Consider the following 72,089-nt stretch of genomic DNA (forward strand, 5'->3'; position numbering starts at 1 on the left):
ATCAGCATGAGCAGCATCTGATGGAGACCTTGAGGAAGAAGAAGCTTTTTTCCAAGTTCCCCAAGTATGAGTTTTGGTTGCGTGAGATGCACTTATTGGGGCACATCATCAATCACGGAGGTATTTTGGTGGACCCGACCAAAATTGAGGCTGTGATGAGTTGGGAGGTACCGAAGAATGCATCAGAGATTCGGAGTTTCTTGGGTCTTGCGGAGTATTATCGGAGGTTTATCCAGGATTTCTCAAAAATTGTAGCGCCTCTGTCTCGTCTGACCAAGAAGAATCTGATTTTTCGGTGGGGTCAGGATCAGCAGTTGGCCTTTGAGACTTTGAGATAGAAATTATGCGAGGCGCCGATTCTTGCTTTGCCCGAGGTATTGGATGATTTTGTGGTATATTGCGACGCTTCTATTTCGGGTTTGGGAGGTGTCCTCATGCAGAGGGGACATGTGATTGCATACACCTCGAGGCAACTTAATCCTCATGAGATGAATTACCCCACTCATGATTTGGAGTTGGGGGTGGTGATGTTTTCCCTCATTATCTAGAGGCATTACTTGTACAAGGTCTGATGCATTATTTACACTGATCATAAAAGTTTAAAGTATTTGATGGATCAGCCGAACTTGAATATGCGACATATGAGATGGTTAGACGTGGTAAAGACTATGATTGCGAGATTTTGTATCATCCGAGGAAGGCCAATGTGGTGGCCGATGCTCTGAGCCGTAAGATGGCGTGTGCTCCAATCCGAGATATTTGTTTAAGGATGAAGGTTACCTCAAAATTGATGAATATGATTAAGGAGGCTCGGGTAGAAGGATTGAAAAAGGAAAATTGAAAGACTGAGCAGATTAGGGGTCATATTTCGTTGTTTATCAGAGACAGTTGAGGGTTATTGACTCGGTGTGGTAGGGTTTGGGTTTCGGCATTTGGTGGGGTGAGGCAGAAGATTCTGGAGGAGGCGCACAAGTCCAAGTTTTTTATTCATCCGGGGGCCACAAAGATGTACCGAGACCTGAGATTGAGTTATTGGTGGCCCTACATGAAAAAGGGAAGTGGCTTGGTTTGTTGAGCAGTGTTTGACATGTAGGAAGGTAAAATCTGAGCATCAAAGGCCTCACGGCAAGGTCCAGTCGTTACCCATCCCGATGTGGAAATGGGAGGAGATCGTCATGGATTTTATCATGAAATTACCCAGGATGGCGCGGGGTGTTGATTCTATTTGGATTATTATGGACAGACTGACCAAGAGTGCTCATTTTATTCTGATCTCTAAGAGTATATCCACTGAGAAATTAGCAGATATCTATGTTCGGGAGGTGGTGGTCAGGCACGGAGAGCCGGTATCCGTGGTATGGGACCGCGATGTTTGGTTCACCTCCAGGTATTGGAGGAAGTTTCATGAGAAGTTAGGCACTCGACTATATTTCAGTACATCCTATCATCCCCAGACCATTGATCAAAGTGAACAGATGATCCAGACACTCGAGGATATGCTCAGGGCATGTATACTGGACTTCGGAAGGAGTTGGGATACTTACCTCCTGCTAGCAGAATTCTCCTACAACAACAGTTATCATGTTTGTATTGACTGGCCCCCATTTGATATGTTGTATGGAAGGAGGTGTAGGACTCTGGATTGTTGGGGGGAGGTTGGCCATCGAGTCATGGGTAGCACCGAAGTGGTGCTTAAGACCACCAAGTTGATTCAGCGGGTACGTGATAGGCTGCAAGTCGCGCAAAGCCGTCAGAAAAGCTATGCCGACTGACGCCATTCGGATCTCGACTTTCAGGTGGAGGATTTGGTACTACTTAAGGTATCACCCTGGAACGGCGTTCTCCAGTTTCGGAAGAGGGGAAAGTTGGGACCCCAGTTTATTGGCCCTTTCAGGATCATTGCCCTTGTGGGCAGGGTTGCTTATCGATTGGATTTGCCTAATGAGCTCAGTCAGATCCACAACACTTTCCACGTATCTCAGTTGCGGAAATGTGTAGAAAACGACTCAGAAGTGATCTCGTTGGATAATATCTAGGTGGACGAGCGCTTAAATTATATGGAGAAGCCAATTGTGATTCTCGATCGGAAGACTAAGTCTCTGCATAATAAAGTGGTGAATCTGGTTAAGGTGCAATGGCACCACCAAAAGGGCTATGAATGGACGTTGGAGCCGGAGGACGAAATGAGGGAGAAATACCGTAAATTATTCAGGGAAACGGACTGCGAGGATGAAGTTTAAATCAAGTGGGGGAGAGTTGTAACATCTAAGATTATTCAAGTTGGCTTTTAACCTTTGGAAATAGATTTTATTTCACTTTTGGTGGCCGAGAGTGGAATCTTGACTGTTTCGGGTACGTGGGGCATAGCCCTTATTACGCTAAGCGTAGTGGTCTCCGGGTACGTATGTTGCACGTACATCTTAGTACGTTGGGCATATGTGGCTCAGACCAAAACCCTAGTGATTAGGGTTTGTGCACTATTTAAACCCCATTATGACCCCAGGACTTTCCCTTACCTCATCCCCCATTGTCATTTCGGCCCTCCTAGCTAACCATAGCCACTTTTGAATCTTTTGAGCTTTTTGGAGAGATTTTGAGCTTCCTTGGTGGTGAAGAAGGTGGTTCAAGAAGAAAGCATTGTCTCCACGATTCTAGATCCAAAATTTTCTACTCATTTGGCACCACCTTGAGGTATAAAGCTCAAATCTTTTCTCATGTTTCCTCAAGTTCCTAGTTAGGTCCAGATTTCTCTATTTTGACTCAAAAGTTTAGATCTTGGTGAGTATGAGCTACTCCCAAGCTTTCAAGTTGCGTTTCCAGACATGTTTAGGCATCTTCGTTCTTAATGGTGCAAGTTTTGAGGTTGTTTAGTCCCCATTCCAAAGATAGGATGAAGGAAAGGACATAAGAGGTTTGATTTTTGTCCTTGGGCTTCTTGTAGCCATGCAAGGTGTAACATCCCAAAAATTTCAACAAATTTTAACTTTTCAAAACAACCCTTTACCAATAAAAGTGTTTACAAAATTAGTATTCCCAAAACATTATGTAAAATCAGAGTCTCCCAAGATCCAATCAGTTGTAAAACCAAGGATGTGTACGGTCACGTCTACGTCTTCGCCTTGCCATGAATCATTTGAAGAACCTGAAACCATAAACAAAATTGTAAGCACAAAGCTTAGTGAGATCCCCCAAAGTACCAACACACAAACAAATAGCACATAAACAAGAACATCATGTACTGAGTTCATAGCTAAAAGACTGGATTACCCCTGAGCCCACAGTAGGAGTATGGCTTGCCTATCAGGCCCACACCTCATATATGGCCTGCTCTTGAGCCGACATCATAAGTTTGGATTTCCCCCGAGGCCCACAGATTATGTTTGGCTTGATCCCAACCCAATCAGTCATCGGATCGGAATACCAATATCCAACCCTCAGTACAAGTCTGATATACCAACCAGTCCTCAGCTCGTATCTGGAATGCTACTGAGCCCTCATGATGAGTCTGGCATGCCCTACCCGGCCGTCAACACATATCTGGATTTCTCCAACACCCTCAATCCCTCAGTACGAGTCTGGCATACAAACTGGGTCCTCAACTCGTATATGGAATGCACCTGAGCTCTTAGTATGAGTCTGGCATACCCTACCCGGCCCTCAGCTCATATCTGGAATGCTCCAAGGTTTGTTAGCTACAGCACGAAGAAATATAACCTCAACCCAACATAATATGCTGACAACTAACAAACATATACATGTAATAATACAAACAGAAACATGGGTAGTCCTACTGATCTGCTAGACTAGAAGCATATCAAGACTAGCATGCATATCTATTCCATACTCAGCATATCAACAATATCAGGTTATCCAACCAATGGGTCGGCCTTGGTGCCTTCAATCCAAAAATACAATGAGGAAAACTCACCTCGCACTGTCGAATCATACAGACGATCCTTAGATGCTGGCTGACAGATCCCTGAACCGCCAACATCAAGACAACACCCCATAATCAGCTGATCCCACAAATAATCTCTGACTGCAGATCTGCTAAAACCCACGCGCTATTAGATACCACAAAGACAACCCATCCACATCTAGCCCCTGACTCACTATAAGTCCAAATTAGGGTAAAAGACCTTTTTACCCTTCCACAAGCTTGGCCCAAAACCAAGGCCCAAACTAGATGACCAAAGGCCCAAAATCCAAAATAAACATCTAAGGCCCAAACATGGCCCAATTTTCCACAATGGGCCCAATTCCTTTTGATGGGTTTTGAGCATTCTAACACTTCCTAAGTGTACATGCAACCCTAATAACCTTGGATCTATGTTTGTCTAATAATCATGCAAAGTTGAATTCCAAGGTTATATTCCTATCTAGCATACATGGGGAACATTTTTAACTTGAATGAAAGATACAATAACTTACCTTGTTGTTGATTATGATCCTTGAAACCTTGTGAGCCTAGCACCCCAAGTGTGATGCCTCAAATGCTTCACACAACACCAAATGCAAAGGAGTAAACTTTGAGAGAATCTTACACTTGCAAAATCGGCTCTAGCCCTCTTGTTTCTTATGTGTAGCCTATTTTGGTGGAGAATGGGTTTCTTATATAGTGTTGACATATCTAGGGTTACACCATGTAAACCCTAATGTGTCATGACTCTGCATTTCCATGACCCATGGGTTTGTAACTCCCATGGAGCATCCATGGAGCATCCTATGGGTGGAACCAAACTTGATAATCCATGGAGCCTCTTAGCCCACTATATAATATATGGAAGATTTACATAATCTACCCATATATTTAATTAGTTATCTTTTGATCACTTAATTAATTCTAAATTAATTCTTGATCAAACTAATTAAATAATATTATTAAAATATTAGAACTTATAATATATTAATAAACCATAAGTGTTATTTCTCTCATTTTAGTTTATCTAATTGCATGGTGCCATGCAACCCAAATGGACCATGCCGGGTCGGGTCAAGTACATACCAGAAATAGTTATGGACTTAGACACCTTATCCAACACCTTTCATGGGCCTTCACCCAAGAAAGTCCAACAAATCACAACTTAGTTCTGACCGGGCCCGGTACATAGGTCAAAACAAAATCATCGAGGGGCCCATATATCAGCTTCTAATCCAAGAAGGAACAGATAAACTTCGACTCATATGTTTGTTCTACCACTCATTGAATTATACACAAAAGCACGTTTTATGACATCGAGTTACCAATGCGTTAACGTACAATCAATGCATAACCAACTCATAAGTAACAAATCATATCTCTAGGTTTGAAGACTTATATGATATTACCGTCTCACGATCACTCGAGATAAATTCCATGAAGTGATTCCAGTGAGCGTGGGTTGAGTCCAATGCTCAGAACTTATGAGCACTCATGAGTGTTGTAGCCATGTCCAACAACTTAGACCTCTGCAACCAATCATGACAGTCTTGATTCATACCTACTTCCGACATATGACCGACTGTGGAGGTTCGAATAATATGATATACCAAACTTAATTATTCTGGAAGTCAAAACATGCAAAAGAAATATAGTAAATGATCGACAAGAGATAGCAACACTTTACTCATAAATAAAACACCTTTTATTCATCATCTAATGTCAATTACACTTTACAAATTTGAAGGTTATCTAACTACTAAATCTAATATTATCCTTCAGCCCTATGCTCCGAGCATGCTGGAGATGCTTAACCCGAGTCAGTCCCTTCGTGAGGGGATCTGCTGGATTCTCATCCGATGCTACCCTCTTTGCCACGAGGAGTCCTTCTTCTATTCGATGTCTGATGAAATGGTATTTTCTGTCGATGTGTCTGGATCTCCCGTGATCCCTTGGTTCCTTGGCTAAGGCAACTGCACTTTCACTATCACAGAAAATTTCCATTGGCTCTTTAATAGCTGGTACAATTCCAAGGTCTCCAATGAAGTTCTTCAGCCATATCGCCTCCTTTGCTGCCTCGCTAGCTGCTATATACTCTGATTCGCAAGTTGAATCAGCCACTGTCTCTTGCTTGGAACTCTTCCAAGAAATTGCTCCTCCATTTAAGGTAAAGATCCAGCCTGACTGAGAGCGGAAATTATCCCATCAGTCTGAAAGCTAGCATCACTATACCCTACAACTCTCAAGTCTTCACTCCCACCGAGGGTAAGGACCCAGTCCTTAGTCCTCCGTAGGTACTTGAGGATATTCTTTACCGCAGTCCAGTGTGCCTTGCCAGGGTTCCCCTGATACCTGCTAACCATGCTCAAAGAAAAGGCTACATCAGGTCGAGTACACGTCATAGCATACATGATCGATCTTACAGCCGAAGCATAAGGTATTCGACTCATTTCTGCTATCTCAGCCTCAGTACTAGGGCTTTGTGTCTTACTCAATCTGGCGTTACTCTGGATGGGTAACTCTCCTTTCTTGGAGTCCTGCATGCCGAATCTCTTCAACACCTTATCCAAGTAATTACTCTGACTAAGTCCAATTAGTCTTTTACTCCGGTCTCTCAAGATCCTTATCCCTAGAATATAGGCAGCTTCTCCTAGGTCCTTCATAGAGAAACACTTCCCAAGCCAGGACTTAACTTCCTGCAGAGTTGGGATGTCATTTCCTATGAGTAGTATGTCATCCACATAAAATACCAAAAAGCTAACTATACTCCCACTAGCCTTGACATATACACAAGATTCATCTTCACTCCTAGAAAAGCCAAATTCCTTGACTTTCTCATCAAAGCAAAGATTCCATCTGCGAGGTGCTTGCTTTAACCCATAAATGGATTTCTCAAGCTTACACACTCTATTAGGGTACTCTGTGTTGACAAAACCCTCTGGATGACTCATGTAAACATCCTCAGCCAACTTTCCATTAAGGAAAGCGGTTTTGACATCCATTTGTCATATTTCATAGTCATGAAATATGGCTATGGCTAACAGAACCCTAATAGACTTAATCTTGGCCACTGGAGAAAAGGTCTCATCATAATCAACTCCCGGAGTTTGTGAGAAACCCTTTGCAGCCAGTCGTGCCTTATAAGTGTGTACATTACCATCCATGTCGGTCTTCTTCTTGAAGATCCATTTGCACCCTACAGTCTTACGACCTGGTACATTCTCAACCAAGTTCCAAACTTGATTGTCATACATGGACTGTATCTCGCTGTCCATTGCCTCTTTCCACTTGGCTGACTCAGGGCCTGCCACGGCTTCCGCGTAACTGTTAGGTTCATCCAGACCTATCAGCGTCTCATCACTGATAAGTGTATCACCTTCCGCAGTAATATGGAATCCATAGTAATGCTCAGGTGCATTCCTAACCCTTGTGGAACGCCTCAGAGGTACAGACTTGTCCATTGGCTCAACAGAAGTTTCCTCCTCAAGTTGAGTGCTAGGGTTTGAAGTTCCTTCACCACTTGACTCTTGAATTTCTTCAAGGTCAACTTGCCTCCCACTGTCTCCTTGGCTTATGAACTCTCTCTCTCAAAAGAACGCCCTCCTAGCTACAAAGACCACATTCTCACTAGGTCTGTAGAAGAGGTAACCAAAGGATTTCTGTGGGTAGCCGATGAAAATACACCTCTCACTTCGAGGTTCGAGCTTATCATGAGTCTCGCGTCTCACGAAAGCCTCGCAAGCCCAAATCTTAATGTGGTCTAGTTTGGGTACTTTACCAGTCCACATCTCATGAGGAGTTTTGGCAACTTTCTTTGTGGGAACTAGATTAAGGATATGGGCGACAGTCTCTAAGGCATACCCCCAAAATGAGATTGGTAGCGAAGCTCGACTCATCATGGAACGAACCATATCCAACAAGGTTCGATTACGCCTCTCAGCTACACCATTCAACTGCGGTGTCCTGGGAGGTGTCAATTGTGAGACAATCCCACATTCCCTAAGATAGTCGAGGAACTCTGAACTAAGATACTCACCACCTCGATCGGATCGAAGCATCTTAATGTTCCTGCCCAATTGATTCTCGACTTCCTGTTTAAACTCTTTGAACCTCTCAAAAGTCTCTGATTTATGCTTGATTAAGTAGACATATCCATATCTACTGTAATCATCAGTAAAAGTCAAATAATAACGATTAGCATCCCTTGTGGCATGTTTGAAGGGCCCACACACATCCGTGTGTATAAGATCCAACAAACCTTCACCCCTCTCACAAGAACCTGTGAAGGGTGACTTTCTCATTTTTACAAGTAAGCATGATTCGCAACTATCATCTGACTTTAGGTCAAATGACTCCAATACTCCATCCTTTTGGAGTTGTCCTATGCGTTTCTTGCTTATATGTCCAAGACGACAATGCCATAATGATGCTTTATCCATGTTATTATCATTAACAGAATCAATACACAATACATTATTTCCTAAGTTATCAACCACAGATACAATTTCATACACACCATCACAAGGTAATGCTTTAAAATAAAGAACATTATTAAAGAAAGCACTAATCGAACCAACTTCATTATCAAATGAAAAGGTGAAACCTTGTTTATACAATGCATGAAAGGAAATAATATTTCTTGCCATTTCTGGCGAATAACAACATTTATTCAAATCTAAACTAAACCCACTACTTAGCGATAAAGTATAAACTCCAATCTTGGTGACAGGTAAAGCTTTCCTATTCCCCATGATTAAGTTTATTCTTCCATGCTCCACATTCTCACTTCTTCTTAGTCCCTGCAAATCAGAACAAATATGAATACCACAACCGGTATCAAGGACCCAAAAGTTAGAATGGGGTGAGTTATTAGATAAGATAGTGTAAATACCTGCATGGTTGGGTTTAACTTTCCCATCCTTCACATCTTGCTGGTACTTTGGGCAGTTCCGCTTCCAATGTGAGTTTTCATGGCAATAGAAGCATTCAGCCTCTTTAGGGTCAGAAGAAGGAGTGACAAAACCTTTCTTGGTTCCACTTGAAGAAGAGCCATCAAGGGTCCTAGCCTTGGTACCCTTCGAAGAGCTCTTCCTCTTCTTCCCTCTACCTTTCCCGATTGCCAAAACTGGGGCGGAGTTTGGAGTAGGAGTGTTAACAACTGACTTACCCTTAAGACCTGTTTCTGTGGTCTTGAGGAGTCCCTGAAGTTTGCTGAGTGCGACCTCTTCCTTATTCATGTGATATGTCATGCGGAATTGATCATAGCACGATGGTAAGGAGTGCAAAATGATATCTATTGCAAGCTCCTCAGGGAAGTTCACATTAAGCTTCAGCAACCGATCCACATACCTTTGCATTTTCTGCATGTGGCTCGTGACGGATTCCCCGTCCTTCATCATGGTTGTTATGATAGAGCATATGATTTCATACCTCTCTTGTCGTGCACTTTGATGGTATCTTTCCATCAGATCTTGGTGCATTTCAAAAGGGTAGAAGTCCTCATAGGACTTTTGGAGTTCCGCTGTCATGGTGGCCAACATGATGCATGCCACTTTTGTAGCATCCCTTTCATGTGCCCGGAAGTCAGCGATCTCCTGGGGAGTTGCAGTGGTCTCATCAATCTCCTTAAGCTCCTTGTCAAGGACATATTCTTTGTCCTCGTAGCGGGTAATCATCCTGATGTTTCTGATCCATTCATTGAAGTTGGATCCATCAAAAGTGACTTTCCCACACAAGTTCATAAGGGTAAAGGAGCCATTAGGATTAGAGCCAGAAGTAGCATTGTTTGAAGACATCTGAAAGAAGAGAACAAGATTAGTTTAGATATTAAGAGAGTCCTTAATAAAACACCCAAATGTAATATTAAGGCTAGGATCCAATCACAATATATTATAACTTAGAAGAGGTATGCCGTAATCCAAGCTATAATATATTTGAAAGGTAGGTGAATGACGATTCACCAATTTCCACCATGAAAAACGAAATATAAATATTAGGTTTTTAATTGGTTCTTAGAAATTCCTAGATTCTTTTGAGATTCAATGAACTTTTCAAAGGCATGTTTCAATCTCGAGTGTGCCCTCCAAGTTTTGTGACGGGGATACCGAGGATCACAAAACGAGGTGTGAAGTAACCATGCAAATCACTTGGTACCCTCAAGGTTTATCACTCAATCGATGTGCTGGTAAACCACACACGCTCCACCGATGCTATGGTAAACCTTAAGTCACCCTTTACCTACGTTAAGTCCAAGTTAGTGTGCCGGTTAACCACACACGCTCCACCAACGACTTAAACAAAGTGTAAAGTGTAATTTCATGGATTAGCACCTTATTCACATTTTCCTAAAGTAACTAAGATTGGGAATTTAATAAAAGCATTTAGTTACTTTATAATATTCATCATACTTTTAATGAGAATTTATAAGTCCTTGTCTTACCCGTTCGGCTAACGACCCTCCACCGATCAAGGAAGCGGTGGGTGAGAGTGGACACCCATTAAGTTGCCATTTTATAGGCAACAACCTTATACCCCCCTTATAGACCGGCTTCGTGAATGAGGCGTACTAGCGGTAAGACGACTTGACGTTATACATATATATATTATTAACTTATAATATTATAAAGTATAAGGGTTGAATTTTAACTTTTAAAATTCTAAGGGTTGGAACTAAAGTTTTAATCAAGACTTTACTTGTTCCAAAACTTGAGGGCAAGTTTTGTAAACTTCCAAAACTTTTCATTTCTTATAACTTATGAATTAATTGAGTAATAAAAATGAAGACTCTTCATTTTTATAACTCTTGTGTTCTTTTAATGGCTTTAATAAAAGTGAGACTTTTGGTTTTCCATAACTTGAGGACAAGTTATGGACTCCATTAAAACACATTATGATCATGAATTAAACTACCATGAAGGTTACAAACAATTCCTATGATCATCTAATCTTCATAAGTTCAAGAACATGAATATGAACACTTTCAAGAATCAAAAATTACACTTAAAAAAAACTTGTAATTTTAATAATTGCCATTGTAAATGGATTAGCATAAACATTACACCATCTAAAACAAGCTTTAAAACATCAAAACAGTTTAGGGTAATGTTTCTAGTCCATTTCCAGCAACAAATGTGCAAACTTTCATACGAGCAGAAAACAGAAAAACGATTTTTTTTTTCAAGCTGTTTGCACACAAAAAAAAAACAACAAACAAACCTAGTCTCTAATACCACTGATGGGTTTTGAGCATTCTAGCACTTCCTAAGTGTACATGCAACCCTAATAACCTTGGATCTATGTTTGTCTAATAATCATGCAAAGTTGAATTCCAAGGTTATATTCCTATCTAGCATACATGGGGAACATTTTTAACTTGAATGAAAGATAGAATAACTTACCTTGTTGATTATGATCCTTGAAACCTTGTGAGCCTAGCACCCCAAGTGTGATGCCACAAATGCTTCACACAACACCAAATGCAAAGGAGTAAACTTTGAGAGAATCTTACACTTGCAAAATCGGCTCTAGCCCTCTTGTTTCTTATGTGTAGCCTATTTTGGTGGAGAATGGGTTTCTTATATAGTGTTGACACATCTAGGGTTACACCATGTAAACCCTAATGTGTCATGACTCTTCATTTCCATGACCCATGGGTTTGTAACTCCCATGGAGCATCCATGGAGCATCCTATGGGTGGAACCCAACTTGATAATCCATGGAGCCTCTTAGCCCACTATATAATATATGGAAGATTTACATAATCTACCCATATATTTAATTAGTTATCTTTTGATCACTTAATTAATTCTAAATTAATTCTTGATCAAACTAATTAAATAATATTATTAATATATTAGAACTTATAATATATTAATAAACCATAAGTGTTATTTCTCTCATTTTAGTTTATCCAATTGCATGGTGCCATGCAACCCAAATGGACCATGCCGGGTCGGGTCAAGTACATACCAGAAATAGTTATGGACTTAGACACCTTATCCAACACCTTTCATGGGCCTTCACCCAAGAAAGTCCAACAAATCACAACAGCCCAACCATAAAAATCCAGATGGCCCAACATAGCCCAACGTAACAAATCCCAAACACCTAAAGCCCATTCAAACTGAGTACGCGGGGCGTATAGGCATGTACGCACAGCGTACTCTCTTGGAGGCTTCTGCGCTGCGCGTACCTGCTTGTAAGCCCAGCGTACTCACCCTTATTCAACCCAAACTCGATTTTCACTTAATCCATTAAGACAAAGCTTCCAAAACACATATCTAACCTCCTTGAGCTGGAATACCACGTAAAGTTGCCATCTTTATGTTCATACATGGCTAAAAGAAGCTCTTACGCTTAAAAGGGACTTAATGGTTGACTTAATATATGCATGAATCCATAATACACATAAAGCTTGCACCTTTATGCTCAAAGATACTGAAACCAACTCAGATCTAAAATGATAAACCCTTAAACAACCTAACTCATCCATAAACCCCAAAAGGAGACCAAAATCGTAATAAACTAGCCATGAAGAGATCTAATCATACACAAGCCAAGATGAAAACTTGATACCTCAAAACGTTTCCCCACAAGATGATGGTTCTGGATCTAAAGTCTCTCTACCAAGCTAAACAACTTCAAGCTTCTCTTCTTTCCTTCCCAAGGGCAAAATGTGCTCCAAAAACCTTCCAAGAGCTCAATAACACCACCAAGAGGCTACAAGGTCGATTTAGGGTTTTGAGGATGTGGAGGCTAGCTTAGAAATGAACCAAAGGGACTAACATTAAGCTTATATAGGGTACATCCCTAAAAATTAGGGTTTCAAACTAACCCTCGTACGTCCAACGTACTCCTCGTATGCCCAGCGTACGAGGTCTCGCACCCCAATCCCAGCCTCGTAGTACGCTACGCGTACTCCTCATTACGCAAGGCGTAATCCCCCTCGCATGAGTACGCCCCGCGTACTAGGGTTTTCCCCCAAACCCTAGTTCATTCCGAAGGCCATAACTTCTTTGATACAACTCCGATTCCGACCATCCTTACATCCATGAAAAGGTATCGAGAAGTTCTAAACTATTATCAAATCATGCTTGACTTAAAATTCCCCGAACACAAAATCCAATTCCATAAAGGTCGGCTGATAATTTACCAAAATACCCTTTGGCTCCAAAACACAACCGAACACTCGGATCATCTAAATTACCTCACCCGCACCCAAAAGGAAACTATTCGGGACAAGGCGTTACAACTCTCCCCTACTTAAATTAGATTTTGTCCTTGAAATCCATCCTTACCATCCCCGGCATGCCCGACAACCTGAGGGACGTAACCACAACCTTAAACATACCATTACCTTCATAAGGCAACTAAACCCAGCAGAATTTTCCACCTAAAGAAGATGAATCCACAATCCCATGCAGATACCCAACCTAATTTATCTGGAACTTAAGGTCTCGAATTAGTCTGACTCCGTGACAAACCGCCCATACTGAACCAATGCTAAATCAAGGACACTTATTTATCGTACTATCTATCCAACTCCTGATGATAACAATTTCATGAGCATAATGAGATACACGATATTGATTCCTTAACTGACGGACCGATACGATGTTGCTATAATTCTGAGTCATCATCACTTACCCAGCCTTCACACAGGTAGAAGCATCCCTGAGCACAGACACATAAGCTAAATCTTGAACCCTCAAGCGGATGCCTTGACATACATATTTCTTATGCCACATCTTTCTGAATACAGACCTTGCGCGGATACACTCGCGATTCCCAACGTGCGTTTCCACCAAAAGCCCACTCGTACATAGCAACTCATAATATCTTCTTGTAGACGCTTCCTTAAAACTGATTAGCATCCAGTTATAAATCTACCCCCAATCCCTGACTGGAGACACTACCAGAAACATGTAGAAATGATCCTCAAAACATATTGATCGCGAACTTCACCCAACACCAAACAATATGATGTACTAAAACCTTAATAACCCTTTACTCTCTGCTATGCCATTACCAACCACTGATTCAACGAGCAAAGATGATCAAACCAAAAATTTACACGTTACATCCAACCCCTCATCGGCTCAGGTGTACCCCCACCTGGACATACACTCAAGACATACATAAAGAACTTTACGAATTGCGACTTCATAACCAATTCCCAACTTGAAAATCAAAACCCTACCAACAGCTTGCAAACAATCGGAGTTATAATGCATACATCCCACAAAGACTTCTTGGTACTTGACTGATACTCCCTACAACCCTTACTACTTCCTTTATCTAAACCATTTGATTAGTGACTCGCCCGACTCCCATCAGCGCGTCAACATCGAAAGTACCACCAGCAGAAGAAATGAACAATCATGATTACTAGGCCCACAGCCTGTGACTGGAATACCTTTGCAAGGTCCTCAACATAGGTTCAGATTGCCAGTGAGCCCACAACATGAGTCTGGAATGCCCTCCCTATCCCTCAGCCCATGTCAGGAATGCTCCCGATATCACACCGACCTTGTCGTCATCGCATTATTTTCCCAACATTTCGGGCCTAAAGTTACTCACCTCATTCCATTGCCTTAAAGAGACCTAATTAACTCCCTCACAACACAAACTGAGCAAATCAATGTTGCCACCAAAGCAAAACCTTACGAAAACATGGTCGAACATGACCCGAGAATAGGATAACGGCCACACTCTTGGTCTAATTCGAAGGCTATAACCCAAAAGAACCATGCACAATAAGTCGAACCAAGGGCTCCAATCTTATCTTGACCAAGCTCACATGAAATACCACCATACACATCCTTAGGGAACCCATAATCTTATCCAAAGAAAGAAGAAATACTAGAGATAATCGAAATAACACCTCAATCAATAACAGAAAACATCCTCACGATCAGGCAAAACAAGATCCCATACATGATTCAGACTAAACAGATTCCACCACTACGCAACTAGCTCGAGAAGACTTCCAAAGTGATCCCGAAGGTTACCAAAACCTGAGTCTGCTATGAACCAATTTCCCACTCCACCATTGAGGGTAAACAAACCCGAAGACTAAAGGAACATAGAACATACTGAACTTGATGACAGATTGGCCCGACCACTGAATTTCGGCTGACACAATTAGATTTCGAGAGAACCTCCGTTGAATGATGAAACCCATGACCAGTGGTCAAGGTGTCACACCCCGCTAAAGCGGAAACACAGGGCGTGGCAGTACAAGGGGTTTCATAGCAAAAGTTAAAAGACAACACCAACCATAGTATTAAAAATCATTACAAATTTACAATGGGTTTGAGCAACTTTTAAAAGAAATTACAATGTAAATTGAAATACAACACATGTGAATGCTCCTAAAAATGAAGTGTCTCTACGTGCCTCTTACTAGATGATTCCTGAAAAAGCATGTAAAACGAGCGTCAACTATAAAAATAGTTGGTGAGTACTCACAGATTAAAAATAATATAAGTTTCATGAATCGATATCAAAGTTTTGATAAAGTTTTCCATAAATAAAAATATATTGAAAAAATGAGTAAATAAGTTTTCATAAACAAATTTTGTTGCCATCATGAGAAATAAAGTTACGTTGCCCAAATGAGATGCAACGTTCATATCCTCATGGAAATAAAGTTTGTTGCTAAAACGAGTAAACAAGTTTCATTGCTATAATGAGCAATCAAGTTTGTTGCTACAAGGACCTAACAAATTCATTGTTAAGACAAGTAAATAAGTTTCCAGTAATAAAATTTCGTTACAATAATGAGAAACAAAGTTCATTGCTATAATGAGAAACAAAGTTCATTGCTATAATTAATAAACGAGTTTGTATGTATATGAGCAAACAATGAGTTCCCAACCAAGCCTATGACTGATGCCCTATCAAGATCTATGCCTATCGTTCCATAGATTATATGGTATCATGCACTCCAGCAATCGGGCGAGTGAGGAGTTGTCAATTCCTAATAGCGCTATCCACAATACCATTGGCTCAAAGAGTTAATGGTTGGAGTAAAGTATAAGGGAAGGGACTTAAGACGATAAGTTCTCATGTTTCGTGTTGCATAGACATACATAGCAGAATATAGCAAATTATAGCAGAATATAGCAATCAAGTTTAATACAATTCAATTTATATACAATGAATAATAAATAGCTTTTCAGACATGCTTTTCCACCCCAAAACATAAAAACCGCAAATAGGGGGAGTCGTGAATACTCACTATGCATTGAGATGATGCAAATGGTGTCTTGAACTACGCTCCACTCGTACCACTATCGTTTTCCTACAACGATGTTACACACTAATGAGTCTCTAATTGAAATCTAATACTTACTACTACAATAGAATTATGCCAATACTGTGTCAAAATTTAATATTGTTAAGTTACAAACATTTTTCTGAAATGGTGAGATTTTATAGCTCATGTGATTAAGACAATTTTGGATATTAATTTCCAGATTTTTGTAATATTATTTGAGGGTATTTCAACACATTTAAATGTGTTATAAGCTCTTAAAAAGCCAAAATATTATCAAACAGTTTCCAAAAATTCTCAAACTTTGCATTTTCATTCTAAACACAGTAGAGGTCTTCTAGAAATTTTCCCTTGAATTTTTGATGTGATTAACTATTTTTCCCAATTTTTAAGCCTTAATAACAATATAAATTCGTGAAAAATAGTATCCAGATGGTAAAAATTCCCACAATTTTTATAATACTGTCATTGGACATACTTAAGCTGGGAAAAATACAAAAACGGATTTCTAAACTGTTTAACCCAATTTTATGATTTTTGTCCATTTATTCTAATAAAAATTGAAATAAATAGAAAATAGTTTCCAAAATTTCCCAAACTTTTTGTATTACTGTTATTAAACATTCTTAAGCTGGAAAAAATATAAAAATGGATTTCTAAATTGTTTAACCCAATTTTATGATTTTTGTGTATTTATTCTAATAAAAATTGAAATAAATAGAAAACAGTTTTCAAAATTTTCCAAACTTTTTGTATTACTGTTATTAAACATTCTTAAGCTGGGAAAAATATAGAAATGGATTTCTAAACTGTTTAACCTAATTTTATGATTTTTGTGGTTTTAAGTGTATTAAATCTTGGGAAAATAGAAGAAAAATAGCATATAGAAAAACAAAATCATCACAATTTTTATTTAGCATCCTAATATATTAAAAGATGTTCTTATAAATTTGGATGAGTAAAACTATTTTTCATTTTTTTAGTCCATTATAAACACAAAAATCATGGAAAAATAGATATACATGTTTAAAAATTCTCAAAATATTTGTCTGATTCATAAACATAAGGTAGAAGCTGCGAAAAATAAGAGATAATATTTTCACATTCCCTAAAGTGGTTTTATGATTTATTCGAGCTAAATAAAAAGAAAACTGAAAACCATACTAAACAGTAACAAAAATCGATAAAACTTCATGAGAGATGTTTATTAACTCAAAGGTTCATCCACACATTTTTCCAGAATTTATTTACAAGTGTAAGTATTTTATATGCTTTAACACTCTATTTTCTTATTATTTTCATGTAAAAATAAAGAAAATATATATTGAGCTGAAAATTTCCAGAATGCATCTTCATACAATTTAATATCAATAAAAAATCGTTTTCTTATTTTTGATATCGAAAAACATGCCTAAAGGCTCAATAAATTATAGAGAAAACTTGATACTTGTGATTTTGGTAAAGATTATTGATGTTACTTTGAGAATTTTTGCAACATGTTCCAAAGACTTTTGAATCAAGATCTTTTTGTACCTCTTAATACATGATGTTAAGTGCTCAAGTTAAGTTTTCCTATATTTGTAGTGAGGAATAAGACCTTTGAACATGCAATACAAAACTAGTATTCACAAAAAGGTGCGGATTGAGCAACAACTTTGTAAAAATTGCTAAAAATAGAAATATTAGAGTTTTCAAGTTAGGTCAGATGGGTTTGAAAGCTAACTCAAAATATTATATTTCAGAAAAAGAATCTCGAATTTTGGTTAAGAAATGAGTGAGATATGGCAGGTTAAAGTCAGGTAAAGAAATCTGGCAGATTGGATGCATAATGATTGGTTAGAAAAGTGAGTTTTCATCATTTCTTTGAGTAAATCTTTTGAAATATTTTAAAGATATCATGATCCATGCATGTTATGGTCATGTTTCCAGAGATCAAATATATTTAAAAATCATAATTTACATACATGCATTAAAATACAAAATGTTATTTCTCAAGAACTCTTAAAAATGAGTTTGATGTTTTGATCCTTAAAATCGATTTTTGCACTAAGATCATGAACATGCAACCTTTCTTAACATACATGCATGGTGTTAAAACACATACATGATGTTCTAAAAAAATATTTTAACAAAAAGAAAACAAGTTTGAAGAAGTTGAAGAAGTAGAAGAAGGACATATGCAAGAAAATCCATGAAAACTTGAAGGAAAATGAAGGAAAATCGTGTTCTACCTTAATGAACACCACTAGATGATGAAGATTTTGAGTTTAAGGAGTGTTCTTGGGTTTGTTTTCTGGAAAATTTCGTGGTTAGGAGGGAGGATGAGAGAAAATGGTGGTGGTGGTGGAGAGAAATGAGAGAGAATGAGAGGTAGAGTGAGAGAGTGATTCCAATTTTAGGGAAATGGAGTATTAGGGTTTTCAAGTAAGAGAGAGAGGAGAGAGGTCCGACTTTTGAGGGTATAATGCCCTCCCTCTCTTTTAATTTTATAAAAATTTCAATTCTTTTATAAAAATATCAATCTTTTTATAAAATATACACCCTAACCAAGTTTTTGTTCATGAAACCTTAATTTTTACTTATAAATTAAGGGTAATTGCTTAATGACTTAAATTTTATTTTCCATTAATGATTTTTCAAAGTTTTAATTATTATAATATGATATTATAAGGTTCATAACTATTTTTATAGAATTTTTAAGGTTAAAGTTTATAAATATGTGTTTTTAGGGCGTTTTAGGGTTTTTGAGAGTTTGTAAATCTTTGGATATCAAAATAAATAGAATCTTTGAGACTTCAAATTATCTTATGTTATTATAACTCTTGTATAGTTATAAATAATGTTTGTAACTTATTTTATCGGTTTATTGGCATTCTATGTAGTGGTTTCGACATTCAAGTGAAATTGAGGAATCAAGTATACTAGTCCTAGCTTTCAACTTTGACTTAAGTTCTAACGAGACTTGGACCTAATTTCTATCACTAGGTCAAGTGCATGATGTGTGTATATGATTCATGAAAAGGTGTCTGAGTCAAAGAGTGACCCGAATATGGATATTCACTACAGTTAAGTAGTTGTAGAATTCACATAACAATGTGAAACCTAAGTACACTGTCCATCGTTTCTAATTGTTTCCAAGTTTCTAGTAGATTATAACTTAGCTTCTAGTTACTAAGTCTAGTATGTGTCGTGCCTATACGTGCAACTAAGTTTAGTCAAATCTAGAACCGACTCGAATTTTGAACGTTGTCACACAAGGACACATTGACACTTAATCCAGAGAATCAAGACTCGCATGGAACTGAACATACCTGATCTGGAAAAGATCCACCGATCAACATCCGCCCAACTAATCCGAAAACATCAATCCAAACAACAAACTGGAAAATCCCTCAATGGCTAAAATACCCAACCCAAGAATTCTAGTTCTCCCCCACTTGGGGCTCGAACTACCACCCACTGGCGCTGAAACCAAACATTAACGAAAAACATTCATCATTGCAACATCGAAACATAACTCTGGAAATTAAGAGCCTGCTCACTCCTTCTCTGAACTCGAAAAAAATGAAAGGGCATAACCCTTGCCACAGATAATGAGATTCCAATCCATCAATCAACCATCCCACTTCCGGTTACAAAACCCAAGCTGATGATAATCATCATCCCCTTCTTGAGTCCCTCGACTCGAATACCCAACCACGAGCAAAACCTCCGAGGCCTCAAACCAAAGCTCACTAGGTCTGCACCACACAACCCAAATCAATAACGCCACTGGGGATCGAAAAACTTACTAGGACCATCCTCATGCCTGAGCAGCCACAACCAAAATATTGACAGGAATAGAAACACTACCGCGAATCATGGTATCCAACCATGCTATCTTCCCTGACCAGCCCTTAGAATCCACAAAATGTTCCTTGATTCGAGTATAGATCCTGTGCTTCCAGTATTACAGGCCCAATAGTACCTTCCACACTTATCCATACTTTCTTCAAGAATCATCTCGGGTCTTCCAAGTCCTAGTCATAAAATACTCATGAAACCTGCTCCTCGGTGAAACAACCGCACTAAAGAAATACTCATTACGCTATCCTAGGACTCACCCACACCCCCTCTGCCATCAGCTTCTGAAGAGCCCCTACCAAAGCCAACTAACCACTTTACGAATACAATTACATGCAACCAAGCTTAAATAATCCTTCGACTAAAGGGCTCAGCCCTACAATGGTTGGACTCAAACAAGAGGTACACAATAGGTCCGAATCCTTCATTCTAAGATTATTTAACCTTCATAGCATGTAATTTTATTGTATTCACTTGGTGGTTAACTCTCATCAACATGGGTCCCACAAAGCACAATGCAAGCAGCATTCGAGTAGAGAAGCCGACTGGCACTAAAACGCAATAAAATCAGACAGATCCTCATACAAAATCCTCGATCTCAAACACCCCGCACCACGGGTGCACCTTCGCCCTACTGTCACTCTCCTCAGAATGGCTAATCATTCCTTGCGTTGACTCGATATACACCGCACCCACTCATGAAACTTCCACCAACCCTGCAGCACTTGTGTATGCTAGCCATACATAACACTGGATCCTATAGACAGTCGAATATTTGATCCTACCCTAAGCCCTTCATCAAACAAGAACAAGAAATAAGGCCAAACCAAACATTCTCAAGCTATAGAATCTTAATTATGTACAACTATGATGCATACACTAAGAAACTATAGTAATGATGTCAGTTTCATGTAAGGAAGAACCCTAGGCTATCAGGCAACATATAATCAGGAAATTCTATCATGCAATTCCTAAAGATCCCTAGCCTATCACTAGCTTTTTGTTCTAACATATCACAATATTAAAGAACAGTGTGATAATTTGGGGTTAACTTACTGGCTCAGGCTGATCGTACACATCACATCCTTTTTTTGTTATTTTTAAAGCAACTTTGAAAGTTATTTTTAAAACCCTAACTTTGAAAATCATTTTTAAAACCCTTTCTCCTTAGTTTGAGATTAGATTCACACGAGTGTTCCTCCAATTCACTCAAACCAGGGCTCTGAACAAACTTGTAACAGCCCAAAAATATCAACAAAGTTTAACTTTTCAAAACAACCCTTTACCAATAAAAGTGTTTACACAATTAGTATTCCCAAAACATTATATAAAATCAGAGTCTCCCAAGATCCAATCAGTTGTAAAACCAAGGATGTGGACGGCCACGCCTTCGCCTTGCCACAAATCATCTGAAGAACCTAAAACCATAAACAAAAATGTAAGCACAAATCTTAGTGAGTTCCCCCAACGTACCATTAAACAAACAAATAGCACATAAACAATGACAACATGTACTAGGCCCACAACTAAAAGACTGGATTACCCCTGAGCCCATAGTATGAGTCTGGCTCGCCTATCGGGCCCACAACTCATATCTGGCCTACTCTTGAGCCCACAATAAGTCTAGATTGACCCCGGGGCCCACAGTTTATGTCTGGCATGCTCCCAACCCAATCAGTCATCGGACTGGAATACCAATATTCAGCCCTCATTACGAGTCTGGTATACCAACCGGTCCTCAGATCGTATCTGGAATGCTACTAAGCCCTTAATATAAGTTTGGCATGCCCTACCCGACCCTCAACTCATATTTAGATTGATCCAATACCCTCAAGCCCTCAGTACGAGTCTGGCATAACAACCGGGTCCTCAGCTCTTATCTGGAATGCACCTGAGCCCTCAGTATGATTTCGGCATGCCCAACCCGACCCTCAGCACATATCTAGAATGCTCCAAGGTTTGTTGGCTACAGCACGAAGCAGTACAACCTCAACCCATCACAATATGCTGATAGCTAAAAAGATATACATGTAATCATGCAGATAGAAACACGGGTAGTCCTACTGATCTACCAGACTATCACATCAAGACTAGGATGCATATCTATTCCATACTGATCATATCAACAATATCAGGTTATCCAACCAATGAGCCGGCCTTGGTGCCTTCGACCTGAAAATACAATGAGGAAAATTGGCCTCATACTGCCGAATCGTACAGACGATCCCTGGCTGCAAGCTAACAGATCCCCGAACCGCCAACATCAAGACAACACCCTATCAACAGTTGATCCCACGAATAATCTCTAACTACAGATCCGCTAAAATCCATGCGCTATCAGATACCACAAAGACAATCCATCAACATCTAACCCCTGACTCACAATATAAGTCCAAATTAGGATAGAAGACCTTTTTACCCTTCCACAAGCTTGGCCCAAAGCCAACGCCCAAACTAGATGACTAAAGGCCCAAAATCCAAAATAAACGTCTAAGGCCCAAACATGACCCAAATTTCCAACTTGGGCCGAATTCCTTTCATGGGCCTTCACCCAAGAAACTCCAACAAATCACAACAGCCCAACATAAAAATCTAGATGGCCCAACATGGCCCAACACACCCAAGTCCAAAACGAAGCCCAAAAACCCAAAGCCCATTCAGACAGAGTATGCTGACATACCACGTAAAGTTGCCAACTTTACCTTCATACATGGCTAAAAGAAGCTCTTAAGCTTAAAAGGAACATAATGGTTGACTTAATACATGCATGACTCCATAATACACATAAATCTTGCACCTTTATGCTCAAAGATACCGAAACCAACTCAGATTTGAAAGGATAAACCCTTAAACAACCTAACTCATCCATAAACCCAAAAAGGAGACCAAAACCGTAATAAACTAGCCATGAAGAGATCTAATCATACACAAACCAATATGAAAACTTGAAACCTCAAAAAGTTTCCCCATGAGATAATGGTTCTGGACCTAAAGTCTCTCCACCAAGCCAAACAACTTCAAGCTACTCTTCTTTCCTTCGCAAGGGAAAAATGTGCTCCAAAAACCTTCCAAGAGCTCAAGAGCACCACCAACAGGCTACAAGGTCAATTTATGGGTTTTAGGGTGTGGAGGCTAGCTTAGAAATGAACCAAAGGGACTAACATTAAGCTTTGTGTACATCCCTAAAAATTAGGGTTTCAAACTAATCCTCCTACGCGCAGCGTACGAGGTCTCGCACCCCGATCCTAACCTCGCAGTATGCTACGCGTACTCCTCATTACGCAATGTGTATCCCCTTCGCATGAGTACACCCCGCGTACTCCCTTGGTATGCCCCGCGTACTAGGGTCTTCCCCCAAATCCTAATTCCCTCCGAAGTCCATAACTTATTTGATACAACTCTGATTTTGACCATCCTTGCATCCATGAAAAGGTATCGAGAAGTTCCATAATATTATTAAATCATGCTTAACTTAAAGTTCCCCGAACATAAAATCCAATTCCACAAAGGCCCACTGCTAATTTACCAAAATACCCTTTGGCTCCAAAACAAACCGAACACCCGAATCATCTAAATTACCTCACCCGCACCCAAAAGGAAACTATTCGGGAGAGGGCATTACACAAGGGCTTAAATTTGTCAACTGTATAGCCATGGAGGTCCTAATGGGTTCAGATCTAGGTTTTGGATGTAAAATCTTAATGCATTAAGTCATTGCATGAATTGTTGCATGGTTGGCGCATATGTCGCGCGTACGTCCATGTACGCCGTACGTACTTCTTCTAGTCGAGGTATGTCGCGCGTACCAGTGTGAACGTCGAGCGTACGGCCCAGACAGTATTGTAGTTTTGGACTTTAGTCTTTGGGCCTTATCTAGGTTTTAGGCTTTGACCTAATCTAAGTGCAGGAGCCTTAGGGTTCCGTTTTGGACCTTAAATGGATTAGTTGGGCCTTTTCGGCCTTAGGACCCATCTTTATATTCAGGCCACAAATGGCTAGGCCTAATATGAGAATGGCTAATGGACCTATAAGATAGGAGTTTGGACTCAAAGCTTAGGTCCACGAATATGGGCTAAAACCCAAATTTTAACTTGTGTTATTTGTTAGATAGCGTGAGGATTCTTCTATATCGTAGCCCGAACATTTACTAGGGATTTCAGGAGTTGAGGTGAGTCTTCTCACCATAACTTCGGGTTAAAGGCACCAAGGCCAGCCCAATATTCATGATCTTGCATGTTAGTTGTTGTATGTCATATGTTGTGATTGGGTTGAAATATACCCTAGGGCGGGGACCCAGTATGATATGACAGGTTGAAATATACCCCAGGGCGGGGCCCACTGTGATCTATAAGGTTGAAATATACCCCAGAGTGGGGCCCATACTTGTTTTGTGTTTGGATCGAACCCCAAGGTTGGGCCCATTTGTATGATTTTTTTGTCTTATTTTTGGAAAACTCACTAAGCGTTTGCGTACAGTTATATTGTGAGTTCAGGTGGTTCTGGTTCCAAGGGAAAGGGCTTGGCTTGATGGCATAGCATGTACTCTCCACTATTTTCTGCATTCATTGATATATATACTCTGATGATTTGTATGGTGGTTTTATGTAATGGATTCTTAGTATCAAACTTATCGTTGTAAACCTTATTTAAAAATGAAAAATTTTATCTGGATTTTTGGACTGTTACATATGTACAGCAATGGATACACATATGTACCATGACATTCAACTTAAGCACTTATTATGAATCATTAGGATTTAGGACAGGCTATAGCATCTGATGATCAAGATGTAGAGTTTTATCGACAACTCTTTAGTTATACTTTATGTCTTTATGATATTGCTTTGAACCTTTTCTATCTTATGGGCTGTAATTTAGTCATTAGAAGTTCAATCAAACCCCTGTACAAGGAATCATATTATGATGCCATGCGTCGTATTTATGTTTTAAGTACTATCCTGGGATCTATAATATTAAATATGTATATAATAATGTACCTCACTTGATGGTATCCTAGCTAGCCAAAAAAATGTCTTCAAATTGTGTTATTACTTGTGTCAATCTCAATATTTAGGGTATCTCTATTTCTTTGCTAATCTCTAAATTCTTGTGATCTAATTACCTATAAGTGGATAAGTTTAAAGCATGTGGTTTAACAAGTTAAGTGTGCATATCTTACACATAAACTTATATGCACAACCTTACGTAAATAACGTAATGAACGTAAATAAACGTAATAAATGTGAATAATCATAAATAAACACAATAAAGGTAAATAGACGTAATATAAATGTGAATAAACAGAAAACGTAAAGTGCATGTATTCTCCCCCGAAAGCTTTAAAAAGTATAAAAGGGGCTGTGAAACTCATCCTAGTTGCGTAAATTTCGATTGTTTCAATAATCGGGGCCCAACTTGCGTTTTCTCGAGTTTTGATCTAGGGGATTTTTGGACAAAACGATAACCAAGGCTTGTCAGACTTTACATAAGGAGCTCAAAAAAATATACAGCTAACAGGTCACCGGAACTGCTCTCGCCAGAAAATCACGTGTCGCTGGAAAATCATCGGGGAAGCCTTCTCCAACTGTTTTCTTGTGTTTTAACGGTGGTTTTCGAGAGTTTACACATCGGCAAGGGTAGTAAGTGGCCAAGGATGGTGCGGGTGGTGATTTTCAGGGCCGGAATTGGAAAGAGAGGGTGGTGGCATTCAATTTTCCGACAGCCTTCTTCTCGGTTGTTAAACCCTCAACAAGGTTGTTGTTGGCGATCCAAGGTGGCAACGGAGCAGGGGGGAAGGAGGTGTTTATGCGGCTACTATCGATGGAGGGAAGGGCTTCAATCACCGGTATGATCGCCGGTTCTTCTTTTCTTCGTCGGAGTTCAAGAATGAGAGATAGAGATTGAGATTAGAGAGCCAGTGAATGAGTGCATGAGAGTGAGGGTTAGATTTGGCTGATCTTGGTAGATTTACATCAGATTTTTGAAGGATTTCCCACACATGAATGGTACTTGCATGTACCTTCCATGATGTTATTCTTGTGATGTCACTCTCCCCTTTTTCCTCGATTTTCATGCCACTCATCCCGACATCGTAAAAATCTTTCGAAATTTCCTGTTGATAGGCTCGGATGTGGTGATTTCAAAAATGCAAACAAAATTAAAATCTAATATACGAAAGTACCTGAAAGAGACGTCTATATTTTCGTGTTTAAATGGCTCCGCTCAAATAATTTTCGCGAATCAGATTTAATTTTAGGTTAGAATATCATAAACGCGAAATCAAGTACTAAACCTAAGTCTGAGTTCAAAAACATGCTCAAAAACAGTTTACGAAAAGTGTAGTTATCCCAAACAAAGCAGTGCAACGTTTGTTTCCGAGAAAATTAGTTAAATACTAATTCTACACCTTAAAAAATGGCATAACTTCTTCGTTCGGCCTCCGTTTTGGATGTTCTTTATATTCACGTAGTCGTCAGAATATATTCTATTCAATTTATACATTTATAGCTCCCAAGTATTCTTAATGCAAAATTTTTATTTTGAGGGTATTAAATAGTACTTATTTTGTGAATTATTTGTTGTTTTTTAACAATCAAATTTTGAGAAAATTGGAGAAATTTGAGTGAAAATTATGATTAACATTGATGGGTTTATAATGTCACAACAAAATGCTTAATGCGGAAAATGACTTAAGAATTAAGAAGAAGGCACATGCAACCTAAAAAGGATTTATGTCTTTCACTTTGAAGGCAACATACTTTGAATAACAAAATCTAACATAAACCCTAGCAATTTTGAAATTAAGAAGTCAAAGTTAAGGGTTTACAAACCTTTGATTTTTTGTAGCAAACAAATCACTTCAATCGTTTCATTGAAGAGCTTGGAAAGCTAGCACCAAAATGATGATGCCTCTAATGGCTCATACCCAAACCCTAGAACTAGAAGACTATTGAGAAGAGAGGAGGAAAGGTATATTTTTTGTTCACATGTTCCTTGGAAAGAGTAACCACGAAATTTGATATCAAAGGGGTCCTATTTCTAGTTTAGGCAACTTAGGGATAAAGCAAGATTTGAATAATTAAATAATGGATTTAATTCCAATTCAAATCCTTTCTTTATTAGCATCCAGGAGGCTTTTGGAAACCCTAGAAGAGCTCCCAAAACTATCCACCCTCGGATGGTTCTAGAATTGCTTCTTTTGTTCACCTATTGAACAATTACAATTCACTCCTTGCACCTTTAACTAATTCCACTTAATCCCAAATTAATTCCAGATTAATTCTGATTAATAATTATCTAATTCTAATTGGTTTCTCATTAATCTATTAATCATATAAATTAACAAATCAATTATTTAACTATTGATCTCATATTAATTTATTAATCACATAATAAATTAACATACCAACTATCTATTTCCAAATAATATATTTTTCATATAATATATTAACAAATCATTTCCTCATAATTTCCAATTAGATTATTAATCACATAATAATCTAATAAATCATTCCTTCCCTGTAAATGTCATTTTAATCAAGTTCTAGTTATGAGGGAAGCCCAAAAAGGACTTTGCTTCTAATTACAAGTATATACCAATTCAGTTATGAGCTTAGACACCTTAATCCAACAGTCTCCCACTTGGATAACTCTATAACTATAATTCAAAGCCAATTTAGTTATGAGGTCAATATAAACTTGAACTAAACCACAAAGAGTGCTTTCAAAGCCACTATCGAACTCTGATTCAAATCAAACGTTGGCCCTAAGATAAGTGATAAGTTATTCCTTCGTTCTACAAAATATCTTATGAACAGAGTCATGGATTAAATGATCAACCTCTTGTTCATTTATTATGTTTCTCGATTTCCCAATTTGTGATCAATTTAGATTACAAAATTGAACACATCAATTTAGTCCGGACCAAACGCCTGGTTTTCATAGATCAACTCAAATCATCGAGGGGCCCAAATATATCACTTTTCCTGATAAGGAAAAAGGAAACGAATAAACTTTGACTATATAACTATAACCTTTACTAACCAAATCATACATGACACTAGGTTTTATAACATCATGTTAATTATGCGTTTTTGCAATACCAATGCATAACCGACTAGTAAATTATAACTTATGTATCTCCGTTTGAAGAATTGAAGATATTATCATCTTAAAATTACTCATGATTGAATCCATGAAGTAATCTCCAAGTGTGGGTTTATCCAGTACTCAAAATCTCTATTTTCTAAGTACTCGTGAATATTGTAGCAATCCCAAACAATGTCCAATCTCTATGGACAATCTACAATCAATTCATGATAGTCTTGATTCACTACTTACTTCCAAAAGTATGAGAGACTGTTGAATTTTGAATAATATTCAAATTACTCGGGGAAGTAAAACATATAAGGCTTCTTATGCTTATGCACTTTATCCGGATAGTGTATGTGTTCAAACCCTTTCAAGACATGATTAACATATTTCCTAAAAGTTTAAACAATCCCTTGTTCCTCACAATTCGAAATATGAAGAGGGATTCCGTAATCATATTGTGAATTTGAGAATGCAATTAACACAACCAATATCCTTATTGATCTTTATCAGATCTTTAAACTCTATTAGAAAAAGTGTTTCCTCATAATAATTAACATGAATTAGAGCGAAACCTTTCCCACCTAGATTTGAAGGTGCATAAGTTCCTATCCATGTGGAACTTTCATTTCCAACCTACAATCATAAGACACGGTTTAGGACAAACCAAATTCAAATTTAGTTTTCCTTCATGGACTGAACTTTTCTATTAAGTTTCTTTCCTTCTGGTAGCACAAGAGCCCACCAGTGCGTCCATGTTGTTAGCAGCTCATCCATATTGATTAGTGTACTTTCACTGCCCAACATGCTTTGCCTTTGCAGTTAAATGAAGAACATAGAACTCATAAGCATTGCCAACTCAACTGGAAGTGCACATAAATAAGAATATGTCAATTAAACACAAAAGGTTATCAACCTCAGGTCGTTTGCTAGTGATAACCAAAAGGATCATTGTCAGTCGACTCTTGCAACTCAAGATCAACATAACTCCCACTGACTTCTTGAAATATGATTTTTCTCTCAAGTAACATTCTTTGACGAGCTAAAACAAATATTCAAAAGTTTGTGCAGATTTCAGACAAGAAAACACTTCATAGAATAGGACTCGGTTTATCTTTTGTTTCTTGATTAACAAAAACAACACAAATCCAATTCTTAATGTGCTAGAGTAAGAAAACATTATTAATCCACATATTATGAGGTGTTATCATCCTTCTTAGTTTCGAAATAAGTTTCAAGATATGATTTATAGTTACTAAAGCATGGTTCTAAAACTTGATTGGAACATAGTATGACTCATCTATGATTGAACCATTTCCAACAATGTTCGATTTTCTTCTTAGTCATACAATTGCACTAAGATGTTCTTGGAGGATTAATTGTGATACAATTCCACAATTACTAAGATCATCGTAAAACATAATACTAAAACACTCTCCTTTATTTTCAGATTGGAGAATCTTTTATCTTTCTGCCTAATAGATTCTTCCATTCGTTCTGCTACTCATGAACTTTTCAAAAGTATTAGAATTTTATTTAATCTTATAAACAAAATCATATTTAGTAAAACATTGGTAAATCATGACGCATAGAGTTATCGTCCCTTATGGTGGATCTGAAGAGCGTATATAAACATGTACTAGATCCATTAGTCCTTCACTTGCCTCACATAAACATGTGAACAATGAACTAAGTCATAATTTTCTAATGAGCAAGATTCTCATATATTATACAATTTGCATCTTACAACACCAAGTATCTGTCCAGTTGGCAATGCGGTTTCTTTTCACTTGGTTAATTATGATAGTACCATAAGCAATATCATAAGAATCAAATCCATAATTAATATTGCTATAATTAGAAACATAAGCAACATTGTCATTAATGCCATTGCATGGAAATAAGATAAGGCAACTACGTAAACCAAAACTTCACTTTTATTGAAACAAAATGAAAATGGGAACTTGTCCTTACGATGCATGAAATTAAAAACTATATTTCTAAACATCCCTGGAGAGTAATAGCAATCAATTAAATTATCTTAACTCCCTAGTAGTAGCTCCAAATTCTAACCATCGAACCATGTGACCAAATTCCATTGCACACGATCAGATTTAGCTTTCTCTACTTAAGCCTCCTTCCTTCTTTTAGATCTTGAAATACCATCAAAATGTGATCATCGCATTATGTATTAAGAATCTAAGAACATGAACTTATGGAGTAAGATAATGGATGTACAGAAAGTAGAGTCACACGATTTGACTTTACCATCTTTAAGATCTTTCAGATATCTTGGGCAGCTTTACTCCCAATGTCCCTTTAACTGGCAGTAGAAAAAAATGGAATCATTAGGGTCAACATTTGGAAGATCTTAGAATGAGCATTTCTCTTCACCATACGATCAAACAGGTTGACCTTGGCCGATCCCTTTTGATTGGGAAGATAAATATTTTCTTGATCACCAATGTTACCATTGTCAATGTCCATGGAAACCTTGGGATTAGACTCTCTAAGGATTTATGCTTCAGTTGTGTTCTTGAGCATTTATACTTGAGCAACCATCAACATTTTGGTCAGATCAATTAGGGTCACATCGAGATTCCTCATATGAAAGTTCTCAACGAACTGACCATATGACTTAGGAAGCGAAAGAGGAACCAAATGAATGGCTTGCTCCCTTAGGAATATGACACCCATCCTTTCCAATTTTTCAATGTACGACTTCATTTTCAGAACGTGCGCACATACATAATTTTTCATCATCATGTTTACATGCCAATAGGGCATGAGTAGTTTCATATCTTTCAACTTGACGAAAAAGTGACATTGGGAGAGTAACATGAGGAGGAGGTGGAAGAGTTGAAGAGGGATGATGTCCAGTTCTACTATTTTGCTAAGGAATGGAAGACAATTTCACCTTGAGTTGAATGTGGAAGACCATTTCCTGAAGGACGGAGAAGAACATCTTCATAAGACATCTAAAATTTTGGGAGAAGAGAGAATTCAAGATAGTTGATTTTTTTAATCCTTAATTATTAACCCATAAGTTAAATTAAGGCTAGGATCCATATTTAATTTAGTAATATGAAGAGGGACGTCGTAGTCATATCACAAAACTATTTTAGGTAGGTAGAGTAATTCACCTATTTCAATCACATGAAACTCCTAGATCTTTTGAGATTCATTGAATTTTATCAATGGCATGTTTAATCTCATATTATGCTCTTGCCAATTGCGACTGGGATGCCAAGGATCACAATTAAGATGTGAATAACCATGAAAACCCGCTTAAATACCCTCGACCGATTTATAATCTCCTATTGATTTGTTGGTTAACCATACACGCTCAATCAACAATTATAAAAACAAGTTATTTCATCATTTCACCTTTACAGTCCCACATTATCATGCCAGTTAATCACACACGCACCACTAACTACTCATAAAGAAATGATGTGCGTTTTCATGGATTAGCATACAATTTCACATTTTTCCTAAAGTAACTAGAGTGGAATTTTAAAAGTTTCTATTACTTTATATCATTATACTTTTAATGAGATTATGTCCTATCTAACCTGTTCGGTTAACGACCATCCACCACATAGGAGAGCGGTGGGTAAAAACGCACCCATTCAACGGTTATTTTATAGGTCGTTTGCTTATACCGTCTTTATAGCATGTTTTCATGAATGAGGCGTACTATTGATTCGACTAATTTTTCTTATACATATAGTAATTAATCTTATAATAAATATAAGAGTGTATTTTAAAACATTACAAAATAAAATGTTTAAAATTAATTGATTATTTAATTAATCATTTAAACATTTAAAATTAATTATATTAATCAATAAATTAATTAATCATTTAAACCTATCATGGATTTATAATTATCTTTTAACTAGTCTTATAACTAAATTAATTATTTAGATCCATTTGGATAATATTAATTAATCTTATAATTAATCATTATCTTGTCTAAGATTATCACCTAGTATTTAGGGTTTTTATTTAATCATATAAGATAAGCAAAAAATCGGATTTTAGTAGATATCAAGACAGATAATTACCAAATAACAACCATATAAATCAAATTAGGCAGAAAATCACGAAAATCCATATCTGCATTGAGTTCACGTCATGGTAGATGCACTGTCATGTCGTGAAAACAGCTTTTGAGAATAAAAAAATTGTTTGATTCAACTAATATGCTTTTAATTTTAGACACAACAAGTAGCTCTCATACCACTAATGGGTTTATTATGTTACAAAAAAATACTCAATGCGTAAAATCACTTAACAATTAAGAAGAGGGCACATGCAACCTAAAAAGGATCTATGTCTTTCACTTTGAAGGCAACATACTTTGAATAACAAAATCTAACATGAACCCTAGCAATTTCGAAATTAAGAAAACAAGGTTAAGGATTTACATACCCTTGATTTGTTGTATCAAACAAATCACTTCAATCCTTCATTTGAATAGCTTAGAAAGCTAGCACCAAAAGGATGATGCTTCTAATGGCTTACAACCAAAGCCTAGAACTAGAAGACTATTAAGGAAAGAGAAGAGGAGAGGTATATTTTTTGTTCATCTGCTCCTTCAAAAGAGTAATCACGAAATTTGATGCCCAAGGGGTCCTGTTTATAGTTTAGGTAACTTAGGGACAAAGCAAGATTTGAATAATAAAATAATGAATTTAATTTCAATTTAAATCCTTTCTTTATTAGCAACCAGGAGGCTTCTAGAAACCCTAGAAGAGCTCCCAAAACCGTCCACCTTTGGATGGTTCTAGAATTGCCTCTTTTGTTCAATTATTGAACAATTACAATTCACTCATTGCATCTTTAATTAATTTCACTTAATCCCAAATTAATTCCAAAATAATTCTGATTAATATTAATTAATTCTAATTTATTTCTCATTAATCTCTTAATTGTAAAATCCCATTTAAAATATAATAATGAAATAATAAACCCGGAACCCCGAGAAGCAATTATTATTATTATTATATATTACTATAGTCCAAAATCAAATAATAATTAGTGGGGTGTTGGTTTCGGGAAGCCAAATGATGAGATTTGAATCTCTGGGGGTTAAAAGTGTAAGTCTGGATTTAATTTGAAAAGGATTTTAGAAGTCATGGTGTGTTTGGTGTTATATGGACTTTATATGTAACGATTTATGGAAGGAAGGGTTCAAATGGTAAATTTTAGGATTTGAATTGAGAAGAATAATGGAGGAGAGACTGAAATTGACAATATGGGCCAATATTTGAGAGTGATCGGTACTTATAACCTGTCACCCCCTCGTCCTAACCCTAAAACTAGAAACACACATCCAGCCGCCATCTTCTTCTCCCTCATCCAGCCGCATCACCCTTCGACTCTTTCCTGTTCCGATCAAGCAAAGGCCGTCGGCGGACCTTGTTACTGGCAAGCACGTCTCGTTCCATTTTTCCATTGCTGAAGACATGGCTGTATCGCTACCACCTTCTTTCTTCTCTTCTTACCGTTAACCGTCGCGGTTACCGCTAGCGTTGCTGCTACCGTCACCGTGTCCGGACAAGACGTGAGGTGTTCCGCTGCTAGTTCGCGTTTGTGTGTGCTTCAGCCCGTGTGTCGCAAGCATGTGAGTGGGTTGTGGTTGTTGTTCAACTGTGAAGACTAGCTTGGCCAGAGAAGCCACGTTAAGAGTCACCATAGCGTTTTGACTCGTTTGAGGATGCCGCCACCAGTCGTCGTGTGGGTGGCGGTGTGCCTCGTTTGCGTTTTGACTCGTTTGAGGATGCTTGGACAAAATGGGCCCAATGAAACCCTAATGAGCCCAATGAAGCCCCAATTGACCTGAAAGCCCAACCATTTGATTAATGGGCTAGTATCTGAGTTGGAAAACCCTAATGCCTTGAAACCCTAATTTTGGGATTGATCGGGACCGCACGAGAATTATTTACTAAACCTAAAATAATAATTAATATTATTGGCAAATTAACCTAAGGCAGTATTAGACTTAATGGATTAAGTCCTTAATGGGTTAAGTAAGAAACACTTAACCCTAATCGTCATTTCATGTGGAAACCCTAATTTCACTTGGGCCTTGAGTTGGGCCTTTCTATTGGGCTTTGGTGATTGGACTATTAATAGGCTTTCCAAGAATAAGTAAATAGACTAAATAATTTTATGGGTTTTAGGATAAGGCCCATGTGAGAGTCTTGGGCCCAATTTGGAAAATTGGGCCATAGATGGGCCATAATTTGGGCCTTGATGATTATGAGATATTGGGCCATTTGAATGCCAAATGTTTGGCCTGGACTAAAAGGTTAGGCCTTAGGGGAAGACCATGTAGAGGTTTGGGCCCAATTTGGAAAATTGGGCCATAAGTTGGGCTTTGGCCCATTACTTGACTATTGGGCCTTTGGAGTGTGAGTTGGACCTTGGGCTTGGAACCCAATTATTAATTGGGTATTGTTTGATGTTGGTAGTTCGGGAATCTGTCAACCAGCAGCTGGAGTTTCATCCATGGGACTTCAGCAGTGCGAGGTGAGTTTTCCTCACTATACTCAAGGGTCTAAGGCACCAAGGCCGACCCTATTGGATTGTTATCCTGATATGTTATGCTAGTATGATCTGTTAGATCAATATCCTGGTAGATATGATGATATTATGCTATTATGATCTGTTAGATCAGTATCCTGGTAGATAGGATGGTATTATGCTATTATGCAATTATGATCTGTTAGATCAGTATCCTAGTAGATAGGATGTTATATGTTGTTATGATCTGTTAGATCAGTATCCTGGTAGATAGGATGGTATTATGCTATTATGATATGTTAGATCAGTATCCTGGTAGATAGGATGGTATTATGCTATTATGCTATTGTGATATGTTAGATCAGTATCCTGGTAGATAGGATGTTATATGTTGTTATGATCCGTTAGACCAGTATCCTGGTAGATAGGATGTTATATGTTGTTATGATCTGTTAAATCAGTATCCTGGTAGATAGGATGTTACTATGTTGTTATGATCTGTTAGATCGGGTTGTCTGTCTATAGACTATTATGTGATTAGCTGAAATATGTGCACATGTTTGACTAGTGGTTGAGGCTTATCTGCTTTGTGTGAGAGCCAACAGACCTGGGCATTCCAACTCGATGGTTGTGGGCCGTGAGTATTCCATCCCGAGGATGATGGGACTCGTAGTATGTGGGCATTCCAACCTGATGGTTGTGGGCCGAGGGTATACCATACCGAGGATGACTGGACCCAAAGTATGTTGTCATTCCAACCCGATGGTTGAGGGCCTCGGGTATTCCAACCTGATGGTTCATTGGACCCATAGTATGTTGTTTGTTATTATATGTGTATTGTTGTGTGTATAGGTATTTTGGGGGAACTCACTAAGCTTTGTGCTTACAGTTTCAGTTTATTGTTTCAGGTGCTTCAGATGACTCGGCAAGGCGAAGGCGTGACCGTACACATCCTCGTGTTTTGGGCTTATGGTTTCTGGGATACTCTGATATTAAACTATTTTGAAAACATTTTGTAATAACTAATGGCTTTTGGATGTTTGAAAAAGTTTTAAATTGGCTTGATTTTTATGGGTGTTACATTAATCATATAAATTAAAAAATTAATTACTTAACTATTGATCTCTTATTAATTTATTAATCACATAATAAATTAACATACCAACTATCTATTTCCAATTAATATATTAATCATATAATATATTAACATATCATTTCCTCAAAAATTCCAATTAGTTTATTAATCACATAATAATCTATCATTCTCTCTCTACAAATGTCAATCAAATCAAGTTCTAGTTATGAGGGAAACCCCAAACGGACTTTGCTTCTAATTTGTAAGGGCTCGAAAATCATAAGGAAAAAATTTCATTTTTAAAGTATTAATTTATATAACATTTTGTTTCCAAATCATTCATTGTGAAAAATAGTAATTAAACATCAGAGTAAAATCTCAATTAATCAAAAGCGGAATAAACTATGGGGGATGTTGTACAGACGACGGGCCCATCCCTTCCGAACTGGAACTACCTGAAACCATAAACATAAACTGTAAGCACAAAGTTTAGTGAGTTCCCCAAAATACCACATACCATACATATCATTAGGCCTAGCCCATACATTGGGCCTGACCCATAATGATGGTCCTAGCCCTTCCTAAAAATTAGGCCCAGCCCAACACACATTTGGGCCTATCCCGTCATCAATGGGCCTAGCCCGACATACAATGCAAGAGTCACAGAGACAGCTAGCATCCTACATAACATATATTTGGCCTAGCCCTTCCTGAACTATGGGCTCAGCCTAGCATATAATGGGCCCAACCTATCATACAAATGGGAATAGCCAAACATACCATGAAAGAGTCACAAAGACAACTAGCATATAACAGATCCCAGTGGGTCGGCATTGGTGCTTTCAACCCACAGGTACAGTCGGGAGACACACCTTATAGTCTGAACAAATAGCATAATAGGTCCCGGCTCCGGATATCAGCTCTACCCGTCACCTATTCATCAAATAGTGATTAACCTCAAATACAACTCAAAATATTCAAAAGATCCTAAGGTCAAACTTGATCAAATCCAGGTCAAAGTCAAAAAGTCAAAGTCGATCATCATGGCTGTGAACGTCGAGCGTACGCGACTGTGTTCCTTTTTCTTGTTAAGTGCTTAATCCTTAAGATCTTTTTACCATAATCCAAATCTAGTCTTAGAATAAAATCCTTAACTATAATGTTTCCAACTTTATGGTCTAGCATGGCTATTAAGTGCCCAAACACCAAAAACCCTAACGACTGAACCCATTAAGACCTTGTAACTCATGCATGGGAGGAAACTAACAATTAAGATCACATTTTTATGGTTCCTAATAACTCCATAATGGATAAAGTTTCCAACTTTATCCACTATAAGGGTCCAAATGACCAAGTTCTAGTCTTTAAGTATCAAAGGGGCCAAAAGTTCATCTTTTTCAACTTAATCTATTAAGTCCAAGTCTCCAACCTTTAGATCTGGATCAATATGATGTTTAGATGGATAAAGTTTCTAACTCTATCCATAACAAGGTCACAAACTTTCAAGATCTAAACTTTATGCACTAAAGTGACCAAAAAGCTCATAACACCCAAAACTAGCTAGATCTAACAAATGCATCATCAAGATTCAAGCTTTATACCTATAGAAGAAAGATCAAGGTGAACAAAAATATGGATCTACAAGCTCCAATGCAACCAAAACTTCTCCAATGAGCTCCTTCTTCTCTAAGATACACCAAGAACACTCCAAAGCACTTAAAAACACCTTCTTTTTGCTCACAAGGCTCAAACTAGGGTTAGGGTTTCAAGGGAGGGTGTTGGATAGGTGGAGGATGAGAGGAATGGGTTTGAGGAAGTTTAGGAGCTTAAATAAGGCTCAAACCACGGCAATAGGGTTTAAGCACTGATCGCGTACGCCCAACGTACTCCTGCTACGCCCAGCGTACTCAGGGATACCCTAGTCTGCCCAACGTATGCGGCTTAACCCAAAACCGTCCTAACTTCAAACGGTCATAACTTCTTCGTTTCAACTCCGATTTCGACGATCTTTATATGCACGGAAAGTTATTGCGGAGCTCTACAACTCTATCTAATTACTTTTAACTTAAAACGCATCAAAATTAAATCCTTAATTCATAAAAGAAGTCTGAAACACCACTTTTCCCATCATACCCTTGGGCTCTAAAGCACAAACCAAACTCTTGGATCACATAATCTACATTACCCACATCCAAATGGGTCTAAACCTCATTTTCCTCAACACTCGAAACCTTATGATAATTGATCTTCGGTTCACGGGCTCGAATTATGAAACGACTCGAAACAGAGTGTTACATATCTGCCCCACTTAAAGTACATTTTGTCCTCGAAATCACGTCTTACTGCCTTCTAGGCAACCAGACGATCCGACCAAAAACTCTCGAACCCCAATTCGACGAGAAGGTTGACTCATACTCACGACGACCTTCTAATGCTACCATCGAAACCCAAACATAGCAGGACCCACATGCCCTGATGGTGATCGAATTATTGATCCACTAACTTATTCAATACGGAAAAACCAGCACTTCACTGCTATAAGTCCGGAACCCAAACCTTCACCAGACCTCCTCACAGGCAGAACCATTTTGAAAAATACCATCAATAGGACCTCTCTCCGCAATTTGAACTAAAAAACATCTTCTGATACTAAGTTATCCAACTGATACCCTTTGCGGACAAAATTCCTGACAATACATTGATGTCAAAAAGACCATTCATATAAAAAAAATGGGGACTCTCAATGCAAGTCGCATCCCTGTGAGCCAACCCGGAACATATCTGACACTCAAAATCCATAAATCCACACATGCATTTTAACTAAATTCTTTCGATTTCCATGGCGACCTTATATTAAGCTAATATATAGAATTTCCCCAATCGTCCAACAATCTCGCGCATGGTCACACAATTAGACCCTGCCCTTGAGTCTAACTGCTACAGGCTACTTGAGCGTAAACACCACATGGATGCCATCCCTTGATCATCGAGTCATCTTTTTCTAAACGTGATCCAATACCTTACTCGAGTATCTTTTACCGTGTCATCCATATTATCATAACCCTACGGGCATCGCCCTCGGGTCTTACCCAGCCTGCGCAATCGAACAGGCATCGCCCATTGGTCTCACTCGAACGAGTGCTACATGGGCCTAACCTTGCCTTGGATCCAACGATCCTCATACCAAAACAAGAAAAATCCTCCGACAATGTTGTTCGCCTCAACCTATGCATGTGTTGATCCTCTTTTAGCCTAACAACCATTCCTACAATGGCCTATATCATTATGGTGAATGCTACGACAACATCGCAAGCTTACAACACTTCCCCGAAATCCTATCATCCTTGTGTATGTTATGGTTATCTAGTGGTATTATGATCACTTCCATAACTGCCTACAAATATGGTGAATGCTACAGGCCACCCCGCAGTCTTACAACACTCCCATTCTACCATGGCTTCAACCCATGGTATTTCCAACTATCTATGAGAATACTTCGCCATGAATCAATACTAGTCAAAAATCAAATATGTTGATTCTCAACAGGCGTTCGGGTCGTGCTTCAAACCTCAAGGCCTTAATCAGACGAGAATAAGCAGAGAGTTCCCATACAACCCCCAACCTGAGACTAACCATAACCCAAAATGTGCCACTACGGATGGTTCGCGTTCTCGAATGCGATAGCCTGATTTACACCCTTTCTTTTCTGATAACAACTTGATGGGTTTTGAGCATTCTAACACTCCTAAGTGTACATGCAACCCTAAATACCTTGGATCTATGTTTTCTCTATTATACATGCAAATATGATTATCCAAGGTATTATCCTAACTAGCATACCAAAACATTGATACTAGGATACTAAAATAGATAGAATACATACCTTGTTGTTGTTGCTTGACTCCATGAAGCTTGAGAGCCTAGTGCCCCAAGTGTGACACCTCAAATGGTTCACACAACATCATGAAATCTTGGAATAACCATGAGAAGAAGACATACATGTTCAAATCGGCTAGCCCTCAAAATATGTATCACTCGTGCCAATTTCTTGAACTAAAGGGGTTCTTATATAGTATGGCTATTAGGGTTACACCATGTAACTCATGACTTTACCCATTCCTTATGCTCCATGGGTTTTAACCTCCATGGATTATCCATGGATCACCACATGGGTTAAACCCAACATAAAGGAATCTTGGATCATAAGCCCACATATATAAGAATGAATGATTTACACAATCAATCCCCATATATTTAATTAGTCTCTTTTTGATCACTAAATTAAGTCCAAATTAATTCTTGATCAATACTAATTAAATAACATGATTTCATATTAATATATTAGAACTTATAATATATTAATATGTCACAAAATGTCTTTTCCTCATAAACGGTCTATCCAAATGTTCCGATGTCATGCAACCCAAATGGACCATGCCGAGTCGGGTCAAGTACATACCAATTATAGTTATGGACTTCGACACTAATCCAACAGTCTACCACTTGGATAAGTCTAAAACTATTATTGCGTATGACTTCAGGAACCAACTGGCAATCGTAGCTCTCAAAAGCCGCTGTCGAACTCTAACCTTGTAGATGAACTCTGACCTTTGTCAATGACTTGTCCATTAGATAAGGGATCATATATTCCTCCATTCTAGATATCATATGGACTGAGACATGGATTATAATCATTCTCTCTGTCCATTTGTTGTTTCCCGATTTTCGATTTATGACGACTGACTAATTGAACAAATCAAATCAGTCCTGGCTCGGCCGAGCACTTCCATTTGTCATCATCAAATCATCGAGGGGCCCACAGATATCGCTTTTATCCCGAAGGTAAAAGGAATGGATAAACTTCGACTCATATGGCTTGTTCTACTACTTGTTGAATCATACACAAAGGCACGTTTTATAACACCGAGTTACCGAATGCGTTTTCGTGCAATCAATGTACAACCAACTCATAGTAACAACTCATATCTCTAGGTTTGAAGAATATAAGATATTATCGTCTCATGATCACTCATGATAAAATCCATGAAGTGATTCCAATGAGCGCGGGTTGAATCCAATACTCAGAACTTATGAGCACTCATGAGTGTTGTAGCCCCTTGTCCAACATCTTAGACCTCTACAAGCCAACCCATGACAGTCTTGATTCATATCTACTTCCAACATATGACCGACTGTGGATAGTTTGAATAACTTAGTCAATCAGGAAGAACAACCTAGTTATTCTGGAAGTCAAAACATGCAAAATGAAACACAATAATAATAGAATCTAATATGGTATCAAAACCTATGAACATAAATAAAACACCTTTTATTTATCACCATATGATTACACATTATTCATTGTATACTGTTTCAGCTATCAACTTTATTCTTGAATTTAAAACAATAGTAGTCCCATGCTCCAAGCATGTACACTATGTTTTCTAAACACTAGTCATGCCATACACCAAGTATGCATACTATGTTTGTCTATGATCTTCACTTTGTGAATTAGATCAATTGAACATAACTCCAATGATCCTCTTTCACAGTCCCAAATCCTTACTGCAAATGCAAGAATTCCAAATTCATGCGATTTACTGAAATCTGTTAGATTCTAAACTTATATGCATTGATCCTCCTGTAATGATTATGCACAGAGTCAGAAAGACTTGACAACAACCATTACAGAGCATTCCAAGGAGATCAACTCCTTGGAAACATCCTTCTTGCATTAAGTTTCCTAATCTTACACAGATTGAATAATTTCCAACTTTGAAACATTTCCATATTCCATTTTGACTATCACTTCTGAACAAGAGTTGCCTCCTTACAGATTATGTCAATATGGTCCTTCCAGAATTAACACTATACTTCCAACTGTCCTTGAGCAACCAATCTTTGGTAAACCTTAGATTGTCCTCGACAATTGCTTAATCCTTTTAGTCATATCCAGTTCTAGACCTTTTCCCTTCTTAATGCCCCAGGCATTTGGAAAATTTTAGAAAGGATGAATATAGCACATGAAATCGATCCTATATCCGAAGCATATGGGACACGAGTCATGATGTCTCACATAAAGACTTAAACCAGTCTTTTGCTATAACATTTCCATTTCTATTTGCCAAGTTCTCATAATTCAGATTATGAAAAGGGATGCCGTAATCATAATCGAATTTTAGAATGCAAATAATGGACCCATATATAGAATTTCCTTATGTTGAGTCATTCCAACATGAAATTCATATATATATCCTTGACTAAATACGACTTAAAACCTCAATCTAAGCTTTTAGAATTGAAAAGAAGTATAATTTTCTCTCCCTTAATTATAGCAAAACAACTTTTTCAACCCCTGCAGCCTCACGAATTGAAACTTTTGTCTTCTATAATTAACATTGCTAACTTGCAACCTTTATCATAATTATCATGCTCCCACTAACATGATGATTATTAGCATAACACTTATGCTCCCACTAGCTTTGACATGTAATCAGAAATCAGCTGGACTTCTAGAAATCAATACTTTATTGACTTTCTTACCAAAGTTCAGATTTCTGATACTAGATTGCTTTGATAAAACTTTATCAATATCATACACCTTATCTTAGATAGCTCACAGGTGTGTCTAAACAATTTTAAGAACTATGAAAAGGGATGTCGTAATCATAGTCTCGATTGTTTAGACCTTTACCACTTCTCACAAGTCCATGTTAGTGTGCCGGTTAACCACACCCGCTCCACTAACGACTTTGAGAATGCAAATATCACAATTGCTATCTATATAAAATCTACTTAGTGAAAGAGTTTCCTCACCATCATTTTCATGAATCGGAGAGAAACCTTATGACACTTAGATTTTATGGTGTATGAGTTCCTATCCATATGAATTTTGTCAAAACCATAATCAGAAGACAAGGTTACTGACAAATCCACACTTATATGGATTAAACTTGTGCAATCTTAAATTCTTGTCATTTGGCAGCTCAAGGGCCTGCCATTGCTTCCAAGTAGCTGTGCAACCAATTGAGAACTCTCAGAACTCCTATGCAAAGCCAACTTGAATAAGCACAGATATGTCGACACGATAGGTTATAAACCTCAAGTCGTGTGCTAGTGAAGAACTTCAGGTTTTATTCTTGATTAGTTCTTGAGACTTTCAAGACCTTTAAGACTCCCACTGTCCTCTTGACATATAAGACTTTCTTGTCAGATATTCAAGAGATAGTGTGGATTCTAATCAAGACAAACACTTCACACAATTGGCCTTAGTTGGTCTTTGTTTTATCCAAAACATCACAACTTACCAATTTCAAATGTACAAGAGTAGAAAACTTTTAGTCTTACATTTGACAAGTGTTTTAAACCTTCTTTAAGACATGTCACTCAAGTTACAATCTTAGAGTATAACTCTAAGAATTGTTTTTGGAACGAAGTATAAATCATCTTCTTGATTTAACCACTTCAACAATTCATAGCTCCTCTTCTTAGCTACCAGAATGCACTTAGAGGATGAATTGTGATAAGGTCTCTTAATCATTAAGATGATTATATAACATGATACTAAAGTACTCTCCCATCTTTTCAGATTTGAGAAACTTTTATCTTTCTGCCTAAGTTGATTCTTCTTATTCGCTCTGCCATACATTGAAACCTTTTCCAATGTCTCAGAATTACACTTAAGCTTGTAAGTATAACCATATTTACTGAATTTTAGTAAATAATGATGAATAGTCTTAACGATTATTTGTGGTGGGCATGATCAGTGCACAAGAATGTGTACTCGGTCATTTACTTGACTCACACATCCATGTGAACAAGTAGTTAGTCTTAATTTTTCCAATGCTTGAAAGTTCTTATTCATCATGCTATACAACTTGCATGATTCCAAGTTTCTATCCAACTGAAACTTAGGTGATGAGAATCTTTCCTTATTTGGTAAATTTAGACACTACCACAAATGAAAGAATCAAATTCATATTTCCACTCTTGCTCTTAATGGAATCTTATAAGCAACAAAAGTTTTCACAAATGCCATTGTAAGGATATTTTAAAAACAAAAAAAAATTTCTTTTATTTTAAAACTTTGCGGAAAAACTATCCTTACAATGCAAAAGCACATGAAAACTTTGTTGTTATTTATTCCTAAGCAATATATCATAACTCTTAAGAAGTAGCTCAAGAATCCGATCTTCAAACTATGCGATAGAAATCCATCTATGCCATCAGATTCAGCATATTCTTTCTTTAAGTTTCTTCACTTTTCCTTTGATTCTTAAAACATTAACATGTGACCCAGTCACGTCATGTATCAAGAATCTCAGAATAGAAACTTAGCAGAGTTAGATAGTGGACTTTACCTGAAGTAGAATCAAACTTATTGACTTTAACATCCTTAGGTAAATTTGGCAGCTTCACAACCAATGCCCCTTTCTTTGGCGATGGACCCTTGATAATGGGACTATCTCAGACTTAGCCTTTCTCTTTACCATTTGGTCAACCGAGTTGACTATGGCCGATCCCTTTCCATTGGGAAGAGAGAGCTTTACTGGATATCCAATGTCATCATTGTCAAGGTCCATAAAGTTTTAGGAAGTTGATCTTAGCAAATAGATAAGATCATTAAGGGTCTTGTCATAGTCTGTTTCATAGGAGTCCCAAAGGAACTCACTATGTGACTTAGAAAGTGATTGATCATCAGCTTCCTCTAGACTTTGACACCCAACTCTCCCGGCTTGTCAATATGTGACTACATCTCCAAGATGTGATCACATATAGACCTTTGCTTGCCAATAGGGCTTGAGTGACCTTAAACTTTTCAGGAACTTGTGGGTTAGGGAGAATAACTGGAGGAAGTGAAAGAAGTATGATTTCCATGGGACATCATCTTCATTTTAGGAAAGCTTGTTTCAAGAGATTTGGGAAGATCATCTTTTGGGAGATATTCAAGATAGTTGATGTAAAGTCCTTAATATAACACCCAATATGAAATATTAAGGCTAGGACCCAACAACCTATTTATAACTGGAAGAGGGATGCCGTAATCCAAGTTATAAAATAGTTGAAGGTAGGTAAATGACGATTTACCAATTTCCACCATGAAAAACGAAATATAATTAAGTTTTAATTGGATCTGAAACTCCTAGATCTTTTGAGATACATTGAACTTTCAATGGCATGTTTGAATCTCGATTGTGCCCTCTCAAGTTTGTGACTGGGATGCCGAGGATCACAAACAAGGTGTGAATAACCATACAAATTGACTTGGTACCCTCAACAATATTACCTAATCGATGTGCCGGTTAACCACACACGCTCCACCGATCTATAATAAAGTTAAGTTACCCTTTGCCACTCTTACTAGTCCATGTTAGTGTGCCGGTTAACCACACACGCTCCACTAACGACTTGGTAAGGTACAAAGTGTAATTTTATGGGCTAGCACCAATTTCACATTTTCCTAAGTAACTAAGAATTGGGAATTTATAAATGTTTAGTTACTTAGTATTTATCATTAATACTTTTAATGAAGGGAGAATTATAGTCCTTTTCTACCCGTTCGGCTAACGACCCTCCACCAGTCAAGGAAGCGGTGGGTGAGAGTGGACACCCATTAAACTGCCATTTTATAGGCAGTAACCTTATACTCCCCTTATAGACCGGCTTCGTGAATGAGGCCTACTAACGGTAAGATTGACTTTATCTTATACATATCTATATAATTAAAATTATAATAATAGTATAAGGGTTTGAATTTTAACTTTTAAAATTCTAAGGGCTAACTTGGAATTAAAGTATTCATAAGTGAAACTTTTCAAATTCCAAAACTTGAGGGCAAGTTTTGAAACTATTCAAAACTAATTAATTCCATAACTTATGTGATTAAATTAGTTTTAATTAAAAAACTCTTCAAGTTCCATAACTTGAGGACAAGTTATGGAAGACTTTAAACTAATAAAAGAATGTAACTTTTCTTTATTTTGTAATTTATGGAATTAACTAAGGTTACACATTTTATTACTTAATGAAGTGACTCTTGAACCTCCATAACTTGAGGACAAGACTCTTCATTTTTGTAACCATTGCCAACTTTTATGAGTTTTATGAAACTTAAATGTGACTTTTCATATAACTTGAGGACAAGTTACAAAAACACATTTTAGAATCAAATCTTAGATTAAAATGGATTGAAAACACATAATCAATTAACTTTTCTATTAATCTAAGCAACTCATAAGAACAAGATAATTCAAATCAAACTTTTTCATGTAATTAGCCTAATCACTAAACTAATAAAAAACATGAATCTATTGACAATTATCTTTGAAATTGGATTAGTATGAACATTACCACATCAAAAACAAGTTTATAAGTTCAAAAACAGCTTATGGTAATGTTCCTAGTCCATTTCTAGCCAAAAAAACTCGAAAATATGTTGTCTGGGGCTCCTACTCGTCGAGTGTATCAACCTACTCGCCGAGTAGGATGATTTTCTTCATGGACTCGGCGAGTTCATCAGTGGACTCGGCGAGTCCAGTGCCCAGAATGCCCGAAATTCGACTTTTTCAGCATTTTTCAGCAATTTGCATCAAGTATAATTGAAAACAAGCCTAGTCTCTGATACCACTGATGGGTTTTGAGCATTCTAACACTCCTAAGTGTACATGCAACCCTAAATACCTTGGATCTATGTTTTCTCTATTATACATGCAAATATGATTATCCAAGGTATTATCCTAACTAGCATACCAAAACATTGATACTAGGATACTAAAATAGATAGAATACATACCTTGTTGTTGTTGCTTGACTCCATGAAGCTTGAGAGCCTAGTGCCCCAAGTGTGACACCTCAAATGGTTCACACAACATCATGAACTCTTGGAATAACCATGAGAAGAAGACATACATGTTCAAATCGGCTAGCCCTCAAAATATGTATCACTCGTGCCAATTTCTTGAACTAAAGGGGTTCTTATATAGTGTGGCTATTAGGGTTACACCATGTAACTCATGACTTTACCCATTCCTTATGCTCCATGGGTTTTAACCTCCATGGAGTATCCATGGATCACCACATGGGTTAAACCCAACATAAAGGAATCTTGGATCATAAGCCCACATATATAAGAATGAATGATTTACACAATTAATCCCCATATATTTAATTAGTCTCTTTTTGATCACTAAATTAAGTCCAAATTAATTCTTGATCAATACTAATTAAATAACATGATTTCATATTAATATATTAGAACTTATAATATATTAATATGTCACAAAATGTCTTTTCCTCATAAACGGTCTATCCAAATGTTCCGATGCCATGCAACCCAAATGGACCATGTCGAGTCGGGTCAAGTACATACCAATTATAGTTATGGACTTAGACACTAATCCAACAGAACTACCCAATGAACCGTATTCATAAAAAAAATATTAGCTCATTCCACAATCAAAATTGGATACCCACTTGCCCTTGGCATGTCATTCCAAGTTGACTCGCATTGAAACATTTCCATTAATCCCGATCGATTCTTCCCCACTTTAAATGATCTTAAATTTGTCAGTCTCGTACCCATTCAAATTTCTAATCCGTCTACAACTTTGCTACTCAAGACTGCCACCAACCCGAGTCTGCAAGAACTAAAATTCCTTGTCTAAACAGCCCATAAACTCCTATTTCGAGCTGAATACCCACAATACAATGCTTGAAGAAAAGGTTAACGTATCCAATGCACTTCTCGAATCCTTACATAAACTTATCCTCCTTTAGCTTAACGACCATTCCTACAATGGCCTATATCATTCTGGTGAATGCTACGACTACATCGCAGGCTTACAACACTTCCCCGAAAGCCTATCATCCTTGTGTATGCTACGATTCCCCAGTGTGTTCTTACAATCACTTCCATAACCGCCTACAAATCCGGTGAATGCTACAGGCCACCCCGATTCGTTCATCCAGTAACTCCATAATCCCAGAGCAGTACACTTCCTGACGCTCCTCCATAATCTCCAAGATCCCCTCCTTGACAAAACCGAAAATCACAGGAGTCTGCTCCAAAATACAGCGGGTAATCTCTGACGACATGAACTCCTGCATCCGCTCATCCATCAGCTCAGTGCCAGCACCTGAGCCTAAACCAGAACTTGAACATCCTCCATGCGTGATCATCACCATTCTGAAAAGCAACCATATAATAATCAGATGATTCCCATGGAATTCCTCAACCTACAAGCTTCCTAGATTCTTTGTGACCCTTCTTGATTCGAGTATGAATCCTGTGCTTTTAGTAGTACGGTCCCAATTCTACCTTCCACACCTATCCATACTTTCCTCATGAATTGTCCCAAGTCCTCTAAGTCACCTTCTCAAACTGGTACCCCAAGTACCTGATAACAGCGCAACCAAAACCCACTAAAGCACATCTTAGGCTCTCCTAGGTTCCGACCTCACCCTGCCATCAACTGCTGAAGAACTCCCACTAATAATAGCTAATTACTTCATGAATATAATCACATGCCACAAAGCTTAGATAATCCTTCGACTAACAGACTTAACCCTAAAACGTTTAGACTAAAACAAGAGTGCGCAATAGCATCAAATCCATCACTCTGAGATTATTTAACCTTTGCAACACGTGACTTGACATATTCACTTAATAGTTAACTCACATCATAAAGAGTTCCACAAAGCACAAATCAAGCAACATTCATGCACTAACACTCCATGCCATAGAACAAACGAAGGACATCCTAAGCTTACGTTACTACTATCCATGCTAGGAACCTCCACTCTCACTAACGGTTGCCTTATGCATGCAAATTATCCACAATACAGGATCAAATAGACTGTCAAATAAAAGACTTTACACTAGGACCATAACCAAACAAGGAACATGAAATAATGCCAAATCAATCATTCTAGGGCTATGTGATCCTAATCGTATACAATTTTTAAACCATACACTTATCAATTATTATTACCAATACATATTCCCAATCATATCATCCAATGCTTCCTAGGCTACAAGGCATCACATACCAAGCCAATCTATCATGCAATTCCGGAATGTATCCCTAGCCTTATCCTAGCATGAAAACATTCATATAATATAACATATCAACATGTATGGGTATTCTGGGAATCACTTACTTTAGCTCGGCTGATTACACGCACCATACTCCCTTTTTCTTTATAATAGTCTTTTAAGAAATTTATTTTCTTTTCAAAGATTACCAACTCCTCAGTTTGAGTTCAGTCACACCTGAGAGTGTGCCTGAATCCCTCAAACCAAGGCTCTGATACCAACTTGTAATGGCCCAAAATCATAAGGAAAAATTTTCATTTTTAAAGTATTAATTCATATAACATTCTGTTTCCAAATCATTTGTGAAAAATAGTAATTAAACATCAGAGTAAAATCTCAATTAATCAAATGCGGAATAAACTCTGGGGGATGTTGTGCAGTCACGCCAGGCTCTTCCCTTCTGAACTGGAAGTACCTGAAACCATACACATAAACTGTAAGCACAAAGCTTATTGAGTTCCCCAAAATACCACAAACCATACATACCATTAGTCCTAGCCCGCACATTGGGCCCAACCCATACTAATGGGCCTAGACCTTCCTAACATTGGGCCCAACCCAACATGCATTTGGGCCCAGACCGTCATAAAATGGGCCTATCCCATCATACAATGGGCCTAGCCTGACATACAATGCAAGAGTCATAGAGACACCTAGCATCCTACATAACATACATTAGGCCTATCCCTTCCTGATCCATGGGCCCAGCCCAGCATATAATGGGCCTAGCCCGTCATACAATGGGCCTAGCCCAACATACCATACAAGAGTCACAAAGACAACTACCGTATAACAAATCCTAGTGGGCCAGCATTCGTGCTTTCGACCCATAGGTACAGTGAAGAGACTCACCTCTCAGTCTGAATAAATAGTTCAATAGGTCCCGACTCTGAATATCAGCTCTACCCGTCACCTATTCATCAAATAGTGACCAAACTCAAATACAACTCAAAATACTCAAATTTATCCTTAGGTTAAACTTGGTCAAATCCAGGTCAAAGTTAAAAAAGTCCAAAAGTCAAAGTTGGTCAACATGGCTACGAATGCCCATCGTATGCGGCTGAGTTCCTTTTTCTTGATAAGAGCTTAATCGTTAAGATCTTTTGCCAATAATCCAGATCTAGTCTTAGAATAACGTCCTTACCCATAAAGTTTCCAACTTTATGGTCTGGCATGGCCATTAAGTGCCCAAACACCAAAAACCCTAATTACTTAACCCATTAAGACATTGTAACTCATGCATCGGAGAAAACTAACAATCAAGATCACATTTTTATGGTTCCTAATAACTCCATAATGGATAAAGTTTGACAATTTCTCCATTACAATGGTCCAAACTACCAAGATCTAGTCTTCAAAGTTTCAAAGGGGCCAAAAGTTCATCTTTTTCAACTTAATCCATTAAGTCCAAGTCTCCAACCTTTAGATCTGAATCAATATGATATTTAGATGGATAAAGTTTCTAACTTTATCCATAATAAAGTCACAAACTTTCAAGATCTAAGTTTTATGTACTAAAGTGACCAAAAGCTCATAACACCCAAAACTAGCTAGATCTAATAAATGCATCATCAAGATTCAAGCTTTATACCTATAGAAGTAAGATCAAGGTGAACAAAGTCTGGATCTACGAACTCCAATGCAACCAACACTTCTCTAATGAGCTCCTTCTTCTCCAAGATGCACCAAGAACACTCCAAATCACTTAAAAACACCTTCTTTTTGCTCACAAGGCTCAAACTAGGGTTAGGGTTTCAAGGGACGATGTTAGAGAGGTGGAGACTGAGAATGGAATGGGTTTGGGGAAGTTAAGGAGCTTAAATAGGGCTCAGACCATGGAAATAGGGTTTAGGAATTGATCATGTATGCCCAACGTACTCCTGGTACGCCCAGCGTACTCAGGGATACCCTAGTATGCCCATCGTATGTGGCTTAACCCAAAACCGTCCTAACTTCAAACGGTCATAACTTCTTCGTTTCAACTCCAATCTTGACGATCTTTATATCCACAGAAAGGTATTTAGGATCTCTACAACCGTATCTAATTACTTTTAACTTCAAACACATCGAACTAAAATTCTTAATTCATAAAACAAGTCTGAAACACCACTTTTCCCATTATACCCTTGGGCTCCAAACCGCAAACCAAATTCTTGGATCACATAATCTACATTACCCACATCCAAATGGTTCTAAACCTCAATTTCCTCAATGCTAAAAACCTTATGGTAATTAATCTTCGGGTCACAGACCCGAATCATGAAACGACTCGAAACAGAATGTTACAACTCTGCCCCACTTAAATTATATTTTGTCCTCGAAATCACTCCTTACTGCCTTCTAGGCAACTAGACAATCTGACCAAAACCTCTCGGACCCCGCTTCGACGAGAAGGTTGACTTATATTCACGACGACCTTCTAATGCTACCATCAAAATGCAAACATAGCAGGACCCACATGCCCTGACGGTGATCATATTATTGATCCACTAACTTATTCAATATGAAAAACTAGCACTTCAATGTTATAAATCCAGAACCCAAAACTTTACCTAACCTCCTCACAGGTAAAACCATTCTGAAACACCGTCAACACGACCTATCTCTGCAATTTGAACTGAAAAACATCTTCCGATACTAAATTATCCAAATGATACCCTTTACGGACAAAATTCCTGACCAATTATTGATGTCGAAAAGACCATTCATATAAATAATGGGGACTCTCAACGCAAATATCGTCCCTTTGAGCCAACCCGGAATATATCTCACACTCAAAATCCATAGATCCACACATGCATTTTATAGGAATTCTTTCAATTTCCATGGCAACCTTCTACTAAACTAAGATACTGAATTTACTCAATGCTCCAACAATATCGTGCATGGTCGCACAACTAGACCCTGACCTTGAGTCTAACTACTATAGGCTACTTGAGCTTAAACACCACATGGATGCCATCCCTTGATCACCGAGTCATACTATTCTAAACGTGATCCAATACCTTACTCAAGTATCTTTTTATCGGATCTCATCCATACTATCATAACCCTACAGGCCTCGCCCACGGGTCTCACCCAGCCTGCACAATCGAATAGGCATTGGCCATGGGTCTCACCCAAACGAGTGCTACACAGGCCTAACCTTGCCTTGGATCCAACGATCCTCATACCAAAACAAGAAAATACTCCGATAATATTGTTCGTCTCAACCCAGGAATGCATTGATCCTCCTTCAGTCCAACGGTCATTCCTACAACGGCCTATATATTCTGGTGAATGTTATAACTACATTGCAGGCTTACAACACTTCCATGAAAGCCTATCATCCTTGTGTATGCTACGGTTACCCAATGGTCTTACAATCACTTCCATAACCGCCTACAAATCTGATGAATGCTACAGGCCTCCCCGTAGTCTTACAACACTCCCATTCTACCATGGCTACAACCCATGGTATTGCCAGCTATCTATGACAAAACTTCGCCATGAATCAATAATAGTCAAAACTCTAATCTGTTGATCCTCAACAGGCGTTCGGGACATGCTTCGAACCTTAAGGGCTTAATCAGATGAGAAAAGAAAGAGAGGTCCTATAAAACCCCCAACCTGAGACTAACCACAACCCAAAATGTGGCACTACTGATGGTTCACGTCCTCGAATACGATAACCCGATTTCCACCCTTTCTTTTTTTATTACAACTGCCCAACGAACCTTATTCTTAGCAAAATTTTGGCTCATTCCACAATCAGAACTGGTTATCTACTTGCCCTTGGCATGTCATTCCAAGTTGACTCGCATTGGAATATTTCCATTAATCCCGAGCGATTATCCCCCATTTGGAATCATCTAAAATCTGTCAATCTCGAACCCATTCGAATTTCTAATCCGTCTACAACTTCGCTACTCAAGACTGCCACCAACCCAAGTGTGCAAGAACTAAAATTCCTTGTCTAAACAGGCCATAAACTCCTATTTCGAGTTGAATACCCACAACACAATGCTTGAAGAAAAGGTTAACGTATCAAATGCACTTCTCGAATCCTTACACAAACTTATCCACCTTTAGCATAACGACCATTCCTATGATGGCCTATATCATTCTGGTGAATGCTACGACTACATCGCAGGCTTACAACACTTCCCCGAAATCCTATCATTCTTGTGCATGCTACGGTTATCCAGTGGTCTTACAATCACTTCCTTAACCGCCTACAAATCCGGTGAATGCTACAGGCCACCCTGCAGTCTTACAACACTCCCATTCTGCCATGGCTATAACCCATGGTATTGCCAACTATCCATGAGAATACTTCTCCATGAATCAATACTAGTCAAAACTCTAATCTGCCGATCCTCAACAGGCGTTCTGTGACATCCCCAAATTTCACGGCCAGAAAAGAACGATTTAGGTTATGCTTTTAAAATAAAATCAGAGTAATCCTTTTAAAAGATGTTGCGGAATTTGTTCCCAAAACAAAACATGATAAAAGTTTATCAAAACCTTTCTTTAAGAAATATATAATTTCCTTTTATATCAAAACCTCGGGATGTCATGTTCCGATACAGATCAAAAGCATAAACAATACATTATAAGCCTTACAACAGTTATTTACAACTACTGGCCTATAATCCAAAAATCACTCATCATCATCATCCGACTATGCTCGGGGTCCACTACCTGTAATATAAAAAGTTGAGTGGGTCAGGCTTGGGAGCCTGGTGAGCATATAGGGTTTTCAACCCACAAATAATAAATTGATTATGCTTAAACATCAAACAATCAACCAAATTACCCCAACCCCATTATCTTATTTATTTCTTAAGGATTTACCCTAAGAATCAACTATCACTCATTCCTAAGGATTCATCCTAAGGAATAGGCACGAAGTCACATTATCGCCAGGGTTTATACAACAGGCACTAAGTCCATAGCTGCCAGGGTTTATACAACATGTGCTAAGTCCATAGCTCTTATTTATCGACAGTATTATTCACGGGAATGCCCCCCTGCAATACATGTCAATGGGTTTTTAGAGTACAGCTGATGAACATATAGTTTACACACTTACAGGTTGCGAGTCTGCTAGTGTTCCACAGATCATCTAGAATAGTCCATGGTTGTCATCCATACTCTGCTGAATGCCGGGGGGGGGGGGGGGGGCAACGTTTGGGTAAGTGATTCTCTCATAATTCACCACTCACCCTCAACTCATGATCTATATCACTGATCATCTCATTTATCCAACTCATCTTTTATCACACACCCACTATTTCATCTACCCATGTTTTACCCAACATTTTTGTAGATAAAAATACATATACGGTTTAAATTATTTAAAAACCTGTATAAATCATTCCTTCAACATCCATCTCAAATAAACAAACAATATATATTCACACAACACGTATTTTATATAAAATACTTCATATCTATGTGTAAGGTGAAAGTAACTACACACTCACTTGATTTAATGATAATCGGGCAGCACTTCGTTTCCTAAAACGATCGTTTCTAATAAAACCGGAAGTTTTATTGAGAAACTGGGCTCTGCGAGGGTCGGGCTTCAAAACCGAAAAGATAAATTTCTCGGGCACTTCAGGACGTATTTCGGGTGTTTGGTATAATATCGGGGATTTGGGGGAAGTTGGAATGAAATAAATATGGGTTTAGGGGTGTAAAATGTCACTTTTCCAAAATATACCCGGGAGGTCTCGCACCCTTCTATTTATAGGGGCGAGGCTTCTGATCCAACGGCTGAGAAGCGACCAGGTGTCAGTAGATCCAAAGTTCAGGCACGTGCGAGGGTCCAGGTGTGGGCTTCTGATTGGACCGAGTTCTAGGGTCCGAGGGATGGGAAGTGGCGCCTGCCAAGCTCAGACAGGTGGTGCGACACGCGTCGGTGCGAGGTAAGGCGGCTTCGGATGCGAGGAGTCACCTGGGCACGCGTCGGACCGCGGTTGGACCTGCACTTCGGATGCGAGGGTTGCGACATGCCTCGCCAGCTGGCCTCGGTGACTCAGCAGTTTCGGACACGTGGCATGCATGCAGCGAAGGTGACGTGGCCGAAGTCCCACTATGCGAAATTTCTTGGATTTGGCATCTTTTTCTCGATTTTTGTGCAAAAACTTCTAAAATCCATAACTTTCTCATAGGGCTCCGTTTTTACGTTCTTTATATGCACGCGTAGATAAAATTACGCTCTACAACTTTCGTTTAGACTTCGTCGGCTAATTTTGACTTTAATTTTTATATTATTATTTTTAACAGACCGGGACAAGAAATCCATTAAAAATTCATAACTTCTTCATCCGACGTCCGTTTTCGTCTGTCTTTTTACCGTTGTACTATTATTGACGAGACCTTCGATTCTCGTTTAGGTTGTGTCGGCTAAAAATCGTTCGATCTAAAATTCGAGTTTTTAGCTGTCTACTGCTAAGCTGAAACTTAGAAAAATCATAACTTCCTCATACGAAGTCAGATTTGGACGTTCTTTTTATACATACTCTCGGTTTAACGAACACTACGACTTTCGTTTAGATCACTAAGGCTAAAAAGTAGTTTATCAAAAACTCACTTTTTACGTCATTCGGCACCGTGCCGGTTTTGTCGCGAAACTTCGACAGGTCATAACTTCTTCGTTATAACTCGGATTTCGGTATTCTTTATATATCCGTAATCCTTGTCACGACCACTACAACTTTCTTAATAAATATCGGTTTTATCTAATATTTATTTTCGACGCTCATTTTTATTCTTAATTAATTAAATCTTAATAATTAAGCATAAAACACATAATTCACATAATATTCACATAATTCCTTTTCATTTCTTCAAAATGATTTACAAAGGTTAACCTAGACTATTATGTAAATATTAATGCATAGCCTACAAACACGGGCGTTACAATTCTCTCCCCCTTAGGATGATTCCGTCCCCGGAATCACACATCAACAAACAACTGCGGGTAGCGACTCGTCATGTCACTCTCCGTTTCCCAGGTGAGATTTGGCCCATTTGTATGTTTCCAACGCACAAGCACTAAATCGACCATCTTACGTCGCAACTTCTTAGTCTTACGGTCAACAATTGCCTCAGGTTCTTCAATTAACCTCTTGTTTTCATCCAACCTTAATTCAGAAATGGGAATTATGTCGGGCACATCTCCCGTGAACTCTCTCAAATAACACACATGAAAGGTGTTATGAATACCATCTAGTTCTTCCGGTAATTCTAGCTTGTAAGCTTGATTCTCGATCCTTTGAAGAACTTTAAACGGTCCAATAAACCTTGGACTCAATTTTCCCCTTTTACCAAATCTTATAAGTCCCTTCCACGGTGAGACTTTAAGTAAAACCGAATCTTGAACTTCGAATGATATCAGTTGTCTTTTCTTGTCAGCATAGCTCTTTTGTCGGTCTTGAGCTGTTAACATCCTTTCCCTAATCACTTTCAACTTTTCAGCAGTCTGATGGACTATTTCGGGTCCCATAAACTGCTTTTCCCCAGCTTCCAGCCAACATGACGGCGTTCGACACTTTTCTCCATACAAAGCATGATAAGGTGCCATCTTGATGCTTGAGTGGAAACTATTATTATAGGAAAATTCTACTAGAGGTAAGTGTTCATCCCGGTTACCTTGGAATTCCGGGGTACACGCTCTCAGCATATCCTCCAATGTTTGAATTGTTCGTTCGCTCTGACCATCGATTTGCGGATGGTAAGTTGTACTCAAACACAACTTGGTACCCAATTCCTCTTGTAGACTCCTCCAAAACCTTCAGGTAAAACAGCTATCACGATCGGATACAATCGTTAACGGAACACCGTGAAGCCTCACAATTTCCTTCACCTAAGAATTCACAAGTTTATCCACAGACCATTTCTCGTTGGCTGCTATGAAATGCGCACTCTTAGTGAAGCGATCAACGACCACCCAAATCATGTCGTGACCGTTCCTTGTTCTGGGCAGTTTAGTTAAAAAAATCCATGGTGATGTCTTCCCATTTACCCATGGGTACAGGCAAAGGTTCTAAACTCCCATACGGTTTCTGATGTTGTGCCTTAACCCTAGCACATGTTACACACTCGGCCACATACTTAGCAACATCGAGCTTCATCGTCGGCCACCAGTAATAGGGTTTTAGATCCCTATACATTTTTGTACTACCGGGATGAATCGAGTACATGGTCTTGTGAGCTTCTTCCATCAAAAGATCTCTTACTCCTCCCGTCTTAGATACCCAAATCCTATATTTGAATAACTTTAGTCCTTGACCGTTTGTATCAAACACCAACGTTTTACCCTAAACGTTCTTCCTTTCAGTCATTTTTCTCTAAACCTTCCTCTTGAGCTTTCTTTATACTTTCCACAATTATCGAGACAACTTCAATCCTCAATGCTCTTGGCCTTTTCTTTTCAAGATTTACCTTCCGACTGAGAGCATCAGCAACAACATTTGCTTTACCAGGGTGGTAAAGTATCTCACAGTCATAGTCCTTGAGTAACTCTAGCCAGTGTCGTTGCCTCATGTTCAATTCCTTCTGATTAAAGAGATATTGAAGACTCGTATGATCAGTGAAAAGTTTTTATTTAGTACCATAAAGATAGTGCCTCCATATCTTTAAGGCGAATACTACCGCTGCCAACTCCAGATCATGAGTGGGGTAGTTCTTTTCATGCTCTTTCAATTGCCTCGATGCATACGCTATCACTTTATCCCTTTGGGTCAGAACGAAACCTAACCCAACTCCAGAGGCATCACTATAAACTACGAAGTCATCAACTCCTTCAGGTAACGATAGAATCGGTGCTTCACACAACTTCTTCTTTAATTTTTCAAAGGCTTCCTTATGCTTTTCATTCCAAGTATAAGTAGCTCCTTTGTGGGTCAAAGCTGTTAATGGAGTAGCGATCGAAGAAAAGCCTTGGATAAATCGGCGATAATATCCAGCTAATCCTAAAAAGCTTCAGATCTCCGTAGGACTTTCAATCGTAACCTTCGAGTTACAAAATAAATCCTTATTGAGGACTCCTTATTCTTCTTAGAATAAGTACTTTCCTTCATTTATTGTAACAGACCGATGGGTCATGTTCTAATGATCTCTCATCGTATAATGCACTACTTAGAGTCAAGTCTCTTAGAGACAATTTCCGGAACAGACTATACCTTCCTTCATGTTCTAATGTGATACAATCACAGTTCAACATGTGTCATTTCTAACTACCAACTTCTTTAACAACGAGCGCGATACTTCTATTGATCGCTTTGATCATCTTTCACTTCAATCTTCTGGCTTAAGTCAAATTCTACATCGAACTTGGTTCTCTGAACCACGTGACATACTTATCTTAGTCGGACTCGATTCGATATGACCTCTAAGGTCGAAATAACAATTATCTTCTTAGTCATTTCCTAAACGATGGTAACGACAGACTAGAACAAGATAGAATCAATTACTAGCTCCTTGGTAACCTTGTGACTTTCCCTGATCCAAGTACGAGTCCTGTGCTTCCGGTAGTATATTCCTCTACTACCATTCACACCTACTCATACTCGTCCCAAGTATTGTCTCGCAGTTCTCCAAATCACCATACAAGAATTTCACATAGTCATTCAATTCATCAGATGACAAAACCAGGGTTTATATTATTTCCATGAAACGATTACACAGAGGTTCAAGTTTACCCTATACTACGCCCTAATAGGCTAAACCACTTATTACTATTCACATTACTACTTCATAACTTGATCTTCGGGTATCAAGTCTTTACTTCTAATTCCTAGCGTTGTTATTTGCTTCGTCAAGGATATTCTGAAATTCCCTTGGCATTGGCGGTGCGCTTGGCCTTGTTACTTCATTTTTCTTCGGACAGTCCTTAGAAATATGGCCTTCTTCCTTACATCCGTAACACACCTCCTTGGGAATCGTACACTCATTGGCGTAATGCCCAATTTCTCCACACTTATAGCAATTCACCTTCCTGCCATGATTCCCAGAGTGTTTATTTTTGCACTAACTGCACCATTTTCCTTTACCTCCTCTTTTGCCAGACTTTGAGAATATGTTGCTCTTGTTGGGCCTTGAAGACCCCTCAAATTTCCTCTTCTTGCCAACTTCAACCTTGTTGGCGGTCCTGTCATTGATCATTTCTTCAATAGACTTAGCAACCCAGATAGTTGCCTCAAGAGTAGATGCCTGACGTACTGGCACAGTAAGTTCATCCTTACTTTGTTGAAGTAAACATTTTGTCTCTTCCATCTGTTGATCCAACATCGTACGCACCATTGCCTGCACCCCAGCCATCGTGATTGGCTCAGGCTACGTATTATCGTTTCCGAATCCACTTTGAGTACTCGCCATTTCGATATATACACCAATCGTAGGTGAATTTAGATCTTTATTTTCGATAGACGTTAAATCTTCGTTATTACTCCGAAACGTTTATATTTTAGTTCGAATATCGTAGTCATACATTTAGAATCCTACACACATAAGGTTTCCAGATCCGGTTGGCAACAGACCATAGATCCAAACAAATAATGGCATATATGGCAAACATATAGCATTTAGCACATAAAAGCATTTTAGGCATCTTTCCTAAAATAAACTAGTGTTCGTGTCTAAAATATGGTAGACACTCATCTCACAATCATCACTTAGCATTCTAAGTTTAAGTCTAGAAATCCTACAAATTCCTAGTTCGCTTAAACTAATGCTCTGATACCAACTGTGACATCCCCAAATTTCTCGGCCAGAAAAGAACGATTTAAGTTATGCTTTTAAAATAAAATCAGAGTAATCCTTTTAAAAGATGTTGCGGAATTTGTTCCCAAAACAAAACATGATAAAAGTTTATCAAAACCTTTCTTTAAGAAATATATAATTTCCTTTTATATCAAAACCTCGGGATGTCATGTTCCGATACAGATCAAAAGCATAAACAAGACATTATAAGCCTTACAACAGTTACAACTACTGGCCTATAATCCAAAAATCACTCATCATCATCATCCGACTATGCTCGGGGTCCACTACCTGTAATATAAAAAGCTGAGTGGGTCAGGCTTGGGAGCCTGGTGAGCATATAGGGCCCATAAATAATAAATTTGTTATGCTTAAACATCAAACAATCAACCAAATTACCCCAACCCCATTATCTTATTTATTTCTTAAGGATTTACCCTAAGAATCAACTATCACTCATTCCTAAGGATTCATCCTAAGGAATAGGCACGAAGTCACATTGTCGCCAGGGTTTATACAACAGGCACTAAGTCCATAGCTGCCAGGGTTTATACAGCATGTGCTAACTCCATAGCTCTTATTTATCGACAGTATTATTCACGGGAATCCCCCCTGCAATACATGTCAATGGGTTTTTAGAGTACAGCTGAGGAACATATAGTTCACACACTTACAGGTTGCGAGTCTGCTAGTGTTCCACAGATCATCTAGAATAGTCCATCGTTGCCATCCATACTCTGCTGAATGCCGGGGGGGGGGGGGGGGGGGGGGGCAACGTTTGGGTAAGTGATTCTCTCATAATTCACCACTCACCCTCAACTCATGATCTATATCACTGATCATCTTATTTATCCAACTCATCTTTCATCACACACCCACTATTTCATCTACCCATGTTTTACCCAACATTTTTGTAGATAAAAATACATATACGGTTTAAATTATTTAAAAACCTGTATAAATCATTCGATCAACATCCATCTCAAATAAACAAACAATATATATTCACACAGCACGTATTTTATATAAAAAACTTCATATCTATGTGTAAGGTGAAAGTAACTACACACTCACTTGATTTAAAGATAATCGGGCAGCACTTCGTTTCCTAAAACGATCGTTTCTAATAAAACCGAGAGTTTTATTGAGAAACCGGGCTCTGCGAGGGTCGAGCTTCAAAACCGAAAAGATAAATTTATCGGGCACTTCGGGGCGTATTTCGGGTGTTTGGTATAATACCGGGGATTTGGGGGAAGTTGGAATGAAAGAAATATGGGTTTAGGGGTGTAAAATGTCACGTTTCCGAAATATACCCGAGAGGTTTCGTACCCTTCTATTTATAGGGGCGAGGCTTCTGATCCAACGGCTGAGAAGCGACCAGGTGTCAGCAGATCCAAAGTTCAGGCACGTGCGAGGGTCCAGGTGTGGGCTTCTGATTGGACCGAGGTCTAGGGTCCGAGGGATGGGAGGTGGCACCTGCGAAGCTCGGACAGGTGGTGCGACACGCGTCAGTGCGAGATAAGGCGGCTTCGGATGCGAGGAGTCACCTGGGCACGCGTCGGACCGCGGTTGGACCTGCACTTCGGATGCGAGGGTTGTGACACGCCTCGCCAGCTGGCCTCGGTGACTCAGCAGTTTCGGACACGTGGCACGCATGCAACGATGGTGACGTGGCCGAAGTCCCACCATGCGAAATTTCTCGGATTTGGCATTTTTTTCTCGATTTTTGTGCAAAAACTTCTAAAATCCATAACTTTCGTATACGGGCTCCGTTTTTACGTTCTTTATATGCACGCGTAGATAAAATTACGCTCTACAACTTTCGTTTAGACTTCGTCGGCTAATTTTGACTTTAATTTTTATATTATTATTTTTAACAGACCCGGACAGGAAATCCGTTAAAAATTCATAACTTCTTCATCCGACGTCCGTTTTCGTCTGTCTTTTTACCGTTGTACTATTATTGACGAGACCTTCGATTCTCATTTAGGTTGTGTCGGCTAAAAATCATTCGATCTAAAATTCGAGTTTTTAGCTGTCTACTGCTAAGCTGAAACTTAGAAAAATCATAACTTCCTCATACGAAGTCAGATTTGGACGTTCTTTTTATACATACTCTCGGTTTAACGAACACTACGACTTTCGTTTAGATCACTAAGGCTAAAAAGTAGTTTATCAAAAACTCACTTTTTACGTCATTCGGCACCGTGCCGGTTTTGTCGCGAAACTTTGACAGGTCATAACTTCTTCGTTATAACTCGGATTTCGGTATTCTTTATATATCCGTAATCCTTGTCACGACCACTACAACTTTCTTAATAAATATCGGTTTTATCTAATATTTATTTTCAATGCTCATTTTTATTCTTAATTAATTAAATCCTAATAATTAAGCATAAAACACATAATTCACATAATATTCACATAATTCCTTTTCATTTCTTCAAAATGAGTTACAAAGGTTAACCTAGACTATTATGTCAATATTAATGCCTAGCCTAGAAACACGGGCATTACACGTTCGGGTCGTGCTTCGAACCTCAAGGCCTTAATCAGACGAGAACAGGAAGAGAGGTCCTACACAACCCCAAACCTGAGACTAACCACAACCCAAAATGTGCCACTACGGATGGTTCGCGTCCTCGAATGCGATAGCCTGATTTACACCCTTTCTTTTCTGATTACAACTTCCCAACAAACCTTATTCTTAAAAAAAATATTGGCTCATTCCACAATCAGAATTGGCTATCCACTTACCCTTGGCATGTCATTCCAAGTTGACTCGCATTGGAACATTTCCATTAATCCCGATCGATTCTCCCCCACTTGGAATCATCTTAAATATGTCAATCTTGTACCCATTCGAATTTCTATTCCATCTACAACTTCGCTACTCAAGACTGCCGCCAACCCGAGTCTACAAGAACTAAAATTCCATGTCTAAATAACCCATATACTCCTATTTCGAGCTGAATACCCACAACATAATGCTTGAAGAAAAGGTTAACGTATTCAATGCACTTCCTAAATCCTTACATAAATTTATCCGATAACAAGAAACTTTTAATTGGCACAAAAAGGGCACACACACTAACCAAGACCTTTGGTATGCAAAATGATATAAAATAAACCTCCAAATAAATATAAAAGAAAAATAATCAACCAACTACAAGGGTACTAACATTCCTGGATAATCAAACATAATAATCTACATACACCAATTCAAGATAATTAGTACAAAAGCAAGAGCACAAGAAAGATGAATGTACTATACTCCTACAACACCTCGTAGAACTTGATTCTCCTCGGTCTGCATCTTAAACGCTCGGCCCCTCATTGTTGGAGCCTCTGTCCTGCCCCCACATCCATCTATAATCCTCAATATAGTTGGATCAGGTGCTCTCACCGCTCCACTAGTTAATATCGGACAGTCAGTCATCTTGTGGCCCACTTAGTTGCTATGTAAACAAATCAGACCCGAACCCAACAGACAATCTCTAATAAAATGCACTTCCTGACCGCAACTGAAACATCCCCTTCCTGTCTCTCGATAGCTCCTTTCGTGAGTCCTCCCACACTTGGCACAACGGCCACGACCCTGATGGCCTCCTACTCTAGAATCCTAAGTCCTGGGCTTCTTCGCCCTTCCCACTTCTGTTTTAATATGTTCTGACTTCCTCTTCCCAAGGTGCTCCAAATCAATCTCCCGATGATAGGCTCTAGCAATCATATTATTTTGGGTCTTGAACCCTAACAAGCTCACAAACTCTCTGATATCATCCCTCAACATATCATGGTACCTTGCCTTCTTCATCTCCTCGTCCGTTGTATATTGCGAAACCAACAAGGCCCTCTCCCGAAACATGGCAGTGATCTCTGCCACAATCGCAGTAGTGTGGCGAAGGTCCTGAAATCCCCTCGCCAACTGATGCACCTCAATAACCGGTGAAAACTCCTCCTGAATCTCTTGATAAACTCCTCCCAAGACATGGCCACCACGGCCACAGATCCCAATGCTCTACCGACCTCCTCCCACCAATCACAGGCTCAGTCCCTCAAAAGACAAGATGCAAATCCCACCTTTGCCCCCTCAGGGTAAAAGCTCGTCCGTTGAGCATTCTCCATGTCAGGGATCCATCAACGGCTAGCAATGGAGTCCTTCGCCCCAAAGAACTTTGGAGCTCCACAAGTCTTGAACTCCCGAAATGAGGGAGTCCGCACTCCCAACTGTCCTGCCGCGATCTCGGACCGAAAGGACCTGAGTCACTCATCCAGTAACTCCATAATCCTAGAGCGGTACACTTCCTGACGCTCCTCCATAATCTCCAAGATCCTCTCCTTAACTGAACCAAAAATCACAGGAGTCTGTTCCAAAATACAACGGGTAATCTCTGACGAAATGAACTCATGCGTCCACTCATCCATCGGCTCAGTGCCAACACTTGAGCCTGAACCAGAACCTGAACCCCCTCCACGCGTGATCATCACCATTATGAAAGCAACCATATAATAATCAGATCATTCCCATAGAATTCCTCGACCTACAAGCTTCCTAGATTCTTCGTGACCCTTCTTGATTCAAGTATGATTTTTGTGCTTTTAGTAGTACGGGCCCAATACTACCTTCCACACCTATCCATAATTTCCTCAAGAATTATCCCAAGTCCTCTAAGTCACCTTCTCAAACTGGTTCCCCAAGTACCTGCTAAACGGCACAACCAAAACCCACTAAATCACTTCCTAGGATCTCCTAGGTTCTGACCTCACCCTACCATCAACTGCTGAAGAACTCCCACTAGTATCTGCTAATTACTTCATGAATATAATCACATGCCACAAATCTTAGATAATCCTTTGAGTAACAGACTTAACCCTACAACGGTTAGACTCAAACATGAGCTGCACAATAGCTTCAAATCCATCACTCTGAGAATATTTAACCTTTGCAACATGTGACTTGACATATTCACTTAATAGTTAACTCACATCATAAAGAGTTCCACAAAGCACAAAGCAAGCAACATTCGTGTACTAACACTCAAAGGCACAAAAAAAACAAAGGACATCCCAAGCATTTTACTACAATCCATGCTAGGAACCTCCACTCTCACTAACGGTTGCCTTATGCATGAAAATTATACACAATACATGATCAAATAGACTATCAAATAAAATACTCTACCTGTTGGATTAGGTGTCTAAGCCCATAACTATAATTGTTATGTACTTTACCTGATAGTAACATGGTCCTTTTGGGTTGCCTTCACCATAGCAACTTGACAGGATGACTTTTGGAGAAAGAGGTTATTTAATGATTTATTAATATACTATAAGAATAATATATTAATTATAAATCATATTATTTAATTAGTATTTAACCAGAAATTAATTTGGTATTATTTTAGGATTAAAGGAACTGATTAAAACTAAGGGGACTTGTTTTGCGAATCATTGATAGTTGCAAACTGGGCTGCTGGACTCCCTTGGAATGGGATGGACGATTTTCTATAGGGAGGCCCTATAGAAATCTCCCAAGGCCTTCCAGAAGGGATGTCCATGGGTTGCTTGGAGCCTAAGCAAGGAATTAGGGTTTTCCCTGAAAACCCTAGCCGCCACAGCTATATAAAGGCCCCTAGATCTCCTAAAATCGGCCACTACTTCCCAAGGAGAAACCCTATCCGATTTTCTGCCCCTCTCTCACTCATCCTTTGCTTTTGGTGTTTGTGATTCCATTATAGGTGCAACACGTGAGGCACTAAAGCTTTCAAGAGTCAAGATCATCCGTGGAATACTTATTATTACGAGATAGCAAGCAAGGTAACATTCTAACCCTAGTTTTCATATTGATTTTGAAAATTGTATGCTAGTATTAGGTTTATTGCTTTGGAACTTCTATTTGCGTGTATAACTAGAGAAAAACTTAGATCCAAAGCAATTAGGGTTGCATGAACACATAGGAATGTTTTTATGCTAAAAACCCATCAGTGGTGTCAGAGTCTAGGATGTTTTTCTGTTATATTTGACGCAATAGTGAACTGTCCAAATCAAATGCATAGCAGAAACCGTTTTCTATCTGTCAAACTCGACGAGTTTTATGATGAACTCGACGAGTCCATGCCATGAGTCAACGAGTTGACTCGTCTGTTAGCAGATTTTTCGAAATTCTGATTTATTTTTTATTAGAATAATTACCATAAATTGCTTTTATCACCATAAATTGAATTTGATGAATGGTAATCTGATTTCCTTAGCAAAATAGATGGATTTGGTTAAATTTTAAGATAATGACAAATTATGTGATTAATTAATTATTTAAAATTTGATCTAGTAATTTTGAAAAGTTTCAAATTGCACCCTTTAAGTTTTGGAATTTAAAATTTAATTAAAAGTTTAATTTTGAAATATTAAATTCTAAAACACTAGTATTTTAAAAGTTTAAAATACAACCCTTATACTATTATAATATTAAAAGATTAATATATATATATATATATATATATATATATATATATATATATATATATATATATAAGATGAGTCGGTCTTACCGTTAGTAGGCCTCATTCACGAAGCCGATCTATAAGGGGGTATAAGGAAACTGCCTATAAAATGGTGGTTGAATGGGTGTCCACTCTCACCCACCGCTTCCTTGATTGGTGGAGGGTCATTAGCCGAACGGGTAGGATAGGACATTAATTCTCTCATTAATAAGTATAATGATAAATATAAAGTAACTAAATGTTTTTATAAATTCTCAATCTTAGTTACTTTAGGAAAATGTTAATTTGATGCTAATCCATGAAATTGCACATTACACCTTGTCAAGTCGTTAGTGGAGCGTGTGTGGTTAACCGACACACTAACTTGGACTAACAAGGGTGGTAATGAGTAGCTTGTAAATTATCATAGATGAATGAAGCGTGTGTGGTTAACCGACACATTGATTAGGTGGTAAATGACATCGAGAGTACCAAGCTAATTTGCATGGTTATTCACACCTTGTTTGTGATCCTTGGTATCCCAGTCACAAACTTGAATGGCATAATCGAGATTAAATATGCAATTGAATAGTTCAATGAATCTCAAAGAATCTAGGAATTTCATTTCATTTAAAACCTAATTCTTTATTTTGTTTTTCGTGGTGGAATTGGTAAATCGTCATTTACCTACCTTCAAATAATTTACAATTGGATTACGGCATCCCTCTTCCGAATTGTGAATTATTGTGTTGGGTCCTAGCCTTAATATTTCATTTTGGGTGTTATATTAAGGATTCCTTATCTAATCAAAACTTTGTCCTTCTTCTTTTGCAGATGTCTACCTCAAACAATGCTTCCGGTCCCTCCAACAACAACCCCAACAACTCCTTCTCGCTCTTGAACATTTGTGCGAGGATCACGTTTGATGGTTCCAACTTCAATGATTGGATCCGGAACATTCGTATGGCCTTGTGTTACGAGGACAAACAATATGTCCTCGACAAACCGTTGAAAGAGATTAATGAGTCCAAAGCTACTCCCGAAGAAATAGATGAGTATGGGGCTCACTACAAGGATGCTACTAAGGTGTCCAATATTATGGTAGCCACCATGACTCCTGAGCTACAACGGTTCTACGAGGACTATTGGCCTTATGATATGTGCAAGGACTTGATGGAAAAGTATCATCAAAGTCCGCGTCAAGAGAGGTATGACATAGTCACCTCGTTCATCACCACCAAGATGAGGGATGGAGAGTCCGTCACGACCCACCTGCAAAGAATGCAGAGGTATGTGGATCGTTTGCTCAATTTGAATGTCAACTTTTACGAAGAGATGGCTATAGACATAGTCCTACACTCTTTGCCTCCTTGCTATGATCAATTCAAGATGACTTATCATATGAGCAATGAAGAAGTCACATTGAGCAAGCTTTAAGGCAGCTAAGAACTACTGAAAGTTAAATAAAAGGGAAAAGTGTCGAATCCACTCCTACTCCTGCTGATGCTTTTGTCCTGGCTATTGGACAAGGAAAAGGGAAAAAGAGGAAAGCTCCCTCGAAGAACTGGAAGGGAAACTCTCATGATGGATCTTCTTCTAATGGATCCAAAGTTAAATCCGGTTCTACCCCTCCCTCCTCCGATCCTAAAGAAGCAACGTGCTTCTATTGCCATGATAAGAGGAATTGGAAGAGAAGCAGCCTGAAATACTTGCAGGACATCAAGGATGGGAAGATAAATCCCACCTTCGCAGGTATTTATACTATTCTATCTAATAACTAATCACATGCAAGTTCTTGGGTCCTTGATACAGGATGTAGTTTTCACATTTGTTCTTATTTGTAGAGACTAAAAAGAAGTAGGGATGTGGAGCATGGGAATATGAACCTGATAAAGAGAAATAGGAAATCTTCGCTTGTTACCAAGATCGAAGTTTACTCTTTAGTGCTTAGTAGTGGGTTAGGGTTAGATTTGAATGATTGTTGCTACTCGTCAGAGATGAAGAGGAATATTATTTCTTTTCATGGTTTGTACAGAAAAGGATTTAGATATTCATTTAATTATGAAACTGGTTCTATAAATTCTTATTATAATGGTATTTTTATTTTGAAGTATTTCCTTGTAATGGTGTATATGAAACTGTGATGGTTGTAGATAACTTAGGGAATAATGTGTTATATATTTATTCATCTAATGGTATAGACAAGGCATGCTTGTGGCATTGTCATCTTGGACATGTCAACAAGAAGCACATAGCCCAACTCCAACAGGATGGAGTGTTGGAGTCATTTGACCTAAAGTCAGATGACACATGCGAATCTTGTTTGCTTAGAAAGATGACAAAATCACCTAGCTTTCACTGGTACTTGTGAAAAAGGCAAGGGATTGTTGGATTCCATACACACAGATGTGTGGGCCCTTCAAATCCACCACAAGGGATGCAAACCGTTTCTATGTGACTTTTACATATGATTATAGAAGATATGGATATATCTACTTAATCAAACACAAGTCAGAAACTTTTGAAAAGTTCAAAGAGTTTAAGCAAGAAGTGGAGAATCAACTGGGCAGGAAGATAAATATGCTTTGATCTGATAGAGGTGGTGAGTATCTTAGTATCGAGTTCCACGATTTTCTTAAGGAATGTGGAATTGTTTCACACTTGATACCTCCTAGGACACCACAAATTAATGGTGTGTTTGAGAGAAGCAATCGAACCTTGTTGGACATGGTTCGTTCCATGATGAGTCGAGCTTCGCTACCAATCTCATTCTAGTGGTATGCCTTAAGGACTGCCGCCCATATCCTTAATCTAGTTCAACTAAGAAGGTTGCCAAAACACCTCACGAGATGTGGACATGGAAGGTTCCCTCGTTGGAACATATCAAGGTTTGGGGTTGTGAAGCTTTCGTAAGACGAGAGACTCACAATAAGCTTGAACCTCAAAGTGAGCGGTGTATTTTCATCGGCTACCCACAGAAATCCTTTGGATATCTTTTCTACAGACCCAGTAATAACGTGGTCTTCGTAGCAAGAAGAGGAGTTTTCCGCGAGAGGGAACTCATATGCCAAGAGGACAGTGGGAGGACAATTGATATTGAAGAAATTCAAGAATCAAGCGATGAAGGAACCTCTAACACTAGCGCTCAACCTGAGGAAGAGATTCCTGTTGAACCCATTGACGAGTCATTCTTCTTAGACATTCCACTCGAGTTAGAATGGCACCAGAGTTTTATGGTTTTCATATTACTACGGATGGTGATACGTTTATCAGTGATAGTACACTGGTAAATTTGGATGAGCCTTCTAGCTACAAAGAAGCCATGGTGGGCCCCGAGTCTGACAAATGGAAAGAGGAAATGGACAGCGAGATCCAGTCCATGTATGACAATCAAGTTTGGAACTTGGTTGATAATGTACCAGGTCGAAAGACAGTTGGGTGCAAATGGATCTTCAAGAAGAAGACCGACATGGATGGAAAGGTGCACACTTTCAAGGCACGACTGGTTGCGAAGGGCTTTACTCAAACCTCGTGAGTTGACTATGATGGGACCTTCTTACCAGTGGCCAAGATCAAGTCTATTAGGGTTATGTTAGCCATCGCTGCGTTTCATGATTATGAAATCTGGCAGATACATGTCAAAACAATTTTTCTTAATGGGAAGCTGGCTGAAGATGTTTACATGTGTCAGCCAGAGGGTTTTGTGGATGCTAAATACCCTAATAGAGTGTGCAAGCTTGAGAAATTCATTTATGGATTGAAGCAAGCGTCTCGCAGATGGAATCTTTGCTTCAATGAGAAAGTCAAAGAGTTTGGTTTCTCTAGAAGTGAGGATGAGTCCTGTGTGTATGTCAAAGCTAGTGGGAGTATAGTTAGCTTTCTAGTATTGTATGTTGATGACATACTGCTCATAGGAAACGACGTTCCAACCTTGCAGGAGGTTAAGTCATGGCTTAGGAAGTGTTTCGCTATGAAGGATCTAGGGGAAGCTGCTTGTATACTGGGGATAAGGATCTTGAGAAATAGGAATGAAAGACTAATTGACTTAGTTAGAGTACTTACTTGGACAAGGTGCTAAAGCGTTTTAGCATGGAGAATTCAAAGAAAGGGGAGTTACCTTTCCAGAGCAATACCAAAATGAGTAAGACTCAAAGTCTGAGTACAGATGTAGAGATAGCGGAAATGATTCGAGTACCATATGTTTCTACCGTTGGCTCGATCATGTATACTATGACATGTACTTGCCCTGATGTGGCTTTTGCGTTGAGCATGGTAAGCCGATATCAAGGGAACCCGGGTAGATCTCACTGGACAACAGTTAAGAACATTCTTAAGTATCTGTGAAGGACTAAGGACTGGGTCCTTATACTTGGTGGCAGTGATGACTTGAGAGTGACACGGTATAGTGACGCCAGCTTTCGGACCGACAGAGATAACTTCCGCTCTCAGTCGGGCTAGGTGTTTACCCTAAATGGAGGAGCAATGACTTGGAAGAGTTCCAAGCAGGAGACTGTAGCTGATTCAACGTGCAAATCAGAGTACATAGTTGCGAGCGAAGCGTCAAAGGAGGCTATTTGGCTGAAGAACTTCATTGGAGACCTTGGAGTTTTGCCAACCATAAAGGATCCCATGGAGATTTTACTGCAATAATGAAGGAGTGGTTGCCTTAACAAAGGAACCTAGGGATCATGGCAGATCCAGACATATCGACAGAAAATATCACTTCATCAAACATCGTGTAGAAGAAGGACTCCTCGTGGTCAAGTGGGTATTGTCAGAAGAGAATCCTGCAGATCCCCTCACAAAGGGTCTAAGTAGGATCAAGCACGTTCAGCATGTGAGGAGCATTGGTCTGAAGGATGATATTAGTTTTAATGATTAGATAGATGTTTAGAAACTTGTAATAGATAAATGTATTTGACATTTGATGATTAAGTAATGGAGATTTATTTATGAGTAATGCTTACTATCTTGTGTCTAAGCAAGGAATTAGGGTTTTCCCTGAAAACCCTAGAAGCTACAGCTATATAAAGGCCCCTAAACCTCCTAAAATCGCCCACTGCTTCCCAAGGAGAAACCCTAGCCGATTTTCTGCCCCTCTCTCAGTCATCCTTTTGCTTTTGGTGTTTGTGATTCCATTAGAGGTGCAACACGTGAGGCACGTAAGCTTTCAAGAGTCAAGATCATCTATTCAGAATTGACTTGATCCCCTGGAGCCCCTCCCATGGCCAAATCCCCATATCGACTAGCGCGGGGGAAAATGCAGAAATGGTCCAACCAACTAAACAAAACTGATGAATAAAGGGGGATCATTAGACAGATCTTTTCACCTCCAGGGGGCATTCTTGTTCGCAAAGAAGAAGGGCGGATCCTTCTGTATGTGCGATGATTGTCAAGATGTCAAGAGTCGAACAAACACACCATCAGGGACCGATGTCCACTGCCCCGAATCGACGATCTGATCAATCAACTCCAAGGAACGATCTACTTCTCAGAAAGTGATCTAGGATCAGGGTTGTTCAGCCCAGAGTTCCGGAGGAGGATACTCCCGATGACAACTTAAGACACCTAAGGACAACTCCCATGCCGACGAACAAAGCGAGAGGACCATTCAGGCGCTGGAAGACATGTTTAGAGCCTGTGTGATAGACTTTCGTAAGGATTGGGATACCCACTTACCACTCATTGAGTTCTCATACAATAACATCTATCACACTAGCGCAAGGTCGCGCCATTCGAAGCCCTCTATGGACGCAAGTGCAGATCCCCTCTATGCTGGGCGGAGGTAGGTGACACACAACTGGCAAAAAGATGAGTGTCTGATAGCACACTTACCGGTCCGGAGATCATACGAGAAACTACAGAAAAGATCGTTCAGATCCGTGAACGATTAAAGGCATCCCGGGATCGGCAAAAGAGTTATGCTGATAAGCGACGAAAACCCTTGGAGTTCTAGGTCGGTGACCCCGTACTGTTCAAGGTCTCGCCCTGGAAGGGAATGATACATTTTGGAAAACGTAGGAAGC

Source organism: Lactuca virosa, chromosome 1 (genome assembly GCF_052849685.1).
Source record: "Lactuca virosa cultivar CGN04683 chromosome 1, Lactuca_virosa_CGN04683_v6, whole genome shotgun sequence".
In the NCBI taxonomy this organism is placed as follows: domain Eukaryota; kingdom Viridiplantae; phylum Streptophyta; class Magnoliopsida; order Asterales; family Asteraceae; genus Lactuca; species Lactuca virosa.